Here is a 51,368-nt window from a genome sequence, read left to right as displayed (position 1 = left end):
TTTTAGTTATCCATATCTTCCTCTGGCCTGGGATGGAATGTTTCAAAGGTTCATTTATTATTAAAGTATTCAACTTGAAATTCTTGTCCTCCGGGTAGCCATGAAACCAAGAAGGAAAAGAAAAGCAGCACGATCATCAAGCCCCACCCACACCCCAATCCCTCCTCCGGCACAAAAAAGGAACAAGATGGAACAGGTACATCGACCAACGGCAGGTAAAGTGCAGCTCAGAAATTGATGAAAGCCAGAAGCAACCATTTTTTTCAGCTGCTCGGATCCACCAGTTTCCCGTAGCGGGGGACGGAGACTTCAAAGACAGGTTCTATCCTTCTGAGGAGTGAGAGGAAGGTGTGGTCGGATTTGGAATGTTTAATTAGTCCCCGTCCTCCAGGGAAGAGTGAGAGTTCTGAGTTAGGATGCGCTCTTACCTCCCTGGCGAATAAGTGAAAAAATGCCCGTGTCCAAAGTCCCAGTTATGCTCGGCTCCGCCTGTTCTCTGGAGTAACACCCACCCCTAAAGGGGAGGAGTATGAGACTCGTGGGGAAGACCTCGCTGTTGTTGGATGATTGGCAGTGCTCTGATGACGTAATGCGACAGCGATTGGTTGAAAGTTTGAGTGGGCGGGCTGTCGTGAAGTTCCGGTACCCCGTAGCTGAAGCAGTTGATTATATGGGGGCATTGGAAAAGGCATTTGGCACTACAGTACAGGAATTCCAATGGAGCGAACGACGGGGTTACAGATCATGCAGCTGGAGCAGGGGGAGAAGCTTTCTGCTTACATTTTTCAGCTAGAGAGGCAGCTAAATTACTTGTGACGCAGAGGGGCCATTCAGGAGGCTAAGGTGGATCAGTTAAGAGTGGACCAGATGGCAAAGGGCGCCCAGTGCCAGGACCTGATTGCTTGGGGTATTCGACTGTTTCGTAAGACGTGCCCCCTCCCTCTTTTGTTGAACTTGATCAGAGAGGTGCGAGAGGAGAAGAATGCGTCAGGGGCGCGGGAGGTCTCCGTCAGCAGGGTACAGTCCTCGACTCCTCGGTAGTGGTCCCCTGCGGTGAAGTGACCACGGATAGCCTGCCCCGGGGAGAGGTAGAGGAGGTTGTGGTCGAGTTGAGAACTGAGATGTCCCGGTTGTTATCCCCGGGTGTGACCCCCCCCCATATGATGGAGCTGATAGGGGGGCGGATCCTCTGAGGGGACGAGCAATGCGGAGGGCTGCTGGCAGCCGGTGTCACTCGAGAAGGAGAGCGAGTCCCCGGGCACCTGAGCAGAGAGAATCGTTGGGAAAGTTTATTGGAAACCCAGTGAGGGAACGACCAGGTGTCTCTGGGGGAGCACGTTCCCAGCCATACACCAAGGAACCTGAAAGCTGTGCGGCAATTTAAATGTGTGCGTGTGTGTTTTTGTAATAGGCACAATATGAATATTTACAATGAAAGTCACATAATTGTGTTGCTATTTATTAATTGAAGGGTACAGTGAATTACAATACAACAAAGAAAATCTTTCAGGTTTTATAAACTTTACCTCGTCTATCTTTTTTACAAATCCATTGTTTATAAACATTGACCAGATTCATTTGGCATCAAGATGAATGATACGTCTTCATCCTCGTTAGTTCATCAGAATGGTCCATCTCTAGTCTGTTTCCGGATTTACATTTGAATTTGTAAGACTGAGTCCAAGTTCGCAGTCAGCACTAGAAACTGGCCAGCGGTTTATTCACAAAGAGCTTCCGACATCTATTGTTTATTGTTAGTTTGTCAGTGTTTCAAGTTACAATATAAATACGCCGCACAATGTTTCAAAGGAAAGGCTATGGTATGTTTATTTATTTAGAAAATCCAAATACTGTAATATGCATCAACGCACAATTGGTTACAGTCCTGAGGACGGGGTTCGGCCCGAAACGCTAGTGTTTATTCATTTCCATTGATGCTGCCTGACCTGCTGAGTTCCTCCAGCATTTTGTGTGTGCCTACTCCTAAAAAGATGCGGGTACTGGATACCTGAAAGCAAAACTGGAGCGTTGGAAATATTTAGCTCGTCAGGCAGCGAATTCGATTAAAAACATTGATTTCTCGTCAGAATCTGTCTCCGGTGGTTATCTCTGAATCAGTTAATCAATTCTCTTTCTGTTTTTTCCATTCTGATTGTTATCTGGGTTGCTTTCTTCCCACTTTGCATATTTGTTGCACATTACACCTTTTCCTTATTCTACATTCCGTAAATGTTGTGAAGCTATCCGTCTGTCCAGGTGATGGGATACATAGCCAGCTTTACAATCTTAATCCTAATTATTAACCCTTCCTGGCTGTCTCCGTCACTACCAGGCAACCTGTCGGGTCTCCAAATCCTGGTTTGGAGAGCGGCGTCGGAGCCGCCGTGGCGCGGCATCCAAACTTGAGTCAAGCTTGATGCCATCCCTTTCTCGCAATTCCTAAGTCTCCGCCGCATCTGCTCTCAGGATGAGGCTTTTCATTCCAGGAAGAAGGAGATGTATTCCTTTTTTAAAGAAAGGGGCTTCCCTTCCTCCACCATCAACTCTGCTCGCAAACGCATCTCTCCCATTTCACGCACATCTGCTCTCACCCCATCCTCCCGCCACCCCACTAGGGATAGGGTTCTCCTTGTCTTCACCTACCACCCCATCAGCCTCCGGGTCCAACATATAATTCCCCGTAACTTGCGCCACCTCCAACGGGATCGCACCACTAAGCACATCTTTCCCTCCACCTCCCACCCCCCCCCCCGCTTTCCGCAGGGATCGCTCCCTATGCGACTCCCTTGCCCATTTGTACCCACCCCCATCCCTTCCCACTTCCCTCCTGGCACTTGTCCTTGTAAGCGGAACAATTGCTGCACATGCCCTTACACTTCCTCCCTTACCACCATTCAGGGCCCCAGACAGTCCTTCCAGGTGAGGCGACACTTCACCTGTGAGTCGGCTGGGGTGATATACTGCGTCCGGTGCTCCCGGTGCGGCCTTCTATATATTGGCGAGACCCGACGCAGACTGGGAGACGTTTCGCTGAACACCTACGCTCTGTCCGCCGGAGAAAGCAGGAGCTCCCAATGGCCACACATTTTAATTCCAAGTCCCATTCCCATTCTGATATGTCTATCCACGGCCTCCTCTACTGTCAAGATGAAGTCACACTCAGGTTGGAGAAACAACACCTATTCCGTCTGGGTAGCCTCCAACCTGATGGCATGAACATTGACTTTTCTAACTTCCGTTAATGCCCCTCTTCCTCTTCTTACCCCATCCCTTATATATTCATTATTCCCCCCCTTTTTCTCTCTCTGTCCCTCTCACAATAACTCCTTGCCTGCTCTCCATCTTCCTCTGGAGCTCCCCTCCCCCTTTCTTTCTCCCTGGGCTTCCTGTCCCATGATCCTCTCCCTTCTCCAGCCTTGTATACCTTTTGCCAACCAACTTTCCAGCTGTTAGCCTCATCCCTCCCCCTCCTGTCTTCTCCTATCATTTCGGATCTCCCCATACCCCTCCCACTTTCAAATCTCTTACTATCTCTTCTTTCAGTTAGTCCTGACGAAGGGTCTCGGGCCGAAACGTCGACTGTACCTCTTCCTAGAGATGCTGCCTGGCCTGCTGCGTTCACCAGCAATTTGTGTGTGTTGCTTGAGTCGGTCCTCTCCCCCGCCCACCCCCAGAGTTTGTTCGGTTGAAGACAAGCCGTATTGTGTTTGACTACAGATTTCTGAAACATTCATATACTCTGGTTCTTGGACTATATTTTGATGTGACTGCATTTTACTGATTTACGTGCTTGCTATTTTATATGTGCTGTGTGTGCTTTGTGTTGCGTGTGACTGTTGGTTCTGTGTGTTGCACCTTGGCATCGGAGTAACGCTGTTTCGTTTGGCGGTATTCGTGTGTGATTGACAATTAAACTTTAACCATAAAACCAGCACTATTTTCATCACTTATAAATATTTCTAAATGTTCCTAGGCGTTCTGATTGCTGAGGGTAATGGAGAAAAAAATCAACGCCCAGGCATTAAAGTAACCCGGGCTTTGGACCGTAGGCTTCACGTTGCTTCCTCTCAGATTATACGAATTAGTCAATTAAAAGCAAAGTCGGCCGTTTGGCGCCTCGTACCTGCTGCATCATTCATTATGTCATAGTTGATCTTTTACCTCAGCAGCACTGTCTTACACTTCATTCCTTTAACATCGGACAATCTGTAACCTCTGCCTTGAATATACTCAGGGAATGGAGATGCACAGCTGCTCTCTGGTGACAATCGATCTTAAAAAGGTCCATTGTGCGCTACGGAGATCTTGATCTAGAATTTCCAAACCCACAGTTGTTAACGCAGTTTAAATAATTGTACAGAGGGTAAATTGCATGTGAATACCATTCTGGCAATTAGAGAACTTGCCCAAACTTCCTTTTATTCATTTAAATGGGATCAAATTACTGTTGTTCAGATCAATCCTACGCAACCCTGTTTAACCAGGTTTGTCTTTAGATCCTACATCATCACCATCAGCATGTGACATGACATGGGCGATCACGGTCTTCCATCTGTTTTTTTTTAATCTGAGAAGTTCTAATAAGCTCTTCAAAACTTTTGCCTGCCCATCCCTTGATGTGACTCATGAATGTCGTTGCTGTCAACTGCGGCTTTTTCTTCCCTCAATGTTTTCCGTCACTTCAACACGTTCGAGGTTCTCTTTCCTCAGCACATGTCCCAGAAATTCTGTCTGCCATTTCCTAATTGAGGACATCAGCTCTCTTCTTATTCCAGCTTTTTGCAACACTTCCTCATTTGTTACTCCGACCTTCCATGACATTTTCAACATTCTTCTCAAAAAACATATCTCTGTACCTTTGAGACGTCCTCATTTTGTTTTGATGTTGTCCAAAGTCTGCTTCCACATGTTCATGTGGAATGAATGTAACACCACTACACTGAGTTTCATACCCATAGAAATGATGTTATTCTTTAATATCCTGCTGAAACACTCGGAACATGCTTTTAGCAATCCCATTCCTCCTTCTAATTTCAACACCAGCCCTCCCGTCAGATGTTATTGTTCTCCCTGCATAATTGAATTTCTATGTTTGTTTAATTGTTTCATTGCCCTCTTTCAGTTTGCATTTCTGTATTTCTTTCTTCTTTGTGACAACCATACATAATAACATATGAACATAAGAAACAGGAGCAGGAGTAGGCCATCTGGCCTGTTGAAAGTGCTCCATCATTCAATAAGATCATGGCTGATCTGGCCATGGACTCATCTCCACCTACCTACCTTTTGCCCATAACCTTTAGTTCCCCTACTATGCAAAAACCTATCCAACCTTGCCTTAAATATACTTACTGAGGTAGCCCCCACTGCTTCATTGGACAGAGAATTCCACAGATTCACCACCCTCTGGGAAAAGGAATTCCTTCTCATCTCCATCCTAAATCTACTCCCCTGAATCTTGAGGCTATATCCCCTAGTTCTCGTCTCACCTATCAGTGGAAACAACTTTCCTGCCTCTATTTTATCTATCCCTTTCATAATTTTATATGTTTCTGTAAGATCTCGTCTCATTCTTCAGAATTCCTGTGAGTACAGTCCCAGGTACTCAATCTCTCATAGTCTAAACCCCTCATCTCTGGAATCAACCTGGTGAAACTCCTCCGCACCGCCTCCAAAGCCAATATATCCTTCCTCAGGTAAGGAGACCAGAACTACACGCAGTACTCCAGGTGCAGCCAACTGGTTTCTCTGCTTCAGATAAGGAAGAGTAGTCCTTTGATGAAATCAATATTAAAACAATGCCTTAATACAGAACTATATCCATTGAAAATGAAGCAAGATTCTGGCTTGCATTTCTACATGCCCTGTGCATGTCTCCTATGTTTCTGGAACATCTTTACTTTCCTATAAGGTTAAAGTCCACTACTATCTGCAGCTTCATTGTTCCAGCTTATTCAAATTGCTGTACTAGACCACAATGTAACCATTCAGAACACTTTCAACAGTTAAATTCACTTCGTCTATCTCTGACACCTCCCTCCCTTTTTTTGATCTCTTAGTCAACTGACATCTTCTACAAACCTGCTAATTCCCACAGTTATCTCTACTCTATCTCTTCCAATACAATCTCCTGTAAAAGCGCTAGTCCCTTCTCTCAGTTTCTTCACCTCAGCCACATCTATTCCCAGGGCCCAGCTTTCCATTCCAAGACATCAGAAGTGTCCTCCTTCTTCAAAGAGCAGACTTTGCATTCCTCCACTATTGATGCTGCCCTTTACGTGCATCTCCTCCCTTTTGCATACACCCACACTCACCCCATCCTGCCACAGCCTTAACAGTAATAGAGTTCCTCTTGTTCTCTACCTCCTACCCCATCATCCTCTGCATCCAGCACATTATGCTTTGCAACTTCTGCCATCTTCAAAGGGATGAGACCACTTAACATAGCTTTACCTCCCCCTCCCCTTCCTGCAGGGATTGTTGTCTCCATGATCCCCTTGTCCATTCATCCCTCCCGACTAATCTTCGTCTTGACATCTATCCCTGCAAATGACCTAAGTGCAACACTTGTCCGTACACCTCCTTCCTCACCTCCATTCAGGCCCCCAGACAGTGCTTCCAGGTGAGGAACACTTCACCTGAGAATCTGCTGGAGTTGCCTATTGTGTCCAGTTCTCCTGATGCAGCCTCTTCTACATCGGTGAGACCTGTCGTAAATTGGGGAACTGCTTCGTCAAGCATCTCCACAATATCCGCCACAATATCCTGGGTGCCAAACATTTTAATTCTGATTCCCATTCCCATTCCAACGTGTCAGTCCATGGCTTCATCTTGGGACAGGGTGAAGGAGCAAGACCTACATTCCATTTGGGTGGCCTCTAACCTGTTGGCATGAAAATGGTTTTCTCCTTCACCATCACAACGCCCATCTCCATTCCCAACTCTGACCCTTCACTTCCTCTCACCTGCCTAATACTTACCCCTTGGTACCATCCTCCTTTCCTTTTTCCTATAATCTTTTCTCCTCTTCTATTAGATTCCTTCTTCTCCAGCCCTTGACCTTTCTCACCCATTTGGCTTCATAGTTTCACCTATCACCTTCCAGCTAGCCTCTTTCCCACCTCCCACACCTTTTTATTCAGGCATCTTCCCCCTTTCTTCTCATTCCTGAAGAAGGGTCTTGGCCTGAAACGCCAACTATCTATTTATTTCCATACATGCTGCCTGACCTGCTGAGTTCCTCCAGCATTTTGTGTGTGTTGTTTTGGATTTTCAGCATCTGCAGACTTTCTTGTGTATATATCCTGGTGTATGTATCTTAGCTGTCCAAATGTTCCAGGGTTGAGTGAAGAAACAACGAGATAGTATCTACTGTGGATTTGATATTTTGGTAGGCAAATTGGAGTGGATCCAAATCACTTCTCAGTCAGGAGTAGGTATATTTCATCGCCAAAATCTCAAAGCACTTCATCACAGCGGATATAAGTGCTACTGGACAATAATCATAGAGGCAGGTTACCACGTTCTTCTTAGGCACCAGTGTAGGTGAAGCTTGCTTGAAGCAGGTTGGTACCTCTGACTGCCAAAGCGCGAGGTTAAAGATCTGAGTGAACACTCCAGCCAATTGATCAGCACAGGTCTTTAGTACTTGGCTAGTTACTCTGCCTGGGCTGGGTGCTTTTTGGGGTTTCATCCTCCTGAAGAATGCTCGTGTGTTGGCCTCAGAGACTGAAATCTTAGGATCATCGAAGGTTGTGGAAGTTTGTGATGGTTCCTTCATGTTTTAATGGTCAAAGTAAGCTTAAAGGACATTGAACTCATCTGTAAGTGAAGTCCTATCGTCACCTATGTCACTTGATTTTACTTTATCAGCATTGAGAGCATTCAATGCCTGCCACAACTGTGGAGCATCCTTTGCTGATTTAAGTTTGCCACTAAGCATGCCTGCAGAAAGGCAGTGTGGACAGGGCCAATGAACTGAACCTGTTTTTTAACAGATTTGACAGTGTGGCCCCTGTCCATCCCACACATGAGCCATCTGTTGTCGGTCCCCAACCAACACATATTCCACTCTCCCCTCCTACCCCTCCTCACAGTCCCCCTACCCTGCTCTCATGACCATACCACTTACCCACACGAAACCACCACGGTGGGCTTCACAGCGCTACAGGTGAGAAGACAGCTGAAACATCTCAACCCAAGCAAGGCTGCAGGACCAGATGGTGTCAGTACCAGGGTGCTCAAAGCCTGTGCCCCTCAGCTATGTGGAGTACTTTGCCATGTATTCAACCTGAACCTGAGGCTCGGGAGGGTTCCTGTATTGTGGAAGACGTCCTGCCTCGTCCCTGTGCCGAAGGCGCCGCGCCCCAGCGGCCTCAATGACTACAGACCGGTGGCATTGACCTCCCACATCATGAAGACCCTGAAGAGACTTGTTCTGGAGCTGCTCCGGTCTATGGTCAGGCCACACTTAGATCCCCTCCAGTTCGCCTACCAGCCCCGACTAGGAGTTGAGGATGCCATCGTCTTCCTACTGAACCGTGTCAATGCCAATTTGGACAAGCCAGCGAGCACAGTGAGGGTTATGTTTTCTGACTCCCCTAGTGCATTCAACACCATCTGCCCTTCTCTGCTGGGGGAGAAGCTGACAGCGATGCAGGTGGATGCTTCCCTGGTATCATGGATTCTTGATTACCTGACTGGCAGACCACAGTACGTGTGCTTGCAACACTGTGTGTCCGACAGAGTGATCAGCAGCACTGGGGCTCCACAGGGGACTGTCTTGTCTCCCTTTCTCTTCACCATTTACACCTCAGACTTCAACTACTGCACAGAGTCTTGTCATCTTCAGAAGTTTTTGGATGACTCTGCCATAGTTGGATGCATCAGCAAGGGAGATGAGGCTGAGTACAGGGCTACGGAAGGAAACTTTGTCACATGGTGTGAGCAGAATTATCTGCAGCTTAATGTGAAAAAGACTAAGGAGCTGGTGGTAGACCTGAGGAGAGCTAAGGTACCGATGACCCCTGTTTTCATCCAGGGGGTCAGTGTGGACATGGTGGAGGATTACAAATACCTGGGGATACATATTGACAACAAACTGGACTGGTCAAAGAACACTGAGGCTGTCTTCAAGAAGGGCCAGAGCTGTCGCTATTTCCTGAGGAGACTAAGGTCCTTTAACATCTGCCAGACGATGCTGAGGATGTTCTACGAGTCTGTGGTGGCCAGTGCGATCATGTTTGCTGTTGTGTGCTGGGGCAGCAGGCTGAGGGTGGCAGACACCAACAGAATCAACAAACTCATTCGTAAGGCCAGTGATGTTGTGGGGATGGAACTGGACTCTTTCACGGTGGTGTCTGAAAAGAGGATGCTGTCTAAGTTGCATGCCATCTTGGTCAATGTCTCCCATCCACTACATAATGTACTGGGTGGGCACAGGAGTACATTCAGCCAGAGACTCATTCCACCGAGATGCAACACAGAGCGTCATAGGAAGTCATTCCTGCCTGTGGCCATCAAACTATACAACTCCTCCCTTGGAGGGTCAGACAGCCTGAGCCAATAGGCTGGTCCTGGACTTATTTCTTAATTTACTGGCATAATTTACATATTACTATTTAACTATTTATGGTTCTATTACTATATTATTTATGGAGCAACTGTAACAAAAAACAATTTCCCCCGGGATTATTAAAGTATGACTATGACTATGACTATGACTATGACTAGAAAAAGAATCTCGGGGTTGGATGTGGTGACATGTATGCACTCTGATAACAAATTTTATTTTGAACTTTGAGATGGCTTTCCAGAGATCATACCTTGACCTCTTGTAACTTCCTTGGTCACCAGACTAAAATGCCTCTGATCTGACCCTCAGTGGATTGTGGAACTCACCGTTCATCCAAGCCTTCCGGTTGGGGAAGACTGTGAATAATTTTGTTCGGCAAACTTATCTACAGCTGTTTTAATAATGTTCATAACAACCATAGTGTGTTCGTTCAGATCCATAGATGAATCCTTGAACACAGCCCAGTCGACCGACTCAAAACAATCTAGTAGTTGCTCCTCTGCCTCGTGCAACCACCTCTTTGTTGCTCTAATTTCTAGAACTTTATTCTTTAGCTTCTGCCTGTATGCAGGTTGGAGAAGGACAGCCAAGTGACCAGATTTTTCTGAATGTGGTCTGGGTATGGAATGGTAGGCATTCCTTATCTTAGTGTAACAGGGGTCCAGAGCATTGGGACCTCTGGTGATACAGTTTATACACTGATAGTAATAGGGCAGGGATTTCTTCAAACAAATAGAAGTCTATATCTATGATTTGAAATGTGTTGGGACAGACTGCTTCTTGTTTGTAGATGGCATCGTGCAGTATCTCAAACACTTGGTTATAGTACGCCTCTGGTGGGACCTAAACTCCAGCGAGGATCACGGATGAACTCCCTGGATAAATGGAATGGATGGTGTTTGATCATTAGCTTTTAAAGTCTGAGGGGGAGCATGAGTTTGACAAAATCAGCACATCGGAGCACCGATGAGAGCGTATGATAAAACACACACCTCCTCCTTTTGCCTATTCTGAACCGGTAGTTCAGTCCATCCAGTGAATTGAGAAACCTTCGGGGCTGATCGCCATATCTAGCATGCACCGAATGTCGTTGTGGTTCTCTGGCATCGTATCGGCATTGAGAACGTTTCTCAAAAGCTGTGTGCCCCTGGTGCTGCTGCAGCTGGTCTTTCAATGCACCTGTATATTATTTTTACATGACAATAAATTTGCCTTTGAAGCACAGCATTTGTGGCAGGATTTGGTACTGGCCCATCTAGGGATGAATAGTGAGTGGGGAAACAATGACCCAAGGAATCCAGCCGGTTGAGTTCAGTGGCAATGGGGCCGGAGAGCTAACAGCAGCAGTGGAGCAGAGTAAATAGTTGCTGGGTCTGACTGAGAACTCAGCAATGGTGCAGTCTCTGTTCTTTTCTGTGTTCGGTCTCTGAGAGTTACGGTAACGTCCTGGTGCTTTCTCTTTCAGCTGTGGAAGAAGTACGGCGATGTGGTGAGCTTAGAGTTTGGGTGGACAAACCTGGTGGTGCTGAGTGGCTACAAGACCCTGAAAGAGGCTCTGGTGAAGAAATCGGAAGACTTTGTGGACCGACCCAGCCTTCCAATTTATGAGAAGTTCTTTGAGCAGCATGGGGAAGGTGAGTGTGAAGCTGGGTGCAAAGACTATCCTGGGCACCAGGTGGGAGGGATCGGGATCTGTTGAACTTTGGATGTCTCTGTGAATGAGTACTGCGCCCAAAACCTCACCACCATTTTGGGGGCATGTCACTGTGCCCAGGGAAATGCAGCCAGTGACCCTCGAGGGGCTCAGCGACTGTGTCTTTAGGATGATGAAAAATTATTCAAACGCCAATGGGTCACGGAATATTGTCCCCCTTTCTCCCCAGACACACTGGTCACCAGAAACAGTGAGTTCTGTACCGATGCGTGTACTGTGGTCCCTGTATTTTTGGCTGAATTTCCCCTGGACACACTGGCTCCAGTCTCCCAGGATACACCAAATACTGTGGCCCAGAGGGGGTGAGAGCTGGGGGAAACTTGAACAAGTGCTGCCTGTGTGTACTTTATTTTCTGGTGATGATATTACAACAGATTATGGTGGGTAGGAAAGTTTTGGATGACCCACTTTTGCACGCAGACCCAGACAGCTCAAAATATCATCCTGATTCTTTAGGATCTGGGTAATATCTAATTGTAAATTAAAATGAACCAGTCCTAGAAGCCAATGAACAGAGAAAAAAGCCCTTCAATAGTTCAATAGTTCCATTTAATATCAGCGAAATGTATACAATATACATCATGAAATTCTTGTTCTTCACAGACATCTACAAAAGCAGAGGAGTTCCCCAAAGAATGTGACAGTAAAACTGCTAGAACCCCAAAGAACCCCCTTACTCCCCCCTCCCACACACAAGTAGCAGCAAAGCAACATTTCTCCCCACCCTCACCTACTTCAGCAAAAACAAGCATCAGCACCCTCTACCCACCAATCAAGCAATGGCAAAACTCCCAATAAAGACCATGATCTGTCGTTCAGCATAAACTAACCATTCTCATGTCACAGGCACTCTCTCTCTGTCTGAAAAGAGTCGGAGAGGTGTCACTGAGTGAAAGGTCAGACGTAACAAATCAACCCGCTGATTTGTGGTGATAAAGTCTACCACGTCAGATTTTCTCTGAATTCTCTGACTCAAGAATCGGCAGCAAACTCTCTTTCTATCTCTCTCTCTCTCTCTGTCTCTCGCTCGACAGAGAGAGAGGGAACATAAGGACATAAGGACAGAAGAAATAGGAGCAGGAGTCGGCCATCTGGCCCATTGAGCCTGCTCCATCATTCAATAAGATCATGGCTGATCTGGCCAAGGACACATCTCCACCTACCTGCCTTTTCCCCATAACCCTTAAATCCCCTACTATGCAATAATCTATCCAACCTGGCCTTAAATATATTTTCTGAGGCAGCCTCCACTGCCTCACCTGGCAGAGAATTCCACAGATTCACCACTCTCTGGGAAAAATAGTTCCTCCTCAACTCCGTTCTAAATTTACACCCCGAATCTTGAGGCTATGTCCCCTAGTTCTAGTCTCACCTACCAGGGGAAACAAATTTCCTGGCTCTATCTTATCTATCCCTTTCATAATTTTATATGTTTCCATAAGATTCCATTTGCCTTCCTGAGAGCCTGCGGCACCTGCAAACCAACCTTTTGTGATTCATGCACAAGCGTTCCCAAGTCCCTCTACACAGCAGCATGCTGCAATTTTTTACCACTTAAATAATAATCTGCTCTTTCATTCTCCCTTCCAAAGCGGATAACTTCGCATTTACTAACATTGTACTCCATCTGCCAGACCCTTGCCCATTCACTTAACCTATCTACATCTCTCTGCACACTCTCTGTATCTTCCGCACAGTTTGCTTTTCCACTCAATTCAGTAACATAACGTTTGGTCCCCTCTTCCAGATTGTTAATGTACATCGCGAGAAGTTGTGGACCCAGCACTGACCCCTGCGGCACACCTCTCACCACTGATTGCCAACCAGAGTAACACCCATGGAGCCCAACTCTCTGCCCTGTATTAGTTAACCAATCCTCTATCCATGCTAATGCATCAGCCCCAACTCTATGCATCCTTATCTTATGGATAAGTCTTTTATGTGGCAGTTTCATGAATGCCTTCTGACAATCCAAGTAAATAATGTCCACCTGTTCCCCTCTATCCAGTGCACTCGTTATATCCTCAAAGAACTCCAGTAAGTTTGTCAAGCAGGACCTGCCTTTGCTGAATCCATGCTGTGTCTGCCTGAAGGATCCATTTCTCCCCAGATGCCTTGTTATTTCTACTTTAATGATAGATTTAATGAGAGCATGCAATTTGTCGAGCCCCTAATCTGCTGATCAGCTGTTCCCAATATTCCGTTTTCTCCCATGATGCTTCAGTCAGTGGCACTGACATAGACTCAGATCATCCACAGGGCCATGAACCCTTGAAATCTTGAAGGTGCACTTGTCTCCTAGGCCGCATCCTTGGGATTTCAAAAGGCAGCCGGTAAAGTGTCTCACCAGCGCAAAGAACCAAATTCTGAGGATAACTCCAGGTCAGGGTCTCCGACAGAACCCCATCCACCCTGAAAAAGAAAAAGCGAGAGACATCAAAGGTTGAAATAAAGCTGTTTCTGCAGATGAGCTCGAAGGAGTTGCCGTTAAGCACCATGGTAGCTCCGCCCTTTCTTATAACCTCAGCCCACCATCTCCATGGTGACCATCAATACTAACAGATTTCCCAGTAATTAGTCTGTAGCCTTCTATATTTTGCTATTTCAAGTGCTCATTTAGATCCTTGTTGAAGGACTGGATGAAAATGAAGATGAATGAAATGACATTCCTGCTATACCCATCCAGGTATCGTGTTTGCAAAGTTCGGAGACTGGTGGAATCAGCAAAAGAAGTTTTCAATCTTGACCCTGAAGAACTTTGGGCTCAGAAAGAAGACCCTCAAATTGCAAATTGTGGAAGAGGCTGAATTTTTAATTCAAGGTTTTGAAAGTGAACAAGGTGGGTGATCTCGAGGAACAACTGCTGTTCTTCGGTCTTGTGCTATGGTTGGTGGTCTGGCACCTTGGTAAAGCCAGTGTGTCACGGAAGGACAGCAGGGCAGGGGTGAGCAACTGTAGTTCGGGTAAATGTTTATTACTGTCACACTCAGATGATGGTGTGAGTGTGAAATGAGCTGCCAGCAGAAGTGAAAGATGAGGTTTAAATTGCAACATTAAGAGACATTTGCACAGATATACTGATGAGAGGGCTATGGAGGGCAGTGTTCTGATGCGAGTAGGTGGACTTTGCAGAAGGTAAGTTTCTATGGGTTAGATGGGCTGAATGGCCTGTTTGGAGGCTGTAGTACTCTATGGGATGTACTAAGATGCAGTCTAATACTTTGATTTGCTTGCCATCCATTCATACAGACCATTTCATGATATCAGCACACCGAGGTAGCACAAGGGAAAATACAACAATACAGAATGCAGTGTTACTCTTACAGCGTACAGTGCAGGTAGGCGATAAGATAGATTATGAGGTCTAGAACAGGATAGACTGTGAGATGAAGAAATCATCTGATTATATGAGAGGCCCATTCAATAGACACACAATAGTGAGATAGGAGCTGTCCTGGAGTCTGGAGGTATGCACTTTCAGGCTTTTAGATCTACCGCCCAATGGGAGGGGAGAGAAGAGGGAATGCTGCCCTCTCCATCCTCCTCTGCATGGGCATTTCAAAGGGATTGACCATTTCAGCTCATATCATCTCCAGTTCCCTAGTCTTTATGCCAAGGGAAAGAGGGGCTTTGGAGCCAGAGCTAGCACCCAGGATGGAGGATATGTTAATGTCTAATCTTCCCTTTAAGGTGTAACAGGCCTCCTGTAGAGGAATGAAGATCTGTCAGCTGCTTCCTTTGGAGTTCCGAAGCAACTCGCAACCATTTCTATTGATGTTGCCCTTCCAACAAAGTGAAGTAGCTCCAAACTGCTTGATAGGAGAGTACCCAGATCAAAAACACCAAATTAGTCAACAGAGGTACATTAGGCATTGTGACCAAACACTGGATCAAAGGTTTCCAGAGGGTCAGAGCTGGAAGTGACCTGGGTGAATGGACACAGAGAGAAAGAACTGAAGTATTCCTCCCTTATAGGTGATTTGAATTTTGGCTTTCACTCATAAGGCATCCCCTTAACTCTTGATTCTCCTGTAGCCCAAGTGAATATTGAACTGAGGCAGTGGAAGGTGCAGCTGGTGTTGCAATAAAGAAAATGGTAGAAGTCTCTGGAGATTGGGTAGAAGAACAGTTCCCAGTTAGTTATGGCGCAGGAGAAAGTGGCAGAGATGGCAAAAATTGAAGGAGGTTGAAAGAACTAATTTCTTATCATTTATTCAGGTCTCCCTTTTGATCCATATTTCCATTTAACTTACGCGACCTCGAATATCATCTGCTCCATTGTCTTCGGTGAACGCTTTGATTACAGTGATAAGAAGTTCCTCCAACTTTTGCACATGCTTGAAGAAAGCTTTGTGTTGGAAGGTGGATTTTGGGGACAGGTAAGGAAGACTGTTCATTCAATAATGCACGAACACTTGTGGACATTGTGAGCTACTGCCGTATTAGTCAGCCGCAAGTTTCCATCAGTCTGTAGTAGTGGAGAGAGAAGAACTGAGTCATTAATGCAGGTGGACAACCTGCAGCTGAGCCCATCAGAAGAAACAAGTTATCTGAAACTGTTGTCTTTGATGTTGGGTCCAGAAGGTAGGAACAGGTCTGGGTAGAAGTTGAGGTGATTTTCCTTAAGCTGATGTATCAGTGTTGGAGGCCACAGACAGGTTGTTCAGAATGAAGGACTAAACTTATGATTTTTCTCTCTCTGACACCACTAACACTGTCTGATTCACTGGATATTTCCTACTTGCACATGTTCCTCCCTATGTCTCTCTCCATCCTCAGTAATCAGTTGGCTTCGTTGACAGTCAATAAAATCATTAGTTCACAAGTTCACCTTGTTCCTTTTGCCTGATTGATCCACCTGTACACACATCATTCCTGCAATCTGCAATTTTTAACTAACTTGTTTTCTGTCTTTCGCAATTCGAAGCTCCAGCACAAAGTCTACTTTTCTGTAGGTACCCCGGCCTGCTGAAAGTTTCCAGCATTTTCTGTTTTTAATTCCGATGTCTAGCATCTGCAGATTTTACTTTGAGTTTTCAAAATTTTAAGGACATACATCTTGTGAAATATTAGCAAGTGGGAAAATAGAGCAGATGTCAGGAAGGAATTCCTTAAAGGAAAGACAACAGGGTTAGGATTGGGTATCTGAGTAAAGAGGCTCTCAGTCCTTGTACTTGTGCTGATCACGGCTGAGGGGAATGAAGAAATGCATTACTGTGTCCTGAAGGTGTTGGGGTGGGAAAGATAGTGCTAACACAAATTATTCTGGCGTGATCTTCCCTCAGGTTCAGCTTTTAAAAGATCCCTGCACTACAAGCAGGCGGGCTATCTTCCAAACTGGCACCCATCGAAAGAGGAGAACAGGTTGTTTGGCACACATAGAACACTGAGAACAGTATGGCAAAGGAACAGATCCTTTGGCCATGATGTTTTTGCCATGCATGATGACAAATCTCTTCAGATCTATATCATTCTATTCTCTGCAAATTCCTGTGCCTATCTAGAAGCTTTCCTCAGAGGTTCCTTGATATTGTCATAGCCGGAGTTGTGGGGAGGGATAATGGGGATGAACTCCACTACCTATTAAATGCTCCCAGTGGCACATCTCAGATAGCCTCTGACAACCAATTCCAGCTCCTGGTCTTTACTTGTGGTTTAGTTACTAAGCCTGACAGAATAATTTCTACAGTCAGGAGAAGGGGCCAATGCAAACTAGTGATGCCTTAAAACCAATCACTTCAGGCGGATGGAGCTTGTCAACTGTGGTTTGCAGCTCATCAAGGAGAAAGAAAACTCTGACCTCAAACCCCTGTGGCCTTGCAACTATATGCACTTATGGGAAAGGCTTTGGGAGCAAACCCTGAGGAAAATTCCCCTGCTGGAGTCCCTCATGCAGTCTTACGTTGAGGTCAACGTTGACTAGCAGCTCCTGTGTTGCTGCCAGTGACAAACTGTTATCGGTCTCTTCCATTCCTTTGGATTGTCCAGCTGCGTGGAGAGGGGGAGTCTGCTGCACGAGTAGCAGCTTGTTAATCGTATTGTACTGAGTTGCCTTGTGTATCGAGACTGTTGTTAGAGAGCTGGGACACAAAATCCATGTTCAACTCTGACCAACGAAGGCCTCATTCAAAAAGCGTCAATAGTTCTCTCATGTCTACTTCCACCACCACCCCACTCCAACAGTACATTCCAGGCCCCCACCACTCATTGTAAACTAAACATATCCTGCACATCTCCTTTAAACATTTCCCCCTCTCACCTTGGATACCTGCCCTTCAACAGTTTTACCCTGGGAAAACAAACTCACTGTCTTATCTGCTCATAATTTTATAAACTTCAGTCAGTTCTCCTCACAGCCTCTGATGCTCCAGTGAAAGCAGTCCAGGTATAATCTCATCCAGATAGTGAGGTGCGGGACAAAACCAGGAAATGATTCTGCCCCAGATAAAGAAAGTACTGCTGCCACTGACATGTGATAGTTGCTGTTGTTGCGATTAATTAATAGATATGATGATTGTAGTTAATCTTTTGATAGTTTGCAATGAAATGGATGTCAGTTGGTAAAGCCTCAGGGTTAGTTTCTTTGTGAAGATGGTTGTCAGTTGTGGGAAATTTCTGATCAATCTCATGACTGAAAAGATCGAGGTATGGTGAGGTGATAGGCAGATGGAGGAGGGAAGAGTAGGAATAGCCACAGAGGCTGGGAGGTGATAAGTGGAGGTGACAGATGATTGAATCTGATGGGAGAGTGAAGTGATGGAGGAGATGAGTGGACCCGAGATGTGGGTAGTTGGACTGGCTGGAGGAAGGGAAAGAAACAGTATGAAGGGGGTTACGTCCACTCTCTATTCCTCCATCTGTGTCCACCACCCCAATCCCACATCCCTCACCTAAATCCACATAACATTTGCCCACTCTTGCTCCACCCCATCCTTTCATCTTTTACCAGCCTTTTCTCTTCAAACTTTCAGTCCAGGTGGAGGGTCTCAATATGAAACCACACACACGTGAGAGCTCCCTCTCCCAACATTGCAGTTGTTTCTGTCTGTCAACTGAGACTTCATTTTCTCCACATACTGGAGGTGTTGGTGCCTTATCTACTCTGACCTTCTCCGGAAGTTGGATTTGCTGATGGGACCCACCCACCCCATCCCATTTCCGGATTGTTCTTTGTGTTTGTCCATGTTGGGCTCCGGTCACTTGGACAGGCAGTATGACATTTTCCATGTATACTGAATAATAGCCCTTTTTTATTTAAATGTACCAACAGTCACTCAAAGCTGGATACTCCCTCCAGGGGAAGCACCGGACTGTTGTAGTAAGATTGTATTCAGCTGTCTCAATGAGCCTTCTCCCAGGCTGTCTGTATTGTGCTGATTGACACAATTATTATGGAAGATTTCAGTTTAATGTCCACAGTGCTGTGAAGATTAAAAACTTACAGTTTACTTTCCACCTGCTGTTCACCACTTCTACTCACCCTTTGGACAAATGGTCACAGTTTGTACTGTCCTGAGCTAGATACAACAAATATTGCCACACAAGCACAAGAGGTCAGATGGTGTTCTTTCAGAAAGTTCCCTTCATCTCTGACACTGGGACTTTGGTGCCAGATTAATTGGTTTTCCCTGTCGTTGGGAATTGTGAAAAATCAATGTGGCACCATAACTTGTCCAGTGAAGATTAAAGGAAATGCAGGAAGTGGATTCAGTCAAGCAACACGCACTAAAAGCTGAAGGCGCTCAGCCCGTCAGGCAGCACGTATGGATGTGAATAAACAGTCAAAGTTTTGGACCAAGACTCTTCTTCAGGACTGAGGAAGAGACTCAGAAGAGTTTCAAGGGAACAAGAAGCTGTTAATCGAACCCAGTGGGCTGGGCGGCATCTGTGGAGGGAAAATGGTAACTGATATTTCCAGTCAAGACACTTCACGAAGCACCTCCAACCCAACTCTTTCTCTGCTACATTGACAACTGCATCAGCTTGTTTTCCTGTACCTATGCAGTACTTGTTAACTTCAACTTTCCACCAACTTCCAGCCTGCCCTCAAATTAACTGGAACTATTTCCCTCACCTCTCTACCTTTTCTTTTTCCCTCTGTCTCCACCTCGGGAGACAAACTATCCAATAGCGTTTGCTGAATTTAGCTGAAGGTCTCGACTGGAAGCTTCAACCGTCCATTTGCCTCCACAGATGCTGCATGACGTGCTGAGCTCCTTCAGCAGTTTGTTCTTCAGTCCGTACTCCAGCAACTGCACTCTCCTGTGATTTGGGTTTTAAGGAAGAAAATGAATCTGGGCTCCAGCGATTTTAACAGTCCCGGGGGATTTTGGAGCTTCCGTGTGTGGAATAAAGTGTAGAACCAGGGCACCAGTGCATCGGGGTGAGCAGGGCAGTGAGACCTGGGGCCCCAAAGTATCATGGGGTGGTAAAACCTGGGGCCCCTACGTATCAGAGGTGCGGTCGGAACTGGGACCCAATGTATCAGAGGGGTTGTGGGAACTGGGGCCTAGTGAATGTAAAGGGGCTGTGGGAATCAGCTAGCGGCTAAGCCATCGGGTTTTTCAAATACTCAGGTGAATTATTGGATCTGGCTTCACCAATCCAACCCATCTGACCCTGCCTTGATTCTGTATTTTTGTCAACATTGAAATTTCCGTTCTTTATTTTAAGAAAAGTTGGAGAACTGAAGAGGATGTATTTAACTCTGTTTCTGTTGCAGTTGGTGAATGTGTTCCCCTTCCTGTATTACCTCCCAGGACCGCAAAACAAAATATTTCAAAATCACTGCAAAATGGCTCAATTTTGGCAGGAAATAATCAAAAGTCATAAGGAATCATGGGATCCAAATTATACCAGGAACTTTATTGATGCTTTCTTAACACAACAGGAGAAGGTAGGTGGTGATTACTGAAGCATCCGAGAGGCAGTGATTTGTATCCTTGTATTTCCCACCTTTCTCACGTTGTTGGGTTCTTCGTAGGAAATGTTACTGCAGCATCTCACACTCAGTACAGGTTTAGGTAGCAAGACCACATCAACTTCCCTCAGGTTCTCACTTGTCTGAACTTTGTGGCTGAAAACCCACAAGAAATCCTTCTTGTTAGCTCTCCAGGACTTTCACACATTTCACAGAGTCCTACATTAGGGAGGCTGCATCTATGCTCAACTCACCCATTTTAATCAAGATCCCCAACTCTGCTAATCCCAATGCCCTTATTCCTTTCCTTCCCTGTACCTCGCCAAATAATGTTATAATTGCTCCCACCTCTACCATTTCCTCTGGCAGCGTGTTCCATATTCTCACTATCCCTTGTGTGGAAAATCTCTTGGAAATCTTTTGCCTCTCATCATAAACCAATGTTCCCTAGTTCTATGCTCCTAAGTCTCGGGGAAACACTGTGACTATCCACCTTATCAATGACCCTGATAAACCTCTATAATATCACCCCTCAGCATCCTGTTATCTAGGAAGCCTATCCAATCTCTCCTTGTAGCTCTGGCCTTCCTTTCCGAGAAATTCCTGACCAGAACTGAATGTTCATTTACACCTCACTGGAATGTTATACTCTTTAAAGCAGGCTGCCTGACTTCAGCACTATTCCTACAAAATAATCCTTCAGTTCTATACATTAACACTACTTTCCCTGACTGCATTTCAGATGAGGAACACAGCGAACACAAGTTTCCTGGAGAACAAGATGATTACGTCATTACTAGGCCTCTTTGCTGCAGGTACAGAGACCACGTCCACCACCCTAAGCTGGGGCTTGCTCTTCATGGTGTTACATCCAGATGTGCAGTGTAAGTATAACAATGTCTCTGCCAGGCCCTTCACCAGCTGTGCATTGGTGTGAATGGAAGGTGTGGAGAACGAGTGTAACAGTATCGGGAGAGGCTGAAGAATGTTATAAGTAAAACTATTAATTTTCAGGCTAAAGATCCAAATATTAGCAACAGGATTTGAATCTCTAAGTTAATGAAACCCCTTTGTTAAGCACTATCTGCCTGGTATTTCTAGGACTTTGCTATTATTGGATTGGTTGCTGTACCTCCTAACATTCAACAGTGACCACATTGTCAAAGTTTCCTTTCGTAATAAGACACGTTAGGATTTTTGAGTGGATGAAACATATGAATAAAACATGAGTTCCTCCTTTCAGTCAAAGCTTGAAATCTGTTCTTGTTTGGTTCCTGCAGCTCGGGTTCACGAGGAGATTGACAGAGTGATTGGGAAGGGTAGAAGGCCAAGATTGGAAGACCGGGAGGAAATGCCATTCACGAACGCGGTTATCCATGAAACACAACGCTTAGGAAATATTGTACCAATCTCACTGCCACATGAAACGTACAGAGATACCACAGTCATGGGATACACCATCCCGAAGGTACAATCTGGAGTTAATCTTCATCATTCCCTTTCTGACCTTCAATACTCTGAATGATCCGAAAGCAGTTACCTAAAAATTGGGCTTCAGATGTTTTTGGTGTGCTAAGTGGGAAATAATGTCCACAGGAGTTTTTACAAGCAATTGTGAGGTTATTGTGAAGTACCTGAAAAGTATATGTGTATGGTTCACCCAGAACTATGCAGTAAAATGTGAACTATTTCACAAGGCACACAATGCACTAAGAGGAATGATATCCACTCTGCTATACATCAACCCCAGGAGAATATCAGCCCTCAAAGACACTTTCCCAGTAAGCAGACACAACAGCCATACATAGTGACGGGAAGGGTCAGCCGTGTGGGAGAGGTATTTCAGTTTATGGTCTATAATCACTGACATATGCTGTGAAACTTGTTGTTTAGTGACAGGACACGGCATAAACGATACTACAAATTACGAAATATAGAAGTGCAAAAGAAAATAATGAAGCTACATGAATGCCATATCCCTCTAATCCTATCTGTTCAAGTAACTGGCAAAATGTCTCTCAAATGTTATTCGAGTTCCAGCCTTTGGCAGTTCATTCCAGATACTACAACAGGGTGATAAATGTCCCCTTCAGATCCCCTTAAACCCTCCTCCCTCACCTTACAGCAGCTTCATAGGCCACCACATCAGGCTGATGAGTTGGTAAAGTGGGCAAAGAATGGCAGATGGAATTGAATCCCCATAAATGGGCTTTTGGAGAACAAATAAAAGTTTGTCGGACAGATTCCAGTCCTCACTTTCAGTTGGGGATAGGTCAATTTAGAAATAATCGAGATAATCGAGGTATTTGTATAGGAGATGAGATAAAACCTAGGGTAGATCTGTCACAATGAAGCTGAATGGCAGAGAAGGCTTGAGGGGGTGAGTGACCTACTTCTTGCTCCTATTTTCTTGCATTCTTATGTTCAGTGGTAAACATATTTATTCCATATTTTATTCTGGATCTCACACTTGCTTACTGGAAATCCCATTTTCTCCCACTGGATCATGTACAACTTTCCCTTTCCCCTGCTGGTGTACTGATCTCATTTCTCCTACCCTGTCTAGTTAGGAGCCCCACTTCTCCTCCAGCCAGTGAGAACAGTGAAAAGAGTTTAAAAGGAGACAGCCTTGTAGAGCGGGCATCAGAGGAGCAGGCGACGGAGAAGGAAGGCTTTGTCTCAACGGGGCTTAGGCAATAACAGTTTGAGGTGAGGTAAATTGCCTGAGTAGAATACAGACAAGAAGTATGTGTGTGACACCGGTTTTCTGTGCTCGGTGTCAGATGGGGGAGGTCCGGGAGACTTCCAGCCTCCCAGACGGCCACATCTGCACCCGGTGTGTCAAGCTGCAGCTCCTTAGGGACCGTGTTAGGGAACTAGAGATGCAGCTTGATGGCCTTCGTCTGGTCAGGGAAGGTGAGGAGGTGATAGAGAGGAGCTATAGGCAGGTAGTCACACTGGGGCCTGGGGTTACAGATAAGTGGTTATCAGTCAGGAGAGGGAAGGGCAGGAGTCAGAGGCTAGAGAGCAACCCTGTGGCTGACCCCTTAGCAATAAGTACTCCTGCCTGAGTACTGTTGGGGGGGAAGGCCTACCTGGGGGAAGCAACCGTGGCTGCGCATCTGGCACAGAGTCTGACCCTACGGCTCAGAAGGGTAGGGAAAGGAAGAGGAAGGCAGCAGTGATAGGGGACTCTATAGTTAGGGGGTCAGACAGGCGATTCTGTGGATGCAGGAAAGAAGCACGGATGGTAGTTTGCATCGCAGGTGCCAGGGTCCAGGATGTTTCTGATCGTGTCCAGGATATCCTGAAGTGGGAAGGAGAACAGCCAGAGGTCGTGGTACATATTGGTACCAACGAGATAGGCAGGAAAAGTGAGGAGGTACTGAAAACAGACTACAGGGAGTTAGGAAGGAAGTAGAGAAGCAGGACCACTAAGGTAGTCATCTCAGGATTACTGCCTGTACCACATGACAGTGAGTATAGGAATAGAGTGAAGTGGAGGATAAATGAGCGTAGGCTCCTGGTAAGCCTCAGGGTCACTCAACTCGCTTTCGTCTAGGGGGAGCAGCCTTTTCGGCCCCGCCAAACTGGGTAATCAAGTTTGTGTGGATGCCATGTGATGTACCCCACACCGCCCATTAGCAGGCAGTGCACAATGTGCGATTTACAGATTACACTTTATAGATCTTACTGGAACTATGTAATTAATAGACATACAATATAAAAGGAAATTAAAAGGCGCCAAACTTATCAAAGTTCAACCAGTTCATGCACAACCGTTGGAGCTCAATTAATGGAACCTTCCTTCCCATATCCGATCTCCTCCGACCTCCTCGACCTGCCGCCTGGGACCAACCACGGTGGTCGACCAGAGCGCGTCCAGCACGTCCTTCCTCTTCGGTTCTACCAAAGCCCGTGAAATCAATAGCTTACAGACGCACAAGAAATAATAACATCTATCCCAATTGGTTAGCAAATGAATATAATTCCCATTATCAGTAATTATAACTGAAACAAGCCGCTACCGTTAACTCAGCAGTTAACATTACAGAGAAGCCATTTTATTATCACATAACAAAGAAGCCATTTTATTAGCCTTAGCAAATAACATGAAAGAAGAAACCCCTTACATGCATGGCTGAGGGATTGGAGCAGGGGGCAGGGATTCAGATTTCTGAATCATTGGGACCCACTTTGGGGCAGGAGTGACCTGTACAAAAAGGACAGGTTGCACATGAATCCCAGGGGGACCAATATCCTGGCATGGAGGTTTGCTAAGGCCATTGGGAAGAGTTTAAACTAGGATTGCTGGGGCGGATGGGAACCAAACTGAAGAGACGGAGGAGAGGCGGTTGGCTAACAAATAGAGAAAGCTTGGAGACAGTGTGAGAGGGAGGATGGACAGGTGATAGAGAAGGGATGCTCTCAGACTGGTGGTTTGAGATGTGTCTATTTTAATGGAAGGAGTATTACGAACAAAGCGGATGAGCTTAGAGTGTGGATCAGTACTTGGAGCTATGATGTTGTGGTCAATACAGAGACTTGGATGGTGCAGGTGCAAGGATGGTTACTTCGAGTGCTAGGCTTCAGATGTTTCAGAAAGGACAGGGAGGGAGGCAAAAGAGGTATGGGCATGACACTGTTGATCAGAGATAGTGACACGGGTGTAGAAAAGGAGGAAGGGATGGAGAGATTGTCTATGGAGCCTCTATTGGTGGAAGATAGGAACAGGAAGGGGTCGATAACTCTACTGGGTGTTTTTTATAAACCACCCAATAGTAACAGGGAAATCGAGGAGCAGATAGGGAGACAGATTCTGGAAAGGTGTAATAATAACGGTTGTTGTGGTGGGAGATTTTTATTTCCCAAATATTGATTTGCATGTTCCTAAAACGAGGGGTTCAGATGGGGTGAAGCTTTTAGGTGTGTTCAAGAAGGTTTCTTGACACAATACGTAGCTAAGCCTAAAAGAGGAGAGGCTGTACTTGTTCTGGTGTTGGGAAATGAACCTGGTCAGGTGTCAGATCTCTCAGTGGGAGAACATTTTGGAGACAGTGATCACAACTCTGTCTGCTTTACTATAGCATTGGAGAGGGATAGGAACAGACAAGTTAGGAAAGCGTTTAATTGGATTAAGGGGAAATATGAGGCTATCAGTCAGGAACTTGGAAGTATAAACTGGAAACCGATGTTCTCAGGGAAATGTATGGCAGAAATATGGCAAATGTTCGGGGGATATTTGTGTGGAGTTCTGCATATGTATGTTCCAATGAGACAGGGGAAGTACGGTAGGGTACAGGAACCGTGGTGTACAAAGGTTGTTGTAAATCTAGTCAAGACGAAAAGAAGAGTTTACAAAAGGTTCAAAAAGCTAGGTAATAATAGAGAGCTAGAAGATTATAAGGCTAGCAGGAAGGAGCTCAAAAAAGAAATTAGAAGAGCCAGAAGGGACCATGAGAAGGCCTTGGCGGACAGGATTAAGGAAAACCCCAAGGCATTCTACAAGTATGTTAAGAGCAAGATTAGATTAGATTAGATTATGAGGACATGCAGTCCTCTTTTATTGTCATTTAGTAATGCATGCATTAAGAAATGATACAATTTGTTCCTCCAGAATGATATCACAGAAATACAAGACAAACCAAGACAAAAAAAACTGACAAAAACCATAATTATAACATATAGTTACAACAGTGCAAGCAATACCGTAATTTGATAAAAGAACAGACCATGGGTATGGTAAAAAAAGTCTCAAAGTCTCTCGAAAGTCCCATAATCTCACGCAGATGGTTGAAGGAAGAAAATTCTTCCTGCCATGAGCTTCCAGTGCTGCAAACTTGCCGATGCAGCACCTTGGAAGCACCTGGCCACAGTCCGACTCCGAGTCCGTCTGAAAACTTCAAGCCTCTGACCAGCTCTCCAACACCGAGCACCATCTCTGCTGAGCGCTTCGACCCCGGCCCCGGCAATCGGCAAAGCCGAGGATTTGGGGCCTTCCCCTCCGGAGATTCTCGATCGCACAGTAGCGGCAGCGAAGCAGACATTTCAGAAGTTTCTCCAGATGTTCCTCTGTGTTTCTCACGTCACTCTCCATCAAATCATGATTGTGCACGGCCCCTATTTAACAAATACGATATCAATTCTGAGCGGCCACGCGCACTGCGTCATGCAACCATCTTCTCCTCCCCTCCTCCGTGAAGATAAGACGTGAGAGAATAGGATCAACCAAGTGCGACAGTGGAAAAGTGTGTATGGAACCAGAGGAGATAGCAGAGGTATTTAATGAATACTTTGCTTCAGCATTCAATGCAGGAAAGGATGTGGCAATTGTAGGGTTGAATTGCAGCGGACTGAAAAGCTTGAGAATATCGATATTAAGAAAGAGTATGTGCAGGAGCTTTTGGAAAGCATCAAGTTGGATAAGTCACTGGGACTGGATGAGATGTACCCCAGGCTACTGTGGGAGGTGATGGAGGAGATTGCTGAGCCTCTGGTGATAATTTTTGCATTATCAATGGGGATGTGAGATGTTCTGAAGGACTGGATGGTTGCGGATGTTGTTCCCTTATTCAAGAAAGGAAGTAGAGATAGCCCAGGAAATTATAGACCAGTGAGTCCTACTTCAGTGGTTGGTAAGTTGATGGAGAAGATCCTGAGAGGCAGGATTTATGAACATTTGGAGAGGTATAATATGATTAGTAATAGTCAGCATGGCTTTGTGAAAGGCAGGTCATGCCTTACGAGCCTGGTTGAATTTTTTGAGGATGTGACTAAACACATTGATGAAGGTAGAACACTAAATGTAATGCATATGGATTTCAGCAAGGCATTTGACAAGGTACCCCACGCAAGGCTTATTGAGAAAGTAAGGAGGCATGGGATCCAGGGGGCAATTGCTTTGTGGATTCAGAACTGGTTTGGCCACAGAATGCAAAGAGTGGTTGTTGACGGGTCATATTCTGCATGGACCTCCTGTCCCATGATCCTCTCGTATCCCTTTTGCCTATCACCTGTCCAGCTCTTGGCTCCATCCCTCCCCCTCCTGTCTTCTCCTATCATTTTGGATCTCCCCCTCCCCCTCCAACTTTCAAATCCCTTACTCACTCTTCCTTCAGTTAGTCCTGACGAAGGGTCTCGGCCTGAAATGTCGACTGCACCTCTTCCTAGAGATGCTGCCTGGCCTGCTGTGTTCACCAGCAACTTTTATGTGCGTTGCTTGGAGCATTGTGCTCGGTTCTGATCTCCTCACTATAGGAAGAATGTGGAAACCATAGAAAGGGTGCAGAGGAGATTTACAAGGATGTTGCCTGGATTGGAGTTCATGCCTTACGAGAATAGGTTGAGTGAACTTGGCCTTTCTTCCTTGCAGCGACGGAGGTTGAGAGGTGATCTGATAGAGGTGTATAAGATGATGAGAGTCATTGATCGTGTGGATAGTCAAAGGCTTTTTCCCAGGGCTGAAATGTCTAGCACAAGAGGGAACAGTTTTCAGGTGCTTGGAAGTAGGTACAGAGGAGTAATCAGGGGTAATTTTTTTTACGCAGAGGGTGGTGAGTGCGTGGAATGAGCTGACGGCCGCGTTGGTGGAGGCGGAAACGATAGGGTCTTTTAAGAGACTTCTGGACAGGTATATGGAGCTCAGAAAAAATGAGGACTATGGGTAACCCTTGGTAATTTTTCAGGGAAGAACATGTTTGGCACAGCTTTGTGGGCTGAAGGGCCTGTATTGTGCTGTAGCCTTTCGATGTCCTATGTTTATTCATTCCTCTTCAGAGTCCATCCCCATTTCTCTCCTCTCCCACCTAGTCTACAATAGACTAGATTACTGCTCTGCCAGGTGCCTAATTTGAACCCCCACCTACTCACCTTTGATCTCCATTACACACCAATCCGTTACAATCCCATTCCATCACCCCATCCCCAGGCATAACATCACTCTGCTCACTGTTTCATTATTCTACATCAGATACTCACCTGGAGATCAATTGGACCAGGTGAACCAGGGAAACCTCTTGGACCTTCATACCTCCTCTGTCCAAAGTGACCTTGCTGGCCTCTTGGTCCAGGCTTGCTATCTGCAACAGCAGGACCAGGCTCTAGACAGACTAATGTTCTCATAGACCAACGAGGTGCCAGTCCTGAAGAAGTCACTGGGCAGGTGATGATGAAATCAGTGCATTTGCTTGGAAATTATCCTCATTACTAGAGAAATTAAACTGTAATGCAGATCACTTTGCTGTATAGATGACTGGCACTTGGAGAGGTACATGGATAGGAAAAAAGTTCAGAGGGATTTGGGCCAAATGTGGATGAATGGGACTAGCTCAGATGAGAATCTTGGTTAGCACAGGCCATTTGGGCCAAAGGGCCCATTTCTGTGCTTTATGACACTCTGAGTGAAGATTGCTTTATTCACTTTGAGCCAACAAACCTCTCAAAGCATTACTAATGCACCCTACGTTTGTGGTAGCAGTGAAGGCGAAGTGTACTGCAGAATTAGGTTGAATATCTTCTGTCTATGATGACTTACAATCATTGGACTACAAGCCATAGCTCCCAGTCCAAAGACCAGAATATAATTCTCTTCATTGCTCTGTGGGTCTGTTACTAATAGTTCCCTAATGTATCTCTTTGATTAATCTTTAGGGAACAATGATCATTCCAAACATTTCCTCTGCCTTGCTTGATGAAGATATTTGGTTGACTCCACATCAGTTTAATCCAGGACACTTCCTCGATTCCGACGGGAAGTTTGTGAAGCCAGAAGCCTTCATCCCATTCTCGGCAGGTAATGTAGGGTTTGTGGATCATTAAATGTACCAAAGTTTGGAGCTGTGGTTGTGGATATCCAAGCTTCATCTCCCGTGCTCTGGAGAAGGACGCTGCTGGCTGATTCCTGCATTTGTAGCATTCGCTTCATTAACTTCAAGATTTAAGTTAACTCCCAAAACCCTTTCCCACCACCCCAGCGCTGAAAGAGAACTTCATGCATTAACTAATTACAATGAATAGAATAAACATTTGTTTAACTTTGATAAAGTCTGGAAGTGTACTACCTCTCTAAGAGATGAGATGGTGTTGGATACGGCAAATTATATTAGGACTTCGAGACTATATAGGTCGTCACTGTTGTTCAGTGTGACCCTGATGTGATTGTCACTCTTTTTGCTGTGATATTAACCTCTCTTGCCCTTCACCCTACAGGTCATCGTATGTGTCTGGGGGAGCAGCTGGCAAAGACAGAGCTCTTCATCTTTTTCACATCCATGCTCCAAAGATTCACGTTGTTTCTCCCGGCAAATGAGGCAAGACCAAGCTACAAGGAAGCTCGGTTCGGAATTACCCTCTGCCCACTGCCCTATCGGCTCTGTGTTAAAGCCAGATAGGGATAGGTATTCACCGTCTGGGGTCAGGAGGCGTTTTGCTTTTTGGCTTTTTGAATAGATATAATGTATTTGGTAGTTGTTTTTATCGACCTTTATATATACTTTCTCGTACTCTGTATTCTTTTATGTAGAAACTAATAAAAATATTGAAAAGAAGATACTTATTGTTCATCTTTAATTAGTACTAATTTACCAGTCCTCTTGAGAAACAATCCTGTCCAAGGTTAGGAAACGTTCCATTGAATCAATTGGGACTATGACCTAATGAGAAGAAAGAATACTTATTTATTGATACAGCGTGGAGTAGGCCTTTCCAGCTTTTCGATCCACAGCAACCTGCGACAAACCCAATTAACCCTGACCTAACCACATTTACAATAGCCCATTGGCCAACCCGACAGGTTATGTCTTTGGATCTGGTGAAAACCCACACTTTCCACGGGGGAGCACATACAGCGATTTCTTGCAGAAAGGGGCCGGAAATAAGGTCCAAACTCCAGAACATCCCGAGCTGTGATAGCATCGTGCTAACCACTTCAATACCATGGTTCCCTGTTGTTGTCTGTGTTAAACTGAGGCTCCTACAGTCCGACCTGATCAATGTAGTTGTGAAATTATCAAATGTGGATGTGGGCATCACTAGACGACAGGCAAGAAAAGCACCGACATAAACATTAGAAGGCAGCGAAGGAATGGAGTGACAAATGTGAAAGTGTATCAACTGTTCCTCATCCTCGATCTGAGAGTCATCTCTTCGCAGACCTGTCTTTCATTGGCAGACAGCTTATTCATCTGCAACTCATCTAGTTTGTGAAGAATTATACTTATGATTGGAAATCCTTTATAGATCCTAATCTCTATTACAATTACTCCTCAAAATAAATGTGTTCTGTTTGTTTAATCTTTTTTGTAGCTGAAACCATGTCTTCATTAGTTAAGAGGGGGGATCTCATCACTCAAAAGAGTAATTATTGACAGCTAAACTCCTTCAGAAAAGAGATAAAGTAGTTAATTATTTGCATTATAGAATGATACAGTATAATCTGCCTGAGGTGAGGGTGCTGATTGAATTCTATGAGACCTAAGGTCTTGACTTCAGAATGGGCACACGCATTATCATCACAAGATATAATTTATACAGAAGAAACAGGGAGAGATACTCTTTAACTAGAAAGTGAACGAAGTAGTAATTTTTTAAAAGTGTGATATCCTTACTGTTGCACAGAATTCCAAACGTACTTTCATGGTTATATTTCGGGTGGTGTTCCAGAGCAAGACCCCACAGCTTCTAGCAACCAAACTCTGCTTCAACAGGAACCATCTGCCAAGATTTGGTGGAAAAAAAACACTCTGAAGATGGTTCTTCTTTCTGCTAATGGTGAAGCAGGATATATGTTTGTTGAGTGTTCTGAGCAGCCATTAGATAGATAATTCGTTCTAGTTGCTATAGATCAGGATTTCCTAACAATTGGCTTGCAGGATGAGTTGGTAGTAAGGTAAGCAAATGCAATGTTAGCATTCACTTCAAGAGGACTAGAATGTAAAAGCATTCGTGTATTGGTGTATCCACACTTGGAGTACTGCGAGCAGTTTTGCACCCCTTATCGAAGAAAGGATATGCTGGCATCGGAGAGAGTCTAGAGGATGTTCAGGAGAATGATGTCAGGGTTGAAAGGATTAACATATGAGGAATATTTTATGACTCTGGGCCTCTACGTATTGGAGTTTTTACAAGAATGGGAAGAGGATCTCATTTTAAACCTACCAAATATTGAAAGAAGCAGATAGGTTGGACATGCAGGGAAGTCAACAGTGGAAAAATCTAGGACCAGAGGACAAGGCCTCAGAATAGAAGGACATCCCATTGCAACAGAGATGAGGAGAATTTTTTTAGCCAGAGGGTGGTGAATCTGTGGAATTCAGTGTCATAGAGAAATGAGGAGATCTAATCGAATATTGAAAGGCTGACATACAGTAGATATTGAGAGGATATTTCCAAAAGTGGTGGAGTCTAGAACCAGCGGGAACAGGCTCAGAAAACAAGGACATCCCCTTAGAAAAGAGATGAGGAGGAATTTCTCTAGCCAGAATTCATTGCTGCAGACAACAGTATAGAACATGTCATTGGACATATTTAAAGCAAAGGTTGATAGGTTCTTGATCAGTATGGAGGTGAATAGTTACAGGGGGAAGGCAGGGGAATGGGGTTGAGAGGGACAATAAATCATCAATGATCAAATGGTGGAGAAAACTTGATGGCCTGAATGGCCTAATTCTGCTCCTATCCCTTAAAGGCATAGGTGGGATGAAGGTGGTACCTTGCTTGGTACCACCTTCATCCCACCTATGACTTGGCTTGCCCCATCACCAACTTCACCACTTCAGAGCAGTCAGTGGGCATGTTCTTCAATCATGCTTTGGATCTGCCAAACCATGTGATTTCCTCTCTAAGCAATGTCTTCAGAATTACTGAGTAGTTCCTGGACAATTATTCTGTCAGTGTATTCATTCATCAACTGATTTTTAACTTACAGCAATCAAGCAGAACAAACTTTACCAGAAAGCTGATCAAATTCTTTTGGCATATTGTTTAGTTTGGACCAATCACTCTGAATGTCATGTTAATATGCATATTTCATTAAATAGCTGAGCGATGGCCTAATTATTATGGTTTCCAAAATTGTTTGAAGATATAAAATAAAGGACGTGTAAAGCAAATCCATCAGAGTCTGAACCTGAAGTGCAATTGCCGATGTGCTGAGATAGTAAATCTAATCAGAATAAATCTCATTTCATACAGTAAATTGGTTTATTGTTGTCCTTTGTTCTGAGGAACCACAAAGGACTTGTCTTTCTGTGCTATTCATACAGATAACTTCATCAAAGTAGTTTGACGAAAAAAGTAGGAAGAGAATGCAGAATAAAGTGTTCCAGTAACAGAGAACGTGCAGTGCAGGCCGACAACAGGGTGCAAGGGCTGTGACAAAGTGCATTGCAAAGTCAAAAGTCCATGTTCTCATAAAATAGGTCAATAGAAGCTGTCCTTGAGTCTGGTAGCAAGTGCTTTCAGGCTTTCGCGTCTTCGGCCTGTTGGGAGTGGGAGAAGAGAGAATAACTGGAGTGGGAAGGTCTTCGATTATGCCCGCTGTCTCTCTGAGGAGCAGGAATGGAACAATGAGTTCCTGAGCTTGGCCAAACTGCCTGAAGAAAGAATAAAGTCTGAATTGATTTGATTACAATTGTAGGTTCTGACTGCTCAACAACACTCATTTACAGCAGAGTTCATAGTGATAAGGTCAAAGAGGACTGTTCTCCTAATGCTAATGAGTGACGCAACACGTAACATCTTGTAACCACTAGAGTAATTGGGAAAATGGAGCCTTTTGAAAGCAACAGTGTGCAGGAACTTTTGGTTGAAATCTGTAACTCTGTTTTGGATGATGGGAATTGAATGGACAACAAGCTGATGAGCAGCTGTCCTTCATGTGAAGAGCTTGAGATATTGGTGGTTGCTTACGAGAGTGCAGGGAGGACACCGATGGGTTTAAAAGGCATGTGTGCACAGTGTAGCAAAAGGGCTGATGAGCTGCATGCACAAAAGAGCTGTGTGGTAATAATTTTAAAACAGCTCCAAACCTACAGGCAAAATGCTGGAGGAGATCAGCAGGCCCAGCAGTGTCTATGGAAAGGAGTACAGTCGACATTTTGGGTTGAGACCCTTGGCAGGAGTGGAGGAAAAAAACTGAGGAGTAGATTTAAAAGGTAGGGGGAAGGGGAGAGAGAAACACAAGGTGATAGGTGTAACCTGAAGAGGGAGGGATGAAGTAAAGAGCTGGGAAGTTGATTAGTGAAAGAGCTAGAGGGCTGGAGAAGGAGCAGTCTGATAGAAGAGGACAGAGAGCCATGGAAGAAAGAAAATGGGGAGGAGCACCAGAGGGAGGTGATGGTTGGGCAAGCAGATAAGGTGAGAGGGTTTGGGGAATGGTGCAGGAGATGAGGTGGGCATTACGGGAAGTTCGAGAAATCGATGTGTCCAACCTCATCTCTTCCATTTCACACATGTCTACTCTCACCCCATCCTCCCACCACCCTACCAGGGATAGGTTTCCTCTTGTCCTCACCTAACACCCAGTAGTCTCTGCATCTAGCACATAATTCTCCGTAATTTCCACTATCTCCAATGGAATCCCACCAGCAAGCACATCTTCCCCCCTCCCCCCACACTTCCTGCTTTCTGTAGAGATCGCTCCCTTAGCGACTCCATTGTCATTCATCCCTCCCCACTGATCTCCCTCCTGGCACTTATCATTGCAAGTGGAACAAGTGCTACACCTGCCCCTACACCTCCTCCCTCACTACCATTCAGGGCCCTAAACAGCCCTTACAGGTGAGGTGACACTTCACCTGTGAGATTGTTGGGGTAATATACGGTGTCCAGTATATCAGTGAGACCCGACGTAGATTGGGAGACTGCTTCGCCAATCACCTACGCTCTGTCCACAAAAAAAAGCAGGAACTCCCAGTGGCCACTCATTTTAATTCCACTTCCCAATCCTATTCCGCTATGTCTATCCATGACCTCCTCCACTGTTGTGATGAGGCCACACTTAGGTTGGAGGAACATCACATTATATCATGTCTGGGTAGCCTCCAACCTGATGGCATGAACATTGATTTCTCAAACTTCCGGTCATGCCCACCCCCTCTCCTTCATCATTCTCCATCCCCTTTCCCTCTCTCACCTTATCTTCATCACCTCCCTCTGGTGCACCACCCAGGTCATGCACTCTTCTCACTGCTTCCATCAAGAAGAAGGTATAGGAGCCTCAGGATTCACACCATCAGGCTCAGGAACCCCTCCAACATCAGGATTTTAAACTAGTGGGGATAACTTCACTCAACTTCTCTTGCCCCATCACTGAAATATTCTCACAATGTATGGACTCACTTTCAAGGACTCTACCTTATGTTCTATTTTACTGAGTCCATGCTGTGTCTGCCTGAAGAATCCATTTCTCCTCAGATGCTGTATTATTTCTTCTTTAATGATAGCTTTAATGAGAGCATGCGATTTGTTGAGTATAGAGCCCCTAAACTGCTGATCAGCTGTTCCCAATATTCTATTTTCTCCTGTGATGCTTCAGTCAGTGGCACTGGCATAGGCTCGGCTCGTCCACAGGGCCATGAACCCTTGAAATCTTGAAGGTGCACCTTCTCGGCGGTGTCCTTGGGATTTCAAAAGGCAGCCGATAGAGGGTCCCACCAGTGCAAAGAACCAAATTCTGAGGATAACTCCAGGTCAGGGTCTCCGACAGAACCCCATCCACCCTGAAAAGGAAAAAGAGAGAGACATCAAAGGTTGAAATTAAGCTGTTTCTGCCGATGAGCTGTAAAGAGTCGCTGTTAAGCACCATTGTAGCTCCGCCCTTTCTTATAACCTCAGCCCACCATCTCCATGGTGACCATCAATACTAACAGATTTCCCAGTACTTAGCCTGTAGCCTTCTCTATCTTGCTATTTCAACTTCTCATTTAGATCCTCGATGAAGGACTGGATGAAAATGAAGATGAATTAAATGACATTCTCGCTATACCCATCCAGGTATCGTGTTTGCAAAGTACGGAGACTGGAGGAAACAACAAAGGAAATTTTCATTCTTGACCCTGAAGAACTTTGGGCTCGGAAAGAAGTTCCTCGAATTGCGAATTGTGGAAGAGGCTGAATTTTTAATTGAAGGTTTTGAAAGTGAACAAGGTGGGTGATTCTGAGGAACAACTGCTGTTCTTCGGTCTTGTGCTACGGTTGGTGGTCTGACACCTTGGTAAAGCCAGTGTGTCACGGAAGGACAGCAGGGCAGGGGCGAGCACCTGCAGTTCGGGTAAATGGTTTATTATTTGTCACACTCAGATGGTGGTGTGAGTGTGGAATCAGGTGCCAGCAGAAGTGAAAGATGTAGTTTCAAATGCAACATTTAAGAGCCATTTGCACAGATATACTGATGAGAGGGGTATGGAGGGCAGTGTTCTGATGCGGGTAGGTGGACTATGCAGAAAGCCAAGTTTCTATGGGTTAGATGGACTGAATGGCCTGTTTGGGGGCTGTAGTACTCTATGGGATGTACTAAGATGCAGTCTAATACTTTGATTTGCTTGCCATCCAACCATACAGACGATTTCATGATATCAGCACACCGAGGTAGTACAAGAGAAAATTCAACAATGCAGAATGCAGTATTACTGTTACAGAGAGTGCAGTGCAGGTAGGCAATAAGATAGATTGTGAGGTCCAAAACAGGATAGACTGTGAGATGAAGAAATCATCTGATTATGTGAGAGGCCCGTACAATAGACACACAACAGAAAGATAGGGGCTGTCCTCTAGTCTGGAGGTATGCACTTTCAGTCTTTTAGATCTGTTGCCCAGTGGAAGTGGAGAGAAGAGAGAATATAGCCCTCTCCACTCTCATCTACATGGGCATTTCAAAGGGATTGACCATTTCAGCTCAAATCATCTCCAGTTCCCTAGTGTTTATGCCAAGGGAAAGAGGGGCTTTGGAGCCAGAGCTATCACCCAGGATGGAGGATGTGTTAATAAGCAAACTCCCTTTTAGGGTGTTACGGGCCTCCTGTAGAGGAATTAAGACCTGTCAGCTGCTTCTGTTGGTGTTCAGAAGCAAATGACAACCATTTCTATTGATGTTCCCCTTCTAACAAAGTGATGTAGTTCCAAACAGCTTCATAGAAGAGTACCCAGATCAAAAACAGCATATTAGTCAACAGAGGTACATTTGGCATTGTGACCAAACATGGATCAAAGGTTTCCAGAGGTTCAGAACTGGAAGTGACCTGGTTGAATGGACACACAGAGAGGGAACTGAAGTATTCCTCCCTTATAGGTGACTTGAATTTTGGCTTTTGCTCATAAGGCATTCCCGGAACCCTTGATTCTCCTGTAGCCCAAGTGAATATTGAACTGAGTCAGTGGAAGGTGCAGCTGGTGTTGCAATGAAGAAAATGGTAGAAGTCTCTGGAGATTAGGTAGAAGAAAAGTTCGCAGTGAGTTATAGTGCGGGAGAGAGTGGCAGAGATTGCAAAAGTTGAAAGAGGTTGAAAGAACTAATTTCTTATTATTTATTCAGGTCTACCTTCTGGTCCACATTTCCATTTAACTTTTGCGACCTCGAATATCATCTGCTCCATTGTCTTTGGTGAATGTTTTGATTACAGTGATACAAAGTTCCTTCAACTTTTGCACATGCTTGAAGAAAGCTTTGTGTTGGAAGGTGGATTTTGGGGACAGGTAAGGAAGACTGTTCATTCAATAATGCACGAACACTTGTGGACATTGTGGGCTACTGCCGTATTAGTCAGCCGCAAGTTTCCATCAGTCTGCAGTAGTGGAGAGAGAAGAACTGAGTCATTAATGCAGGTGGACAACCTGCAACTGAGCCCACCAGAAGAAACAAGTTATCTGAAACTGTTGTCCTTGATGTTGGGTCCAGAAGGTAGGAACAGGTCTGGATGGAAGTTGACGTGATTTTCCTTAAGCTGATGTATCAGTGTTGGAGGCCACAGACAGATTGTTCAGAATGGAAGACTAAATTATGATTTTTCTCTCTCTGACACCACTAACTCTGTCTGATTCGCTGGATATTTCCTACTTGCACATGTTCCTTCCTCTGTCTCTCTCTATCCTCGGTGATCAGTTGGCTTCGTTGAGAGTCAATAAAACCATCAGTTCACAAGTTCACCTTGATCCTTTTGCCGGATTGATCCACCTGTACGCACATCATTTCTGCAATCTGCAATTTTAAACTAACTTGTTTTCTGTCTTTCGCAATTCTAAGCACCAGCACAAAGTCTATGTTTCTGTAAGTACCCCGGCCTGCAGAAAGTTTCCAGCATTTTCTGTTTTTACTTCCAATGTCTAGCATCTGCAGATTTTACTTTGAGTTTTCAAAATTTTAAGGACAGACATCCTGTGAAATATTATTATGTGGTGAAAATAGAGCAGATGTCAGGAAGGAATTCCTTAAAGGAAAGACAACAGGGTTAGGATTGGGTATCTGAGTAAAGAGACTCTCAGTCCTTGTACTTGTGCTGCTCACGGCTGAGGGGAATGAAGAAATGCATTACTGTGTCCTGAAGGTGTTGGGGTGGGAAGGATAGTGCTAACACAAATTATTCTGGCGTGAGCTTCCCTCAGGTTCAGCTTTCATAAGATCCCTGCACTACAAGCAGGCGGGCTATCTTCCAAAGTGGCACCCATCGAAAGAGGAGAACAGATTGTTTGGCACACAGTCTGGCAAAGGAACAGATCCTTTGGCCATGATGTTTGTGCCAAGCATGATAACAAATCTCTTCAGACCTATATCATTCTGATATCAACTCTGCAATTTCATGTGCCTATCTAAAAGCTTTCCTCAGAGGTTCCTTGAGATTGTCATAGCCGGAGTTGTGGGGTGGGAGCAGTGGGGATGAACTCCACTATCTATTAAATGCTCCCAGTGGTGCATCTCTGATGGCCTCTGACAACCAAGTCCAGCTCCTGGTCTTTACGTGTGGCTTAGTTACGAAGCCTGACAGAATAATTTCTACAGTCAGGAGAAGGGGGCCAATGCAAACTACTGATGCCTTAAAACAAGTCACTTCAGGCAGATGGAGCTTGTCAACTGTGGTTGGCAACTCATCAAGGAGAAAGAAAACTCTGACCTCAAACCCCTGTGGCCTTGCAACTATTCATACTTATGGGAAAGGCTTTGGGAGCAAACCCTGAGGTAAAATCCCGAGCTGGAGTCCTAACACAGTCTTACGTTGAGGTCAACGTTGACTAGCAGCTCCTGTGTTGCTGCTGGTAACAAACTGTTATCGGTCTCTTCCATTCCTTTGGATTCTCCAGCTGCGTGGAGAGGGGGAGTCTGCTGCATGAGTAGCAGCTTGCTAATCGTATCGTACTGAGTTGGCTTGTGTATCGAGACTGTTGTTAGAGAGCTGGGACACAAAATCCATGTTCAACTCCGACCAACGAAGGCCTCATTCAAAAAGCGTCAATGGTTCTCTCGTGTCTACTTCCACCACCACCCCCCTCCAACAGTACATTCCAGGCCCCCACCACTCATTGTAAACTAAACATATCCTGCACATCTCCTTTAAACTTTTCCCCCTCTCACCTTGAATACCTTCCCTTCTACATTTTTACCCCGGGAAAACAAACTCACTGTCTTATCTGCTCATAATTTTATAAACTTCAGTCAGTTCTCCTCACAGCCTCTGATGCTCCAGTGAAAGCAGTCCAGGTATAATCTCATCCAGATAGTGGGGTGCAGAACAAAACCAGGAAATGATTCTGCCCCACTAGAGAAAGTACTGCTGCCACTGACAAGTGATAGTTGCTGTTGTAGGCCTCTTGCCCTTCATTACTTCATCGACCGCAGAAGAAACATCTAAAACTAGCTGATATATTGAAGCCCAAACATATGCAAGGCAGCAGTGGTTTGAGATCAGAGTGTGAGAAATGTGTCACACTCCGTGGAATAATTGTGACAACCCGGTGAATCTTAATGATATTCAGACAGTTAATATTTATTATGTATAAAGAATTTCAGTGGATCATTTAAAATTTCACCTTTGTAATTCAAATGAGGTAATTAGTTGCTTGTGTTATAAATTCATCCATGTTAGCAAATTCGTATATTTTAAAAAGGCCATAAAACTTGGTAGCTGAAAGGAACATGTTGTGATTCATTAATAGATAAGATGATTGTAGTTAATCTTTTGATAGTTTGCAATGAAATGGATGTCAGTTGGTAAAGCCTCAGGGTTAGTTTCTTTGTGAAGATGTCTGTCAGTTGTGGGAAATTTCTGATCAATCTCATGACTGAAAAGATTGAGGTATGGTGAGGTGATAGGCAGATGGAGGAGGGAAGAGTAGGAATAGCCACAGAGGCTGGGAGGTGATAAGTGGAGGTGACAGATGATTGAATCTGATGGGAGAGTGAAGTGAGGGAGGAGATGAGTGGACCCGAGATGTGGGTAGTTGGACTGGCTGGAGGAAGGGAAAGAAACGGTATGAAGGGGGCTACCTCCACTCCCTATTTCTCCATCTGTGTCCACCACCCCAATCCCACATCCCTCACCTAAATACACCTAACATTTGCCCACTCTTGCTCCACCCCATCCATTCATCTCTTTTACCAACCTTTTCTCTTCAAACTTTCAGTCCAGGTGGAGGGTCTCAATATGAAACCACACACACGTGAGATCTCCCTCTCCCTACATTGCAGTTGTTTCTGTCTGTCAACTGAGACTTCATTTTCTCCACATACTGGAGGTGTTGGTGCCTTACCTACTCTGACCTTCTCCTGAAGCTGGATTTGCTAATGGGACCCAACCACCGCATCCCATTTCCAGATTGTTTTTTGTGTTTGTCCATGTTGGGCTCCGGTCACTTGGACAGGCAGTGTGGCATTTTCCTTATATACTGAATAATAGCCCTTTTTTATTTAAATGTACCAACAGTCACTCAAAGCTGGATACTCCCTCCAGGGGAAGCACCGGACTGTTGTAGTAAGATTGTATTCAGCTGTCTCAATGAGCCTTCTCCCAGGCTGTCTGTATTCTGCTGATTGACACAAATATTATGGGAGATTTCAGTTTAATGTCCAAGCTGTGAAGATTAAAAACTTACAGTTTACTTTCCACCTGCTGTCCACCACTTGTACTCTCATTTTGGACAGATGGTCACAGTTGGTACTGTCCTAAGCTAGATACAACAAATATTGCCACACAAGCACAAGAGGTCAGATGGTGTTCTTTCAGAAAGTTCCCTTCATCTCTGACACTGGGACTTTGGTGCCAGATTAATTGGTTTTCCCAGTCATTGGGAATTGTGAAAAATGAACGTGATACAATAACTTGTCCAGTGAAGATTAAAGGGAGTGCAGGAAGTGGATTCAGTCAAGCAACATGCAAAAAAAGCTGGAGGCTCTCAGCCCGTCAGGCAACACGTATTGAAGTGAATAAACAGTCAAAGTTTTGGACCGAGACCCTTCTTCAGGACTGAGGAAGAGACTCATTTGCCTCCACGGATGCTGCATGACGTTCTGAGCTCCTTCAGCAGTTTGTTCTTCAGTCTGTAGTCCAGCAACTGCAGTCTCCTGTGATTTGGGTTTTAAGGGAGAAAATGAATCTGGGCTCCAGCGATTTCAACAGACACGGGGGATTTTGGAATTTCTGTGTGTGGAATTAAGTATAGAACCAGGGCACCAGTGCATCGGAGGGAGGGGGCAGTGAGACCTGGGGCTTCAATGTATCATGGGGTGGTAAAACCTGGGGCCCCCACATATCAGAGGGGTTGTGGGAACTGGGACCCAACGTATCAGAGGTGCAGTGGGAACTGGGGCCTAGTGAATGTAAAGGGACTGTGACAATCAGCTAGCGGCTAAGCCATCGGGTTTTTCAAATGGATTATTGGATCTGGTTTCACCAATCCAGCCCATCTCACCCTGCCTTGATTCTGTATTTCTGTCAACATTGAAATTTCCGTTCTTTATTTTAAGAAAAGTCGGAGAACTGAAGAGGATGTATATAATTTATAAATCTGTTTCTGTTGCAGTTGGTGAATGCGTTCCCCTTCTTGTATTACCTCCCAGGACCGCAAAATAAGATATTTCAAAATCAGCACAAAATGGCTCAATTTTTGCAAGAAATAATCACGTCATAAGGAATCATGGGATCCAAATTATACCAGGGACTTTACTGATGCTCTCTTAACACAACAGGAGAAGGTAAGTGGTGATTACTAAAGCATCCACGAGGCAGTGATTTGTGTCCTTGTATTTCCCACCTTTCTCACGTTGTTGGGTCCTTAGTAGGAAATGTTACTGCAGCGTCCCACACTCAGTACTGGTTTAGGTAGCAAGACCACATCAACTTTCCTCAGGTTCTCACTTGTCTGTACTCTGTAGCTGAAAACCCTCAATAAATCCTTCTTGTGAGCTCTCCAGGACTTTCACACTTTCACACCTTTCACAGAGTCCTTCCCATTCTGATCAAGATGCACAACTCTGCTAATCCCAATCCATTTATTCCGTTCCTTCCCTGTACATCGCCAAATAATGGTATAATTGCACCCACCTCTACCATTTCCTCTGGCAGCTTGTCCCATATTCTCACTATCCCTTGTGTGGAAATTCTCTTGCAAATTTCTTCCCCCTCATCCTGAACCAATGTCCCCCAGTTTGATACTCCTAACTCTGGGGGAAACACTGTGACTATCCACCTTACCAATGCCCCTGATAAACCTCTATATTATCACCCCTCAGCATCCTGTTATCTATGAAGCCTATCCAATCTCTCCTTGTAGCTCTGGCCTTCCTTTCCGAGAAATTCCTGACCAGAACTGAATGTTCATTGACACCTCACCAGAATGTTATACTCTTTAAAGCAGGCTGCCTGACTTCAGCAGTACTCCCATAAAATAATCCTTCAGTTCTATACATTAACACTACTTTCCCTAACTGCATCTCAGATGAGGATCACACCGAACACAGGTTTCCTGTGTTACGTACCCCGTAACTGGGTTGCCAAACCAGCAGAAATGGATCACTCAGTTGGAGTCTGGATTACTAGAACTATGAAAGTTTTATTAAAGAAATAAACAACACAGTACTCTAATAGTAAGGATATAAATGCAACAGGTTAGCAATGAATAAACACACATGTACACGGAACTATGATAATAGGATCAATCAAGCTCTATCGCAGTCTAGGGGTAAAATGATCAGTCTCAAGTGACACAGAGTTCAGTTCAGTTTCAGTTCGCAGTAATCGCCATCATGCCGTTGGGGAGAGAGAGAGAGAACGAATGAATATGCAAATCAGATTCCAAACAGACCTTCGATATTCCTCGCAGTTAGCTTTCGGGAGAGCCCCTTGTAATATCTTCTGAGGTCACCGACTGTGACCCCTCCATTCCAGATACGATCGTTCTTCTGCAGTGAACCTGGCACCCAGGCAAGGGCGGACACACACACCGGGTTCCCGCCCGACCGCACCTTTCCACCCTGTGCGTCTATGGCTGGTCCCGTGACCAGACCTCCAACAACTCCCGCCAACTTGTGGGGGCACACCGCTTCCAGGGTCTCGTTACCTCGTGGTGTCTTAGCGAACCTGTCCCTTTTTATCCCCCTACTGGGGTATTGCCTGTCCATCAAACTTTAAACAGTTCAGGGTTAAATGCAACCGGTCTCTGACAATACTCGGAACTGTGTCTCCTTTTCGTTAATCCCTCTCATCTCTCATTAACATTTCTGAATGTTCTCCCATTGTCCTCTTATCGGCATCAATCTCCTGATAATTTGGTCTGTTGTCACACCTGGAGGAGAAGATGTTTGGGTCATTACTAGGCCTCTTTGCTGCAGGTACGCAGACCACATCCACCACCAGCATTGAAATCCTTCTCATATATTAACTCTTTTATTCTTCTCCAATGCCAGCATGTACGTTTTTAGAAATGGTGCTCACAATAGTCCAAATGCAGTCCAACCAGTGTCTTACAGAGACTCAGCATTATGTCCTTGCTTTTATGTTTCTGTCCAGTCAATATGAATGCTAACATTGCAATTGCCTTCCTTACTGCTGACTGAATCAGTGATGACAGACCTGGGTGAGAATGGTTAGGACCCAAGTGCTGGAGTATCGGAGACTAGAATCGAGACATGATACAAGACTGAAACAAAGACAGGGTTCTGAACTAGACACCAGATGAGGATCCAATACAGTACTGATGGTTGAGCATCGAACCTCAGTTCAGGTGCTCTTTAAATATTAAATTCCTGGAGCCAAAAACATGGCCACCAGTTAGCAGGGCGGGCCTGAATCTTTAAAGGAGCCATACAATCTCTCCACATTCTGGAGAGGTGGAGTACCTATACCCCAGAGGCCGGTGTGTTCAGGTGTGTATCGTAACAGGACCACCACCCACATAGCCGACTCCTGACGGCCCTGGCTGCTCAGAGAGACGATAATAGTAGTCACGGATGAGAACCGGGTCCAAGATGTCCCTTTCAGAAATCCAGCACCATTCCTTGCGTCCAAATTCTTCCCAGTCCACTGGGAACTGCTAAACATCCCGAACAGTTCAATAATCCACAATTCTTTTTACAGTAAAGATCTGTTCCCCATCAACAAACATGCGTGGCAGCGGGGCCGATGGTCTTGAGGCTAATGGATTGGTGTTTACAGGTTTAAATTCGGAAATGTGGAAACTGGGATCGATCTTGAGGATCTTGGGGAGCTGCACGGTGTAAGCCACTGGGTTTACGTTCTTGTGAACCTTGAAGAGTCCGATGAATTTGGGTGCCAACTTCCTAGGCTCCACCCAGAGAGACAATTCCTGAGTAGACAGCCAGACCTGTTGCCCAGGCTGCAAAGCTAGCCCCTGTCTTTTCTTGCAGTTAGCCTTTACTTCAGCCTTCAGGGTAGAGGCATACAATATCTCCCAGGTCTACGTGGAATTCAGTCTTTTTGCCACCTGAATATAAGCCAGTTTCTCAGAATTGAGAATTGAGAATTGAATGATGTTTATTGTCATTATACATAGGTACGATGAAACTCTGTTTGGCTTCCTCTCAGGCAATTAAATAAAGCGGTAGATAAAAACAAGACAGTAATAGAAAAACAGTACTAAGTAGATAAGTAGCAGAAAATAAGTTGCAGCAGCACCAGAATATCACAGTAATGCACAAAGTGTCGTTAGTGAAAGTATTTGAGTCCTTGTGTGTGCATGTGTGTGCTCACAGTTTCAGTCATTGTTCTGTGGGAGTGGTGTGATGGAGGCCACAGCTCTGGGATAGAAGCTGTTCCTCAGTCTACTTTGTCTGGCTTTTAGTATCCTGAACCTTTTGCTGGACGGCTGCGGGTCAGACAGGGAGTGGCCGGGGTGTGTGGTGTCTCTGGTTATGCTGATTGCTTTCCTCCTGAGTCTGCTGGAATAGATGGTGTCCAGACCTGGAAGCCCCATCCTGACAACTCGCTGAGCCGCCTTCACCGCGCCAAGCAGGTCTTGTCGCTCAGCGGCTGTGCAGCTGGCATACCACACTGTGGCGCTGTTGGTCAGGATGGTTTCAATTGTGCTTCTGTAGGAATTAAGCAACAGCTTTTGTGGGACCTGATGGCAACCTGATGGCATGAACATTGACTTCTCTAACTTCCGCTAATGCCCCACCTCCCCCTCGTATCCCATCCGTTATTTCTTTATATGCACACATTCTTTCTCTCCCTCTCCTTTTTCTCCCTCTGTCCCTCTGACTATACTCCTTCCCCATCCTCTGGGTTTTTCACCCCCCTCCCCCTTTTCCTTCTCCCTGGGCCTCCTGCCCATGATCTTCTCATATCCCTTTTGCCAATCACCTGTCCAGCTCTTGGCACCATCCCCCCCCTCCTGTCTTGTCCTATCATTTTGGATCTCCCCCTCCCCCTCCCACTTCAAATCTCTTACTAGTTCTTCCTTCAGTTAGTCCAGACGAAGGGTCTCGGCCCGAAACGTCGACTGTACCTCTTCCTAGAGATGCTGCCTGGCCTGCTGCGTTCACCAACAACTTTGATGTGTGATGCTTGAAATTCCAGACTCTGCAGAATTCCTCCTGTTTAAGCTTTTGTGGGAGTTTGGCCTGTTTCAGCTTTCTGAGGAAGAAGAGTCTTTGTTGTGCCTTTTTTACAAGCAGCGGTGTTGGTGGTCCATGTCAGCTGTTTTGACAACATAACTCCAAGGAACTTTAGGTTTTCCACACTTTCCACTTCCTCTCCATGTATATAGATGGGGTGTGTACTCTGTCCTTTGACCTCCTGGAGTCAATGATCATCTCTTTTGTATTAGAAGTGTTAAGGACCAGGTCATTGTCCTTACACCACTCCGTCAGATGATCCACCTCAAGCTTGTCGGCTGTTTCATCCTCGTCCGAGATCAGGCCAACCACTGTGGTATCGTCCGCAAATTTAGTTATGGAGTTGGAGGTGTAGATGGGGGTGCAGTCATGTGTGAACAGTGTGTAGAGCATAGGGCTCAGCACACAGCCCTGCGGGGTGCCTATGCTTAAGAAGAGAGTGGTGGAGGTGTGCTTAGCAATTCTGACTTGCTGTGGTCGGTCTGTGAGAAAGTCCATGACCCATGAGCACAGGGAGGAACCAAGGCCGAGAGTGTTCAGTTTGCTGACCAGTTTATGGGGGATGACTGTATTAAATGCAGAACTGAAGTCCACAAATACCATCCTCATATAAGTGTTCGGTTCCTCTAACTGAATCAGAGCAATATGGAGGGCTGTTGTGATTGCATCCTCTGTGGAGTGGTTTGCCTGGTAGGCAAACTGGTGCTTGTCCAGATCAGGTGGGATTACAGCCTTAATGTGTAAGAGCACAAGTCTCTCAAAGCACTTCATGGCTGTGGGTGTCAGCACTACAGGGCGATAGTCATTCAAGCACTTCACAGCTGATTTTTTGGGCACTGGGATGATGGTGGAGGTTTTAAGCCATGTTGGAACAACAGCTTATTGCAGTAAGAGGTTAAATAAACTTGTAAACACCTCAGCAAGCTGGTCGGCGCATGCTCTCATTACTCGGCTGGGCACTCTGTCTGGGCCAGCTGACTTACACGCGTTCATTCACCTCAGTTGTGGTCTGACCATACAATAAAAGGCTTCTTGGTCCCCTCCAGCCAGTGACGCCACTTCTTCAAAGCCAACTTCACCACGAGCTGCTCTCTATGTTGTAGTTCACCTCTGCTGGGGATAGCCACCTGGAGAAGAACGCACATGAGTGCAGTTTATTGTCCGAAGGTGTCCATTGGAACAACACTGCACCCAGTCTGACGTCCAAGGCGTCCACCTCCGCGATGAAAGGAAGGTCTGGGTTAGGGGAAACAGAAATGGGAACTGTTGTGAACTGCTGTTTGAGCTCTGCAATAGCAGACTCTGCTTTGTTAGTCTAAACAAAAGAGCCTATGGATCTTTTAGTTAGTTCTGTCAGCAGTGCCACCACGTAGCTGAAGATCCTGATGAACGTTCTGTAAAAGTTGGCAAATCATTTTTCCAATATTTTTTATTAAATTTCATATACACAACTACAGAATTCAGAGGGATACTTATTATAAATCAAAATAAGATATCACAAAATGCACTATATATAAATCGCACTGACACAATCACTGTATCCCATATTCATGATCAATAAAATAAAATAAGTTGAATTATGAAATACAATAATATAGTTAATTATAGTATAAAAAATCTACACCCACTACAAAGACAAAGCTAGTGGGTAAAAAAAAAGAGAAAAGAAGAGTACTTTACCATATAGTGTTTTATAATGATGGACCAGATATATACTCTATTAAAAATAACAATTCAAAGATTTTTAAAATAGTTCAGAAAGGGTCCCCATAGCATTTGAAAATCTTGGTTGGAATCAGAAATCAAACAACGAAACTAAATTCAAACATGACATAACATTGCATAACCATTGAGCATGTGCAGTGGGGGGGACAACCTCCTTCCATTTAAGCAAGATCACCCTCCTCGCCATAAGAGAAATAAAAGCCAGTACCCGCAGATGAGAAGGCTCCAAAATTAGAGCTCTTTCCTCAACAATACCAAATAAGGCAGTCAAAGGTTTTGGCTTAAAATTAACTTTTTAAAGTACAGGAAAAGTTTGGAATACATCTTTCCAATATTTTTCAAGGCTCAAACATGTCCAAAACATATGAATTAATTTAGCCTCACCATTATTACATCTGTCACAATAAGGAGATATATCTGCAAAAAGACGAGAGAGCTTGTCTTTAGACATATGAGCCCTATGTACCACTTTAAATTGTAGGAAGGAAAAAGTTGGCAAATCCCAGGAATCATTGGACTTGGTTCACACTGGATGGTTGTGGACAATCTCTGAGTGCCTATGTCTTAGTAGGGTTCTCCTTGAGGTTGCCATTAGAGAAGATAAAACCCAAAAATGAAACAGTTGTTATGTGAAATTCGGACTTCTCCAGCTTGCGATAAAGTCCACGATCTAGAAGTCTTTTTAAGATGTCCCTGAATTGAGCAACATGCTCCTCCATGGACTTGGAGAAGATTAAAATATCATCCAAATAGACGAAGGTGTGCTTATGGAGAACATCCCAGAGCATGCCGTTTATCAAGGCCTGGAAAAATGCAGGAGCACTCGCAAGGCCAAAGGGGATGACCAGGTACTCACTGTGCCCTGCGTTGAACGCAGTCTTCCACTCATCACCCTTTCTACGGACCAGATTGTACACACGCCACAAGTCTAGCTTCGAGAATGCTCTTTTCCCTTGAAGAATCTCAAAGGCAATGTTCATGAGAGGAAGGGGTAATGATTTTTGGCCATTATGCAATTTATCCCCCTATAATCAATGCATGGTCACAGGCTTCTGTCCTTTTGCTGTATGAAGAAGAAGCCTGTGCCCGCAGGTGTGGTGGAGGGCTGAATGGCTCCCATGGCAACAGCCTCTTTATATACTCCTCGATAGTGCTTCTCTCTGGCCTGAGAACGTGTACAATCGACCCTGCGGAGGATGAGTACCAGGCAGGAGATCTACAGCACAGTCACAGAGCTGGAAGAGTCAATGCCTTTCCCTTGCTGAAGTCCTCTTCCAAATCCTTGTAGACAGAAGGGATTTGGACTAGCTCGGATGCTGCAACTACGCCACCCCCTGAACCTTCCTCCGAGGAGACTCCTGAGGCTCCTCAGATAGCCGGGGGAGATTTGGCAGACCTCATAGTTCCTCCATAGATTCACAAAAGTCTTTGGTTGAAGCAGAGGCCAAATCAGAGCCCAAATCCTCATCCATATCCCTCAGACATTGGCAGCGAGGCGCTACAAATGGTCCTTGTACTCCTGGATAAGGCTCAAAGCTCCAAGTTTAGGAGCCTCTCCCTTAAATGGGACCTGGCAACTTGATTTCTTAGGTTTCGCCAGAGCTGGCTTGTTTGTCCTTGGAGGCAGGGCGGGTCTCCCGAAGTCTCCAGGCTGTCCTGAACAAAAGTTTGCAACTTCGTCAGCTGCCAGTCTCGGGAGAGTTGGGGGGTCGGAACACCAAGCCGAGCACTTCCTTTTTGCAATGACTTGACCATGCAACGATCCACCCTTCCTTCCAGTTTACAGAATGGTTATGCTGGGACAGCCAATGGTGTCTGAGGATTAGGGGTATGTGAGGGTATCTGATGATATAGAAACAAATGTCCTCCGCATGCTCTGCTATCTTCATTCACAAAATGCTGCAGGATCTGCCTGGAACTAGGAAGGCGACCATCCAGGGCTGTGCAGGCATGGGCTGGCTCAAATCCTGCAGTGGTATACTGAGTCACCGGGCAGTTCCCAAGTCCAGGAAATTGTCAGCTTCCCCAGTGTCTACAAATCCATTCACTTCTCGTCGGTTCTCACCCCACACCTTCAGCATTACACCAGAATCCGTGGATTGGGAGTAGTGGCTGCTACCATCACAGTCCTCCCAACACTGGACCATCTTGACAGTTTCCCGATGGCTGCAGATTCAGATACTCACCCTCCCCAGGTGAGCTGCTTCCCCGCAGTAATAGCAGCAACCTCGACTCTGACGCCAGGACCCCTCATTGGTGGAGAGTCTTGTGCAGTCCATTTGCATGGGCATGACAGGATCCCGGGCAGGAGACAGGAGGCTCATTGTCAGAGGTTGGGAACTGGAACCATGATGTATTGTCGCCGGGCTCGGGAGGGGCCTTTTCGACCTCTTGAGGTGATTCCACTCTCGATCTGCTAGGCAATTAACAAGGCGGGAGAACTGGTCAATCAGAGCCTCCAAATCCTCTACAGCTCCCCCAAGGCAAGGACATCTTTTAGGCCGTGGCGGTACATGGTGGCCAAGACCTCCCCATTCCAGTCTATCCAAAGACCACTGGGTCAGGAAGCTGTGGCAAGAGGATGGTTAGGACCCTGGTATCAGAGGCTAGAACCGAGACTGAAATAAAGACAGGGTTCTAAGCCAGACGTGAGATGAGAACCCAATGTCGAGCTGATGATTGAGCACCAAACCTCAGTTCAGATGCTCTTTAAATATTAAAATCGTGGCACCAAAACAGGGCTGCCAATTAGCCAGGTGGGCCTGTGTCTTTAAAGGAGTCGAGCCAGCCTCCCATAGTCTGGAGAGTAAGAACGTCTATACCCCGGAGGTTGGCGTCGTGTAACGTTGAATCGGGTTCGCGAGTCTGGCAAGTGAAATGAAAAGCACTGACTATGAATGGGTGTATTACTCTTTTATGTACAACAGTAAAAATACCCCCAAATAACAGAAACTACAAAGCTTAATATTCACCGAACATCCTTAGCTGAAAGCGCTCGCAGGGCATACCTTCCCAATGGTCCTGGGCACCGCTCACCTTAAAACAAGGGAAGAGAAGGGAAGTATCCACACATGATCTCGATATACCAAGGACATTTGAACCTGGATACCAAGCGGCTAACGGATGGGAAAAGCAGATGCAATTTCTAAACTAACCGATCATGACAAGCAACTTTCGACAGGCAGAATAAGCCATGCCCCCATAGGTCACATCTCCTCAAAAGTTGCTAATGCGATGATCCAACACTTAGACTAGTATGATTCTCGTGAACTGTCAACATATAAAATACAAAAGTACAAAACCCAGTACTGTGAACCAAATAATCACCCCAGTACACTGCAGTAGTCCACCAGCCCCTTGGTGCCCCACCGCTCTGGCAAGTGAGGAAATCACTTTAAGAGTCCGGACCTTCCAATTAAATAAAGAGTAAATAAGGAAATACCAGCCCTTAAAGCACTTACTCCACCATGGTTATTAAGGCTCAAGTCCCTTAAGGCTATTACCATACTCTGGATCAAAATTTGGTTAGAATAGACTACTCCCTCTCACCTCCTCCAAAACAGAAGGCCAAAACCCAAGAAGCCAGATAATTTCCTTGTCAAAGGAATCAATATTCATGGCATCCCTTCCGTGCTGCACTAAGGAGTCCTCATACAAATTCAGCAATCTGACCTGTTGATCCGATATGCAAAATCAAACGCTATCTCCAGGAATGTATCACAGGATCTGCCATCACAACTCAGCATCCACCACTTTGCCATTCTGTAATGCTGGGAGATACAAATGCACTTGCCCCTGATTAGTCACTGGATACTTAGAAAACAGAAACACAACAAAATTACTAGAGTTTCTCTCCAAATGCTCAATTCCTTCTGGAATGTGGGCATCCGATATCCGGAATAAAGTTCCCCAAATTTCTACCCCATCAGCTCAAATTTCATATGGCCAGTATGGATTAAGCCATCCTTAAAATCAATTGCAAGGGGAAAGAAGTAACAAATTAACACAGTAAACACGTAACAGATTTTTTTAAATACCAAACAAAGTAACTGACTAAAGAAACACATAAGACAACGTAACAGATTAGAATACAAAACACAAAGGCCAAGCTGTACTCCTCTTAGTTCAAAATTCTTTTGGAACTGCAAAATCTTAATACAGAGAGTTAATTTCTCACAAAGAAACAACACACTTATCAGAAAACAACTGAGAAGGGAAAAGCAACTGGAGATATGGAGAACAAGCTGTTGCCCATATAGCAAGCTCCCCTTCTCCACCTATCTGATGAACCTAATGGAACGTCAGAGACCAATACAGTTTGGTTTCAGCAGCGTCGGAGGAGTTTCCGGTCAGCATTGAACTCAACGTTAGAACTGCCTTA

At 45.2% G+C, this 51,368-nt stretch overlaps 1 protein-coding gene across 1 annotated transcript; it reads left to right on the top strand.

Annotated features, from left to right (window-relative positions):
• Positions 1–867: 867 nt before the first annotated feature.
• On the top strand, positions 868–29,717 carry LOC140192807 (cytochrome P450 2J2-like). The gene is made up of 9 exons (XM_072250285.1): positions 868–1,017; positions 11,040–11,208; positions 13,975–14,127; positions 15,507–15,667; positions 20,011–20,184; positions 20,951–21,092; positions 21,489–21,676; positions 28,858–28,999; positions 29,416–29,717. The coding sequence occupies exons 1-9, from the start codon at positions 868–870 to the stop codon at positions 29,595–29,597; spliced, it is 1,461 nt and encodes a 486-aa protein (XP_072106386.1). The 3' UTR covers positions 29,598–29,717.
• The last annotated feature ends 21,651 nt before the right edge of the window (positions 29,718–51,368 follow it).

This window comes from Mobula birostris, unplaced genomic scaffold (genome assembly GCF_030028105.1).
Source record: "Mobula birostris isolate sMobBir1 unplaced genomic scaffold, sMobBir1.hap1 scaffold_2704, whole genome shotgun sequence".
NCBI lineage: Eukaryota > Metazoa > Chordata > Chondrichthyes > Myliobatiformes > Myliobatidae > Mobula > Mobula birostris.
The sequence above is the reverse complement of the archived record's forward strand: the minus strand, read 5'-3'. Positions and strand labels throughout refer to the sequence as shown.

Bases quoted from the DNA above. Each gene is read 5' to 3' on its own strand.
- LOC140192807 (XM_072250285.1), top strand. From the start codon at position 868: ATGGCAAAGGGCGCCCAGTGCCAGGACCTGATTGCTTGGGGTATTCGA. The intron at 14,128-15,506 runs GTGGGTGATCTC...TCATTTATTCAG, and splicing joins AGGTTTTGAAAGTGAACAAG to GTCTCCCTTTTGATCCATAT. The intron at 15,668-20,010 runs GTAAGGAAGACT...TTTCTGTTGCAG, and splicing joins AAGGTGGATTTTGGGGACAG to TTGGTGAATGTGTTCCCCTT.